Genomic DNA, 72089 nt, shown 5'->3' with positions numbered 1-72089 from the left:
GATGCTATATCCAGCCATTGTGTAGTATCAACAAGTCATGAATGGGAGGGAAAGTGATCTGATCTATTGAGCAGATTGACTGTGAAGGTTGAAAGATCAACATTCTCTTGGCCAAGCTCTCACAAAGAGTAACAACTTGACACAATCACCTCAGTTTGAGAAGAACCTGAGGGATGAATGTAATTGAGGGAGAAAGTACACAATGGTGTTGGAAGGCATTGGTTAATGAGCCTGGACTAAGATCTACTGGAGAGCAAAACTGACTGAACTGTGAATGGGTCAATTTGAATGCCCCATTCTTTGAAAATGGACCTTGGCACACTGACTTTCAAGGACCATTCATAACTTTGGGGGAAATTCCTGCTGACGTGGTTGGCCAATCAATTTTGAGCACTCGGCAAGCAGCTGTGGGAATGTTATTTTCCTGGGTACAAAAATGCCAACAATTTATTCCTTTGTGACCAAACTGGTTGGAGCAGACTCCTCTCTGCTTATTCACATAATACATTGCCAATACCCATGTTTACATTTGCTGCAGTTAAGATATACTAGAAGACAAGAATGTAGCCCATACTTATAGGACAGGGGACTCTATCCTGACAAAGTGACTTGGGGATGATAGTGGATAACCAGCTAAACATGAGCTCCCAATACAAAGCTGTAATATGTACAGCCATCAAACAATGATAGCTCCTTCTACAAGAAAGTCTGCATAACAACTGCATAACCCCTCCCCCATGCCTGCACTTTAGGGCTGTTCATTGTGAGCCTACTGTTTAATATAGTCCTAGACTATTAGCTTGTTCATTGGATGTTATTCAGCATTTAACATTGTGCATGCATTCCCTCCCTCCCCTCACCCGCACACACCTTTCTTACATGCTGCAGATTACCTTTAAGGCTTTTTCTGACTACTCAGGTAAGCAACACTGTTGAAACTGGGCAGTTAATTTAAGCTTAAACAGCTGTGATTACCATCAGTGGAGTAAAAGAACAATTGCATGTCAATGAGAGACATAGGCCAAAAGAAGGTTCTCAGCATAGAAAAACCATACACTAAGTAAAGTTCTAACCTATCAAAGCATTTCTTCCTGTGAAAATTGCATAACTTAAAATTATGCTCCTGTGGAGTAGGGGATTTCGTGAGGTCTTATGAAGAGTGCCCTGCAGTTCCCATTAAGACTGTTCCATTTCAATAAAGGGCATAGGCATTCTTCATTTATTTCTTTTTATATTAACTCTGTTTCTCCTTCTCTTGGATATTATAAATGTGGCTGAAATTTAAGCAACTCCAAAAGACAGACTGTCAGAACAAAAATGCTCCTCTTGAATATTTTAGTATTAAGAATCATCTCGCTTTCACAATGCAAGCTGAGAACAGAAATAAAAATGTTTGCCAAGCACCTAACCTTCCAATTGAATTTTGGATGCCCTCCTCCATCCCCATACACTTACAAGGATACAAGCTACCATGTTTTCAGAGACCTATGAAGAAGGATTTTTGAGAGTTGAGGAAAGGCGAATGTAAAAGGTTAATTAAGTCTCCACACCATCTATGTGGAGAGGGCCAAGAACAGTGTGACTGAGATTCTGCAGGGGGAAGGAGGGTGGGTTGTGCTGTGGAGAACTGCATAACATGAACCATTAAGGTAAAATCAAACCATTAAGCTAAAAAGGCAACAATCACCTTTGGACACTACAGATCTAGGAATCAGTAGATTCAGACAGGTGATCTGCAGATGAAAGGCTCCATATATATCATTATTCTCTCAGCCACATAGCCCTCCTCTGATCCTGGGCAAGCTTGTCAAGATCTTAGATGAACCCAAATGAATTTGGGTTTTGAAGAAAACCAACCTAATGGATGATGGGTTTGCTGTTTCTCATTTTGATTTATTGTTGTTTTTTAGCTTGTGAACAGAGTAGGTGATTTTATAAATCTGAGTAAAATCAAGTCAATGTTTCCAAAAACAAATTAATTCCCTCTTAAAAATGTGAGGCAGATTTGGTAGTTCCATAAATAAAAGTAAGTAGCTACAATAATTTTTTGTAGCAAAATTTCTATGAGAGATGTGAGGTTACTGCAGATCTTCATGATAATTTCATCAAAGGTGGAATTTGTACACTTTTGCTAGGGTATATAGCTTTCTGCAAAAAATATGAAGTTTTACCCTGGGAACGTCTAGACTGCAGAGTTTTTCCAGGATACTGGAGGTATCCCGAAAAAGCTCTTCCATGTCCAAGGAATGCGTCTACTTTTCCGAAAAAAATTCCGAAAAGCATTTTTTCAACATCCCTTGTGAACCTCGTTCTACGTTGAAGAAGGCATGTTTTGAAAGAGGCTTTTTTTCTGACATGTGGCCCAGTGTAGATGAGCCAATTGTTGGAAAAGCCTGTTTTGGAAGAAAGGTGGGAAAAGATACGCAAATTGCGGTTTGCAATTTGTGTATCTTTTTCCAATAGAACTTTGTAGTCTAGACACAGCCCTGTGTGATACTTTTCCTCTGAATTTTCCTTATGCTGAAATTTCTCTGAATCACTGTGAAAGTTCTAGTTTTACCGCTGAAATGAGCAAAGAAAGAAAAATGATTGATAGATAAAACTGTTGGCTTTTGTTAAGCCACAAAACATTTTTCATTTGTGACAATAACTTCCTTACTTTGTCTCAGTCTTAATAGAGGTTTTTGGGGTGTTTTTGGTTTGATTACAAAATCCATGTAACTTGTTTTTTTTTTCTTTCAAACCATGAATAATTAAAAGAACTAATGTCAGATCTCAGCACTCAAGTTGCATGAGCAATCTGAGAGTAACTGAGGAGCATTACCAGTAAGAAAACTGATTTCACATTGAGACCTTTCAAAGAGTTATTATAAACCAAATTTTTCAAATTATGAATAATGTCTTTAAAACTATGTCTGTTTAAGAATGGCAATGAAAGTAACAATGTCAATCTCCTCATTCACATCAGTATTTTAGAGCAGTAATCGGTCAAGAAATGTGTGCAGGAAAGAGCAAATCTGTGGTCCATTAAAATCTGAAGAGAGGTGTTGAACTGTTGAACCCAGCTATAGGTTCTTTCCCATTGAATCTGAGTGATTTTTATGCCACAGAATGGGAAAAAAAACCCCATTCCTTTTAGTAAGTAGGTCTATCTGAAAATCTCACAACTAAAAAAATATGAAAATTTACACAAATTGATCTGATGTAACCTGATTTCCCCATTTAAGTGGTTAAATGTCTCCAGTATGTGGAATTACAAGGAAAGCAATTAATACAAGCAGCATGAGAAAGGGAAAAGGAAAAATAAGATCAACTGGAAAACATTTCCCATTATTAGTCCTGTTTGGAGAGAACTCAAGTTCATGGGAAGTGCATTGTTACTGTTATAGCTGTGCTTGTCCCAGACTGTATGAGAGACAAAGGGTACATCTACATAGCAGCGTTATTTCGGAATAACTGACATTATTCTGAAATAACAAAGAGTGCATCTACACTGCAAGCCTTTATTTTGAAATAATAGCGAGCTGGTGGACTTCTTACTCTCACTCCTGTAATCCTCATTTTATGAGGAGTAAGGGAAGTCAAAGGAAAAGTGCTCCTTCTTCGACTTCCTGCTGTGTAGACAGCGCCAAAAACTGAAATAAGCTATTTTGACTTAAGCTATGCAATTGATGTAGCTCAAGTTGCATAGCTTATTTCAGTTTTTGGTCATGTCTACACTGAAAGGCAAATGGTGTATGGGTAATATCTTTTAAGCTGTACAGAGTTCTAAGACCCAAAGAGCTTATCTATGTTGTCCCTTTTCATTGAATTAAATATACATTCACTCTTTACCTATAAGGAAGGGGAGCGAAGAAGGTGGCTTATTGAAGACAATATTAATTTGAGACACCAGTCCCTATTTCTGGTCCTTTTTATTTGTATCTACAATAGTATTTCTGTCACAAATGGAAGAATAATAATCCCTCTCTTTTAGGGCTCAAGAAATGCACAGCTATAGGTAGACGGTTCAGCCGCATAATGATACATGCACACATATGACAATAGACTCTGTCCTTTAATAAATTTGTATGTCAAATTGCAGATCGCTCATATACTGAAAATAATATACCAACAAAACCCCAATCTGGAGACATCATATATATAGTAGCCCAATGTCTGTGACTCTGTAACACTGAAACGCTGGCTGTTTCTTCTGGCTGGCGTTGTTGCCTCCCACTGTGGCTCTTGGCTGACTTCTGCACCACTCAGCCAGGCTGCCACAGGGGAGCAAGTGGCTCAAGCGGCTGTTTGGGCACTGTGGTGGTGCTTGCTCCCCTGTAGTGGCCCAACTGAGCAGCACAGAAGTCAGCTGAGTGCCACGGTGGGAGGGGAAGGGGGGCGGGGCAGTGACATACATGACCAGGGGATGGGGCCTGGCTGTGTATGTCACCACCCTGTCCCTCTTCATCTACCGCCATGGCACTCAGCTGACTTCTGCACCACTCCGCCGCGGGGGAGCCCAAACGACCACTTGCTCTGTTTGCTCCCCCTTGGAGGCCCAGCTGAGCAGAGCAGAAGTCAGCCCGAGTGCCATGGTGGAAGGTGAAGGGGGGTGGGGCAGTGACGTACATGCCCAGGGGGCGGGGCAAGGATGAGCATACATCCCCGACGGAGACAGAGGAGAGCGGAGAGAGAGTGAGAGGCAGGAGGGGGAGAAATGAAAGAGAGAGACAGGGCAGAGAGGCAGAAGGTGGAGGAGAGCTGGGGGGGGAGGCAGGAGGAGGAGGAGGAGAGAGAGAGAGAGAGAGAGAGAGAGAGAGAGAGAGAGAGAGAGAGAGAGAGAGATGGAGCAAGAGACCAGAGGCTCAGGAGAGAAGATCGATGTGGGGGAGAGACCTGAAAATCCCATCTTATGATGGGCTAATTGGCAAGTTATTCAAGAATGTCCAAAGTAAGACAGACAGATCCATGGTTTTACAGGTTAATTTAGACACTCTCTAGAAATGCCTGCTTCAAAACCATCATCAAAATAAAAGCTTTGTGGGTATACTTACCTGCCATTTTCAGGAAAGACTCCCAGCACCCTTTGCCATTGAAGTTCTCCCCCTAGTCTCTTGGAAGAGTGCTGTTTTTATATTCATGTCCGTTCCCCCACAGGCTTCAGCAGAAATCATAAAAAATGACATCCCCCAAAACCCTACATTTCCCAGCAACCCTGCTTTCCAGAAATCTATTTCAATATCCACTAAAATCTAGGAAATTATTTCCACTGAATTCAACAGGAATTGAGTAAGGCCCCTGGATCTCAGAGAGAGGCTAGCTGGGCACTAGCATGGGCCAGCTGTGTCCTTCACTTTGACAGGTTAGGAGATCTTCAGTCCATGCTGCTCATGGAACTCTACTCTAGGGTCCTTCTGTGTCAGCAGATGGGCTGCTTCACCCTATATCCCCCCGACCACAAATCCTCGGCTACTTCCCAGATAGCCTCCTTCCCTGTCCCAAATTTGTTTTAATGGCCACCCTGGTAGACACCATGTGAGGCCTATACACTACATTATGGGTACATCTAGACTACAGGCTTTTGTCGACAAAGCTTCTGTCGACAAAGAGCGTCTAGACTACAGCCAGTTCTGTCGACAAAGCAAGCCGCAGTGTAGGACAGTGTAGATGCAATAATGCCTTATGTCAATAGAACTCTGTGGACAAAAGGCGTTATTCCTCATAGAATGATGTTTACCGCCATCAACAAAACTTCTGAATTCTGTTGACGTTATGTCAACAGAACTCAGCGGTAGTGTAGACGCAGGTATAGTTTTGTCAACAAAAGTCCACTTTTGTTGACAAAACCCTGTAGTCTAGACACACCCTTAAATGACTTCTTTTGTTATCCACATTAGGAAAAGATGTGCTTAGAAGAACAACCAGATGGGCTGCCCGGAGAGAGCAATTACCTGTTAGTAAATTACCCCAGCAAAAAGCTGGTGAAAGCCACACACTTCTGTGATGATCAGATCTTTTTAGGACTTCACTAAGTCATTTATTGTAATTTTACTTTTTGGTCTTTTGCTTTAACTTGATTTACCTGGGACCTCTTAGTTCTATAAAATTGAAAAACATTGAACTCTTCCTTGTCTCCCAATCTAAGCTCCCTGTTTTGAAGCTGATATGAGTTTTATGATTTTCAAGGGGTATGTGGGTTTCAAACCTTAGAATGATAAAATTTGAAACTTGTCTGTAACCAGTAAGTGGCTGCCATCACCACATCCCAGATCTGAATTAGCTACTGAACTGCTAACGTCAATTGCTCTCTGGGACCAAATTGTAGAATATCTTTATAGCATGCACAGAAGATATATATATAAAAAAACCCCTTCCTCCATGTTTGATGGTCTGTCTCATACATACACAATTTTGGCATCAGAATACATACACTTTTTTGTACAGCACATTACAATACAATTGGCCCATTAGAATTAACAGGTTTTTTGGTAGCTTGGTCTTAACCTATTTGCTTTCAGTACATATATGGGCCTCTATTAGGGAGTAGATTTTGAATACTTGACAAAATCTTTAACATGTCTATTATCATAGACCCCCTGATAGGAAGGGGAGTATTATTATATGGTGGGAAATGATGCTCATTTCTTAGGAATCCTTTGTGTTTCTGATGTTTCACAGCTTCGGGAAAACCACTGCTTCCCATTTGTCACCTGGAGTAGATTAAAAAATGGTAAACCCAGATCTACCAATCCACAGAGCTCTCCTTGCCAGACTATGAAGAAGTAGGATAGAAACATGTACAGATGTGGTGGTGAGCTAAAACCTGATGTGCTTACTCGCCCACACAGAAAACAGAGCTTAAATCCTATCATTGATGTACTATTCTTGCCTGTTCTGGCTGTTGTTTTACATGTGATTTGCTATTCTCCTGTTCTTCCTTCATGATCCAAATGGACTCCTTAATGGCCTACTCTGTAATCCTTTTGCCGGTAGGTGTTTTATTTGACCCTCTGACCCTGGCCCACCTCTGCTGATCTAGCAGCTTTTCTCTGCTACTGAGTCTCTTAAAAATACCATTAAAATCAGACAATATACACAGTGATGTTGGAACAATTTTTATAGTAGGAGTATTGAGGGTGGAAATTATTTTGGGTTAATGTTACTACTTCAAGAAGGGGTGCACAGTACCCCCAACACCGCTAGTTCCAGGGCATTTCTATAGTGTTTTTCTTATCACTTTTACATATAAGCAGGCACTTGAAACCCCTTTTATTCTTAACATTAACTTTCACTTGAGAAGTCACTAGGTATGCCTGCCTACTACAAATAAAGCAGGAGAAAAAAATATGTCCATGTGCTTTTTGGTAGCTCATGTAAAAATTTAATTCACACCCTCTCTGATTAACCTGTTTTGCAAATCAGTTTGAGCAGATACAGCCCTTCCCAGAAAAAAAAAATCTTTAATTGCTTCCTGTAGGCAGAATGCACATGACTAGTGCTGGACATTATTTGTGAAATATATTCGTCTGATTTACAGGGCTATGCCTGCACAGTTTTATTTAGTGGGGAAACAAATCTCATCCCTCTTCTTTATAATTTTCTGAAGTTTAATAATTAAGGAGGAAAACACCCAACCAACTGTCAATTAGCTGTATTTGCATGAGGTGCTAAAGTAATCAAAAACTTGCAAACTGGTGTAAGTGTCAAAAGCTGCCCCAATTATGTATGTCTTCTATCCCCAGAAGAAATGCAAGAAGCTGTACTCCAGCAGATTGAATTTTCAGGCCAAACACTGATATGCATTTAAAAACAACAACAAAGCTCTTGGTCTAAGATTTGTGGCACTGTGGGTAATGTTTTTGCAGATTGGGTAGAAAAAACGGACATTACCAGGACCTACAGCAATGTCAGACTTCTAAGTACTGTTGTAGCTGTGTCATTCCTAGGATATTAGAGAGATAAGGTAGGTGAGGTAATATCTTGTAGTGGACTTGCTTCTGTTGCCTCTCCCATTAACTACTTCACCCACCTTCTCCAACTTCTACATACAGGCAGCAAAGAATGAAACAATGGTAACAGAGAATTAGTACTTTGTAAACCTCCACCTGCCATCCCACTTATAGCATCAACCTAAGAATCATTTAAAATTGAGCATCATAGTTCAACAAGCAAGAGTTAAACACTCAAACAATTAAACAGGACATCTAGCTTTTCTGCAAAGTGTTCAACTTAATACAGGCACCAGTAGTACTGAAGGACAGGAAAGTTCTATACCTACAGTAGTTGCAAAACTAGTAACAATTTATCCAAACAGTATGCTTCACTGATCAGCTTTGCAAGTCAGAACGAACTGTTCTGGATTTTGTAGTGATTTTCTATGCCCCCCTAACTCCTTTGAAAGAAAGCTGAACATTTCTTCAGTGTGTACAAATAAAAACCCAACAGAAACAAAAGCTTTTGGGAGGCCTTGGGGGAAAGGCCAATCCTTGCTTACAGACAACCCCCTAACCTCAAACTAATTCTTTCCAATAACCACACAACAAACCTCCATCATAATCATCCAGGAACCCATCCCTGCAATCAGCCCCGGTGCCAAACTCTGCCCACACATCTACACAAGTGATTTCATCACTGGACCCAACCATATCAGCCACCAAATCAGAGTCTCATTTAACTGCACATCCACTAATGTGATCTATGCCAACAATGCCCCACTGCCATGTATATTGACCAAACTGGACAGTCTCTATGGAAAAGAATGAATGGACACAAATCAGATATCCAAAATGGCAACAAACAGAAACCTGTTGGAGAACATCTTTAACCTGCCCGGACACTCATTAATGGATCTCCAAGTCACCGTTTTTTTCAGGCCAATTCCACCAGCCAAATACACAGAGAAGGATTGGAACTTAATTTCATTTACAAGTTTAATTCTTATGCAAATGGTATGAACAAAGATATCAGCTGGCTTGCACACGATCTTTCACATCCTATGACTTAACCTACCAACCAAACAATGGAGGTGCTAATTGTTCTTAACAGCCTGTTCTGACTATTTGAACCATCTAGTCACTCTTTGTATTATTATTTGTTATTATACTCTTTATTTGTATACTCTTTTTTATTTGTCTATTTTTATTATTTTTTCTCCTTTCCCCCTCCTTTTTTTTCTCTCTCCCTACCCGTCCCCCTTCCCTTATTTATTGTTGGATCTGGACTTCTAATACTCCTGTCATCTGAAGAAAGCTCATGAAACCATCTATATGTTTTGTTAGATGTTATTTCGAGATAAGCTCTTTTGAAATAGTTAATTCGAAATAGCTTATTTTGAAATAATGCATCTACACACAAAATGCATTTTGAAATATCATTTTGCTATTTCGAAATAGCGCATCCACACTCAGAGGATGCTGAATTGCATTTAAGGCCGGGTTGAACCAGGTCCAGCAGGGCATCAGGTAAGGATTTACTTTGTGTGGCTGCTGCCTGAGTCTATCTGAGGTCTGTGCTTAAAGGGATCCCCCGAACAGCTGGTTCTCAGGTTTCCCTGATTGCTTGTCTACCTCGATGAGGGACAGCAAAGTATTTTGTCTCTGCGTGCTCTGGTTGCCCTCACATGGGACACCACAGCACTCTGCAACATGGAGCCGTTGCTGCCCCATGGCACTCTGGTGCTTCTCTTGGAAGCGTTGCTGCAAGCCTGGCTGCACTTTCTGCAGGCTGCCATCCAGGAGGTCCATCGGGGGGCTGTCATTATCCAGGAGGCCCTGCGGGAGAGCTTCCACCCTGAGGAGCACTAAAAGCCTCCCTGGTCTGCCCCACTGGGGCTTGTGCCTCATTCCTCCCTCAAGTCCTTCCACTTACTCCCCCACCCCCCTTCCTGATATAAAATAAAATACATGTTTTTTCATAAACACAAACTGTCTTTATTTAACAAAACTGGGGGTGGGGGGAATGAAACTCTGGTGAGACTGGAGACAGGAGGCAGGAGAAGCAAGGAGAGAGGGTGGGAGAGGGGAGGGGGAAACCTGGGAAGAGGGAGCTGGAAGGGGGAAGCAAGGGGAAGAAAGGGGAGGGGAATCTCAGGGCTCAGGGTTGGGGGTCTCGCTGGACCAACTTGATTTCCATGTGAACCTACTCCTGCATTCGCATGTGACCTTTGGTGGCCAGGCTGGCAGCTATCCTGCCATAGACGGCCACGTTCCTCCATCTAGTGCAGAGATCATGAACGTTGGGGACATCCCCCAAAACTGAATAAGGTCCATGTTCTCCACCCTGGACCAGGAATGCACCTGCCTTCTCTGGCCATGGCAGGCTTCTGGGAGCTGGCAGACTGCTCCTGGGGAGTGGTGGAGGGCTGGCTGCCAGTGGCTTGCTGGTTCATGTTTCGGGGTCACTGGGTATGGGGCAGTGACTGCTGGTTCTGGGCTGGCAGGTTTGAAGCTGGCACAGGCACTGTGTCCAGAGTCTACCCCTTTAATGGGAGGGGAGGACGGAGAGGAGTGTTCTTGGTTGAGGCTGGAGTGGTCTCCAGGGCACCCTGGGACGGCTGGAGGCCCTCTATTTTGAAATACGTGTCTACACAGCACTTATTTCGAAATAGCTATTTTGAATTTGGAGTTATTCCTCGTAGAATGAGGGTTACCAAATTTGAAATAAGCGCTCCACTATTTTGAATTTATTTCGAAATAGCGTTTTGGCTATGTGGACACTAGGAAAGTTATTTTGAAATAAGGGCTGTTATTTTGATATAACTTTGCTGTGTAGACATATCCTTAGTCTTCAAGGTGCTACTAGTCTAGTTATTGTTTTTTAAGTTTTTCCTGTTACATACTAACTCAGCTACCCCACTGAAGGGATTTTTAATATTAGAAGAAGATTCATATAAAAAGGTCACAATTTTAGGTATCTCTTCCATCTGAACCATATGATAGGACATTGATTAATTAAAAGCCACAAACTAAAAGCATTGGCTGTAACCAATGCAGTATACAACCACCTTGTATTGCAGTTATGTGGTTTTAAAACTATAGTATTAAGACCACCAAACACTCTCTCTTCCTTGCAATCCTTCCCCGCCCAAAACCATGATAGCTAGGTTACATAAAACACACTTATTATCTAACCACATATAAGAGGAAAAAGGGCAAAAGAAAATGCATCTTTGAGACCACAAAAATATAACTTTTTCATTTTCTTCAAAGAGGTTAATGGACTGTCAATGCAAATTAACCCAATGCTCCTATGATATATCAAGCTTCAGAGGTTATTACATATTTTCTCCCCCTCTGTTTCCCTCTCATCCCTCTACCTTACCCCTTTCTGCTTAGAAGGTATTTTAATCCCCAACTTATGTACTTTCATTTTCCAACTCCAGCTGTCACATCAAAACTACAGGAGACAAGACGTAGGTGGGATGTATCAGACACAAAGCAGCGAAAGTAACCACATAGCCTTAGCTTCACTACAGGTAGAAAAAGTCTTTATAAGTAGTGTCAACTGTGACATAAATGGATTGAATACAATGCAAATGCAGTTGGGTTTAAGTGTAGTGTTCGCCTATCAGAAGAGACTTTCAGCTCACAGACTTCGGCTCCACAGCAGGTCTTTCACAATCATATTTCACAAAGTAACTAGTGCAGATAAATAAAAATGTAGGCCTGTCTATTGTGCACTATTATGTAATTTAATACTGGAATACTTCCTAGAATAATCATTAGAATAAAGGTATTTCAAAAACTCCAGGGAGCAGGATAATTATTAAAAAAGATATAAGGGATTTAATAATATCTTGCTTTCCCATGCTGCTTTAAAGGACCACAAACATCTTTATTTCAGAGCTAATTATACTGTAGTGTGTCTACAATAAATGGACGATTACATGGTATTCCTCCTCCTCACATTTTACAAACCCAGATGAACGTGATTAATGGAATAATATTGCTAACTAATAATTACCTATGTATTTTTTTCAAGAGGTAAATTAAGAGATTTTTCCTTGTTAATGTTTTCCTACTAAATTAATCAGGGAGGTAGTATCATTTGCCACAGATCAAGAATGCTTAAAATTCATACTTCTGTAAATTAGCACTCATCCATATTCCCTCCCCGTGTATTTCATTTTATTCCAGAAAGGTTTCCTTAGCAACTAGGTCATGTGACCTGTTTAACCTTCTAAACTAGAATGCTATTATGGGTTCTCTATTGAGAGAGAAACAAAAAATGAGTATTAGTCACCAGCTCACCATCTATTACGTGTCACATCTGTGTGTTCCATAAAAATGCAACTATGGCAGCAGGACATAGTTTCCCCAAATGATGTTCAACTTAATACAGACACCAACAATACTGAGAAACAGAAAATATCTATATCTACAGCAGTTGCAAAACTACTAAAAATGTGTCCCAACAGAAAACAGACCCATGACAGGGCATCCCCTCCCCGCACTGGGTTAAATCAACCCTGAGGACTGAAAAGGCTCCACCCACTGAGTTTTATTGGGAATGTCCAAATTGCTCTGGTATAAAAGAGAGAAGCCCAGCTCAGTTGGGGCTGGTGTCTGGAAGGAGAGAATGTGCCTTGCCAGCTGCAGGCAAACCACAGCAACTGCCCAGATGCTGAGGATTTACCGTGCAGGCTGGAGGCCAGACACCTCTAGAGACCTCACCGGTTGCGGGAAATAGCAGAAGTAGTCAGACCCCAGGCAGAGGAGGATAACTGGTGATTCATCTGTGAACTGAGACATTTGAAGCAGGAAGCAGCCAGAGAGCCAGCGTGTTGCAGATGGAGTTTTCCCAAATGACTTAGTGGCTTGGAAAAGCCACTAACAGGGTCCTGGCCTGGTGTCCAGTGGAGTGGGAGGGCCTGGACCCTCCTCCCTTGAGGGGGATGGTGTCCCCTTACGAGTATAATCGAGTTATTAAAAGGGACTTTTGAACTGTACTGCTCTGCAACCAGGAGCAAGTTATAGACTGTGTTCCGTGGGTCACATCACACACCCCCAGGGGTGATTTATTGTCCAGGGCCATTGAAAACATTGTCCCATGAATACAGACAAGCTATAGACTGGACATTGAGTCACACTACCCCATGAGTAGGGATGGGCTGTTGATTGGGCCTGTGGAATTGTGTTGCCCTGCAAACAGGGGCAAGGTACAGAAGCTGACTATTGGATCACACTGCCTTGGGGACTAAAGGGAGGGGACCATATGGACCTTGGTGGGTGAAGTAAGACACATATTCTGGGGAACAAAAAAGGTGAAATAGAGGAGTGTCGGGTGTGGGTGGGACAGTTCCACCCCACCCTAAACAGGGTTTTCTCCCCAGCTGCCAGACAAGACCACTCAAAGAACAGCAGTCTTTCTAGAGTTGAGAAAGCAATGGTTATAAAGTCCAACTATCATTTATATTTTGGGGAAATTAAGCTAACATTGCTGCTGAGAATTTGCACCAGCTTCAGCATAACATGTATTATTTATATTTTAGCATCATCATCTCATCCAAAATGTTTGCAGATGTAGAAGATAAACAAAGTGAAAGTAGCTGAGCAGTTTTACTTTTAAAACACAAAATGGGACAGCTGCGTTTATGAGAATTTGAATAATAAAAGGTAACATCTGTTTGCCATACAAATAGCTTCTAAAGTGGGTTTGTGGTTGCAAAGGATATGGTGAGCACCTTTATTCATGTGCTGCTGTGCTTTCTTCTGTGCTGCACCATTCAAGGTAAAAATGTACTATCAAAAAGCCGCTACTTCGTCCTCTTTTAAATTTTTCCTCAATGCTTATCTTTGCTAGGATGCCTACAAAGTTCTACCTCCCAACACTATGAAGGCAATTGGCAAAGTGAGATTTTTGCTTGTCTCCTAGACTTTCATTGTTATTGTAGTTCTCATTTTACCTAACTCCTTTCATTCCAGTTGTCCACTTTGTCTATCTGTTACTTTCTCTGTCTGAAACTTACATTCTAAGTTCTCTACACTAGGGCCTTTCTTTCTTATCCATATAACACCTTGCAAAATGGGCTGCTGATCCTTGGCTGTGGTTTCTAGGCACAATACGAACAGTAAAAATAAACCAGGCACCCGAGCACTACAAAAATATTTACTGGTAAGTGTGTAACTTGACCATTTTGAAGTTTGTTTTATCTGAGAGCATGAAAAGAACAACACCTGTGGAATGTGTTACATTAGTTAAACTAATTACTATTTAAACAATATTCCTCTCTAATGCCAAATGAAGGGGAAACAAACATGAAAAGAGCAAGAAGAAGAAAAGTTTGGTGTTAAAAGGCCATGACAAGATCTGTTTTCCTAATTTTGTGTCCTCCTTGGATTCAGAAATTGATACACTGTTGAACATATATGCATTAAAACAGGAGCATGTTTATAATCTGTGTACATTTCACGGTTATTTTCCTCCTTCCTTTGCACCCAGGAGTTGTAATACTGTCTTTTTCTTAAAATCTCAGAGGGGTAGCCATGTTAGTCTGTAACTTTAAAAACAAGTGGTACTATGGCACCTTAGAGACTAACAAATATAAATAGTGTGTATACTCTTCGTGTTAGATAAAACTGGTAGCACAGCAGAAGTCAGTGTTTGTTAAAAGATTCTTCCACAAATTTTACACAGAGTTGACTGCCTGGTGAATTTGTTGTATGCAGTATAGTTGTAGCTCGGTTTGTCCCACGGTATTACACAGATAAAAGGGTGAGGTGACATCTTTTACTTAATGAATTACTGTTCGTGGGAGAGACAAGCTTTTGAGCCACACAGAACTTATCTTCAAGTCAGGAAAAGATATTCCCAATGTCACAGCAAAATGGAAGATGGAACAGATTGTTCAGCATAAGTAGTTAGCACATGTTGTAAGGGACCATTCAAGGTAGGACAGTTAACATTGCTGCAATCATAAAACAAAAAGAGGGGGTTAGAGGGTTACAGAATATTGTGATAGGTCATAATCCAATGTCTCTGTTTAGTCCTTGATTTCTGGTATTTAGCAGAGATATTCTAGACATTGGATTATCTCCTCCTTTGATCCCCTCCACTTGCCTAGATGACTTCATCCTGTCCTACCCCCTCACCTCTGCACTCTTTCTTTTCTCCTCAGCATCCTAATCTTTTTAGGCTCTCTTAGTTCAAGCATGTTTGCAGTTCAAGCATACTCTAAACTCAACCATCATGGGGAAAAAACCCTACCCTTGAACCTCCCACATCTCTCTTCCAACCTAACTCCCTTTTTCTCTTGGCCTCCAACCTTTCTGAATATGCCACTGATGCCTTAAGTTTCCCCTCCCCAACTCCATCCTTGACTCCCTTCCTAGTTTCTTCCCTGCGTAGTCTCACTTTTCCAAATAATCTTCCTCTTGGACTAATGTCTAGGTATCTACTCCATCCTTATCTTACTTGATCTTTCAATGGCTTGAAGACGGTTGAAGAGACTAGGCAAATGCAATGAGAGGTGGGATTATGGGAGTTAAAGGCAACCAACAAAAAAGGATGAGGGAAATGATTTCATGTGTTCCTTTCGATCTGGAGCAGGAGACAATGAGGACTGGGGAAATGCAATACAGTGAAGTAAAGTGAAACAGACTCTCTTTTTAGAGAGAGTATTGTTTTCCTTAGTTTAATAAAGCTCCTTGTTCAGTTTCTGCGATTTTTTTTGTTAGCATTATCACAAAAGCAAACAGAGGTATTCAAAGAGGGGACAGATAAAAAATAGGGCAAAAGAACAGAAGGGACACAGAGAAAAATGAGAGAAAAACATGGGAACATACAGATCAAAATGAAGAGGAAGGGGGAAAAGGAAGAAACAAAAGGAAACTTAATGAATGAAACACTGTAAAAACCTTAAAATTAGAGCTGATTAAGAATTTTTCAGTGAAACTTTTTCCCAGTCAAAAATGCTGAATAATTGACAGCAAATATGACCATAACCTGGATTTGTTTCAACAAATTTCTTGAGTCAGAAGAGGAAAAAAGCTTCGAAATTATCAAACATTCCATTTTAAGATTTGTTTTTTGTTTTTAAGTTTAAGTTTTTGGTTTTCTGATTCAAAGCTTTTTAAAAAAAAATTAAGCTAATTATTGTATTTTATAAAAATGACAGTCATTGAAACAAAATTTAATAAGTTTATTTGATTTATTCATATATTTAGTCTAATTTTCTCCACAACACAGGCCATAGAATTTCCCCAAAATAATTCCTAAACCAGAGCTTTTAAATTCACAATTTAATATTTTTTCTACAATTATCAATGATGGAAGATCCACTACAATCCTTGATAAATTAGTCCAACAGTAATTATGCCTGCTGTAAAAATTGTATATCCTATTTGCAGTCTGAATTTGTGTAGATCCAACCACTAGAATTTGAAGCATGTTATCTTTGTCTGCTACAATGAAGAGTGCATTATTAAATATTTATTCCCAATTATAGACTATAATGAAGTCACCCCTTAACCTTCTCTTTGTCAAGCTAAAGAGACTCATGGAGTTCAATCTATCACTGTCAGCTATATTTTCCAATCCTTAATCATTCTTGTTGCTGTTCTCTGAACTCTTTCTAATTAATCAGCATCCTTCTTGAACTGTTGGCATTAGAACTGAATACTGTATTCCAGCATTGGTCAACCTAGTGCCAATACAAAGGTAGAATAAAGTCTTTGTAGTCAAGGTTTCTGTTTATGCATCCAAGAATCATATTAGCCCTTTTGGCCACAGAATCATATTAGGACCTCTTGTTCAGATGATTATCCACCTTGATCTCCAAGTCTTTCTCGGAATCACCGCTTCCCAGGATAAAGTCCTAAATCCTGTAATTAGGGCTTGCATTCTTTATTCCTAAATGCGTGTATTTTTCATTGAGCTATATAAAAAGGCATAGCATTTCCTTGTACCTAATTTACCAAGTGAGCTACATTCCTCTGCATTCTAGCCCAGTCATCTTCATTAATACCCCTTCCTCAATTTTTGTTATTTGGAAAATTTATCAATGATGGTATTATTTTCTCTTGTAGGTCATTAATATTAATAGCATAGGGCCAAGAACCAATCCCGATAAATCCTCAGTAGAAGCACACCTGTTCATTGAGGATTCTCCACTGAAAATTAAAATTACTCTATGAAACATAGCACTTAATCAGCTTTTAATATATGAAGTGTCAGTAATGTTACATTTATGTAATTCCACTTGGTATGAAATCTAATGCCTTAAGAAGTCTATTACATCAATATTACTATCTTTATTTCCCAAAAAGAAGACATCAAGTTAATTTGACAGGATCGCTTTCTAAAAAACCCCAGGCTACATCTACACTGCAGAGCTGTGTCTAGACTGGCCAGTTTTTCTGGAAAATCAACCACTTTTCCGGAAATACTTGCCAGCTGTCTACACTGGCTGCTTGAATTTCCGCAAAAGCACTGACTTCCTACTGTAAGAAATCAGTGCTTTTTGCGGAAATACTATGCTGCTCCCGTTTGGGCAAAAGTTCTTTTGCGCAAAACTTTTGCACAAAAGGGCCAGTGTAGACAGCCCAGATTTGTTTTCCGCAAAAAAGCCCCGATCGCGAAAATGGCGATCGGGGCTTTCTTGCGGAAAAGCGCGTCTAGATTGGCACGGACGCTTTTCCGCAAAAGCACTTTTTGTGGAAAAGCATCAGTGCCAATCTAGACGTGCTTTTCCGAAAATGCTTTTAACAGAAAACTTTTCCGTTAAAAGCATTTCCGGAAAATCATGCCAGTCTAGACGTAGCCCAGGCTTTTTGCGGAAGAAATGTTTGCGCAAGAGTTAAAATAAAATTAAAAATTAATGGAGATTGCCTATCTCCTACAACTGGAAGGGACCTTGAAAGGTCATTGAGTCCAGTCCCCTGCCTTCACAGCAGGACCAAGTACCATCCCTGACAATTTTTGCCCCAAATGGCCTCCACAAGGATTGAACTCACAACCCTGGGTTTAGCAGGCCAATGCTCAAACCACTGAGCTATCCCTCCCTCCTTGTGCAGACAGTCTTCCACAAGAGCATGTCCACACTGCCATGTTAATTTGTACACTAGCGTCCGTGACAGCGTGGAAACTCTCTTGCGCTTTTTAGCCATAGGAGTTTCTTGCGCAAGAAAATCATATTACCTGTCTACACTGCCTTCTTGTGCAAGAGGGCTTATGCCTCATGGGGAGAGGAACAACTCTTCCGGAAGAAGCCCTGTTTTCCAACACAGTACTGTAAATTTACTTGCTCAAGAACGCGTGTGCAGTGTAGACACCTGGCAAGTTTTTGCGCAAGAACAACTGTTCTTGCACAAAAAGCCTGCATTGTAGATGTAACATCCATTGATTTGCATTAATAACACTAACCTCCTTTAATTCTTTAGTAATAGAGTCTCCAATCAGCCACTCCATTTTCTTACTTGGGATTCATGTTAGACTGAACCTGAACTACTGTTACCCAGGTGAACCTATTTACCTTTTAAAATCATTGGCACATCATTAGCTTTCTTCCAGTCTTACGCAATTTCCTCATTGTTCCAAAACTTAATGAAAATCAATATCAGCAGTTCAGCAAGCTCTGCAGCTAGCTCTTTTAAAACTCTTGCATACAAGTTATGTAGACCTACTGATTTAAAACTGTCTAACTTTAGTAGTTGCTGTTTCACATCCTCTTAAGATACTAGTACGTAGAAAAACATGTAGTCCTATGATATGACTATACCATCTGTTTTTCCTAAATACAAACAAATATTTATTGAACAATTCTACCTTTTCTGCATTGTTATTGGTAATTCTACCATTCATATCTAGAAATGCCCCAATAACAGGACACTTTTTGTTCCTTATATGTTTTAATTTCTTATTGTCCTTAACTGTCCTAGTTTTCTCCTTGTGTCCCTTTGCTTCCCTTATCAGTTTTCTAGAATGCCTAGCTTCTGTTTTATATTCATTATTAGCAGTTTCCTTTTTTCCTTCCATTTGTAATATAATGTTTTTCATAACTGCCTTCACTTCCTTTCTAAACCAGATCAATTTTTAATGAATATGGCCTTCTTCCTCAATTGTGGCTTTTTGGGGCATTTAGCAAAGTATGCTTGAATAATTCCAAATGATCATTCACACATTTTTCTGATATAATTCTTCCAGTTTATTTGACTCAATTGTTTTCAGCTTTCTGAAACAGGCCCCTTTAAAGTACAGGCTGGACATCCCTTGTCTGGCACCTTCAGGACCTGACTGGTCCCAAACAAGGGGATTTGCCGAACAAGGGGAGATCCCTCCCAACATGGCCCGTGCTGCTCCCTGATAGGACTCTAGCCAAGCCCAGCTGCTGCCAGCCCAGCCATGGCTCCCTAGCCTGGATCTCCATGGCTGTGCGGGCTCCGCGGCTGCTGGGACTCTGCAACTACTGCTGACCCCCTGCTACCGCCAGAAAGCAGGGGCAAGAGTTGCACTCTCATCCCATTCCACCCTCACTCCTAACCTGAGGACCAACCTCCTTATACCTGGAATCTGTGGTCCAGGAACATTCGTGGTCCTGCTGGACCATGATGTTGCCGGATCAGAGAGTCCCAGTTAAGAGAGGTACAACCTGTAGCATGTATAAATACCATTGAACTAGACTTGAATTTGTTTGCACACTTAAATGTGATCAAGTCATGATCACTTGTACCAAAGTTACTATTCTTTTTTTTTTAAATTCTGTGATCACTTCATCTTTAAGAAGATGAAGTCTAATATAGAATTCTCTCAAGTTGGATGAAATAACAATTTATTAACTCAAAGATACCCATTATATTTAAATTCCAAAGATGTTTTAGTACAGACAGCATATGTCACTCAAATTGAAGTTTTCCCATGTTCACACAGCTTTTTCTCCCCTATCCCCCCTACACATTATAGATAGAGGCATAGGAATCTAGTCATTCTGTTCCCTAGTGTGAACAAAAGACAGAACTATGTAGCACTTTAAAGACTAACAAGATGGTTTATTAGGTGATGAGCTTTCATGGGCCGACCCACTTCCTCAGATCAATATGTGGAAGAAAATCGGCACAACCATATATACCAAAGTGAGACAATCAAAAACACGAACGCATGTGAAATTGACAAATCAAATTTTAGAACAGAGTGGGGGTGAGGGGAGAAGGTTAGTGTCTGTGAGGTAATGACATAGGGGTGATAATAAGTGAAGTTTCTGTGAGGTAATAACATTGGGGTGATAATTGGGGAAGCTATCTTTGTAATGGGTGAGATAATTAGAGTCTTTGTTTAAACCCATACATAAAGTGTCAAATTTAAGCATGAATGACAAATCTGAAGCTTCTCGTTGAACTATGGAGTTAAAGTCTCTTTGAAGCACTATGCATGTTTTAAGGTCATTGAGGGAAGCTGCATCTCCATCACTGTTCCTTAGTGTGATTTAGTGGTCTCTAGAAGACACTAGATAGTGCTTGTGCTTTGTGCCAGGCCATTGATCCATAAGCATTCAAGATCATTTTCTGCCCAGTGATCAGTTACTCAAAAACAGAGAATGCCATCTTTGATGCAGAGGGCCACTTTCCCTCCCTTTTTGCCCACCCGACCCTTCCTAAATAGGTTTAACCATTTACTTAATAATTTCAATCATGGGATTCCTTCTACTAGGAGTAATAGTGACAAGATCACATTCAGGCTCATAAATGAGCAATTCCAGTACCTCTTGCTTGTTACTCAGGCTCCTAGCATTGATGTATAGGCAATTCAAGAATATTTTCTCTTCGTGTCTTTTGGTTCCTTGATTGATTTGCTCTGAACATGTAAATTTTATGTTAAGATTAATGATCTGTTGACTATTCTAGCCAGGCCATTCCTAAGAAGATTGATCTTTTTTCTATTGAGTTGGAGACCATCCAAACTTGACAGATGCCTCTCCCCACGGTGGGTGATACAAAGTGCCTAACAATCAATACCCTATACCACTCACTTACCTTGTAGTTTTTTTTCCAGAATCATCTTTCTTCCTTTGTGGGACACCAAGCATCTTGGAAAAGATGGCTCTTCTTCAGCACACTTTTGAGTGCCCTAAAGTCTTCAGTTATCTATGAGATATCCCTGGATATAGGATCATTAGTGCTGATTTGAATCATCACCAACAGATCTTTTCCAATTTGTCTTCAAAAACCTATCCAGTCTTACTGAAATCTATCCATGTGTCTTAGTTACAGTAAGGCAGCATAACATTCTGTTGTCCGCCTGTCCCTTGCAGAAGTTTATTTTGATTCTTCTGAGCAATGAATCCCCAATAAAGATAATGCTTCTTTGGTTTACTGAAGAAGCCTGTGAAAGAGCTTTATTTTCTTACAGGTTAGGCCAAGCTGCCATCCACCCATGCAGCTTATACATCTCTCAGATTCCTTGAATGAGCAGGGTCTTGAGTGGTGTCTTCCAGTTCCTCAATGTGAAAATTGTGATATCACTTAGAGACTTTGAGCTGTGAGAATTCTTCCTGTTCCTCTTTCCCATGGTGCCCATAGCCTGCACATTGTTCTCTATCTTGGACAGTGTAGAAAACCACCATAACCTCTTATTTCTAGAGATTATCAACTGCCAAGCCTCATCTCTGACTTTCTCTCTCTGACTTCTTGGCAGCAAGTTTCTTTCATCATCATACCTGGAATATTGATATGTTCTGAAAGTTGCTGTACAGGAATTCCTTAACTTCTCTGACTGTGAGTCTCTCTACTTGCTTCTTCAATCATGTACAGCCACCATCTTGCTCTTCATACACAGGAAGTCTCTTCAGGAGGGGGAGAGGACATCCATCACAGAAGAAACTCAGCACCTATAGCCTAGGCCCTGCAGCCCCCTGAGACAGCCTGGCTCCATCTCTCACTCAGAAGAACATAAGAACGGCCATACTGGGTCAGACCAAAAGTCCATCTAGGTCAATATCCTGTCTTCCAACAGTGGCCAATGCCAATGCCCACTTGCAGTTTCTAACAAACAGAGGCTAGGGACACTATCCCTACCAGGAAGCAGTGGCGGCCCATCAATACAGGTGAACTATGCGGTCGCCCAGGGCGCCAAGATAAATGGCCATTGAGGGCTTTGGAGTTGGGGGCACCAATCGCGTGTTTCGCCGAGGGCGCCAGTAGCCAGCAGCTCATCTAGGGCCGCTCCTGCCAGGAAGTCATTAACTACTCAGAGCCTTCAGAGCAAGGAATTTATCAAAGCTCCCAGGGTTAGAGTCTCATGGTCTTTACCAAGGCACCACGAAGCAGTCTCAGTATTTATTCAGCTAACCTAGGCGGGTGCCAGGTCCATCCCCATAGCTGAGCCTCCATTTGCTTATGCTCCCTCCCTCATTCCAGGTTCTTTTCCTGGTCTCTCCCCTGTTATATATCTCCCAAATAAACTTTTTTTAATTTGTGCTGCAGGGAGTTATTTTTTATTTTGGTAGTTATTTCAATGTTACTTCTTTTTGAAGTTATTTCCTAGTGTAGACATGCCCTCGTTGTCCTCTTTTCCTTCTGATGACAAATATCAGTTTGATGCTACCTTGTCTGCAGCATAGATCGCAAGTCATCCTCATTCATACTTTGTCTTTCTTCTATACTTCAATGTTTACATAAGCATACATTTCTACAAAAGAGATTGGAGCTGGTGAGAAAATGTGAAAGATTTTTTCTCTCTGAAAAATGTTGTGGTAAATGGGGGAAAATTCACTAATCTTACCTTCCTACATGAAAGCTGATTTCCTCCCTCTTCTCCCCATTTTTGCCAATCAAAACCAAAAATATTTTGATGCAGGTATGAGTATGGCAAATAAAAAATGAAGCATATTTGCTTCTTTGGCAAAAATTCTCAGCTTTATTGATTTTTTTTGACTGATCAGCAAAACTTTTTCAATTTTTGGTTGCTAAAAAACAAAACAATGTAGGTCATTGCTGGAAAAACCTTAACATTATTTTTGTTGGAAACGTGGTTCGAAGAAAATTCATTTAGATGAAAAAGTGATTTTTCTTTTTAGTGGAAAGTTTAAAAAAATGTTTTTCTATCTCTTGATAAGATCCTGCAAGACTGTTGTTTCAATTATATTCTCAGATAATTCCATCTATCATTTATTTTCCATACAGCTAAAACTTCTCCAATACAACTAAAACATTTTCTGGCTCCTTATTAACAGTAAAATCTTTCAGCCAATTACTTGATAATGTAAGGAGATCTATGTTTGCTCTGTTGCTAGAAATTATTTGTTTTGAAGCAGTCTTTCTTCACTTGCTGTAGTGTATTGCTTAATTTAAGGAAACATAGTATTTTAAATTGAGTATAAGAATAACGCTAGTTGAGTTCCATATTTTAGTCTCATTTATGCGGTGTTAAAGATCAGCTGTTGAATTTAATTTTATTTCCATCTCTCAAGTCCTAAATCTAGGCTTCTGGAATACAACCTGGTTGAATACTGGATACCTTGATGGAAAGACTAGGTTGGGAAAGTAGTCTCCTGGCAGTCACATAGCGGCTGCTACTGCAACCCAGAGTTTGTAGTAGGCTCCATTGTGGTCCAGTGCACCTCTTGTGTAGTTCTGTGATCCAGTAATAGCTGAGCTTCTATGGAGCTGAGCTACTTTCATGAAGTGTGCAATCATTGTCTGCACCTCTAAAATACTGCCCCCATCCAGTTTGGTAGCAGGGTACCAGTTCTGCTGTTGAATGCATCTTTATACCCATGTAAAACATAAACGAAATGCCCATAATATTACTCTAGTCCTACACTACTAAAATTAAGGGGACCTCTGAAACCATTTTCAGTGGTCTTAGGACCAGTCCCTTATCAGTGACTATTTTACACATAACATTAGTTACTCATTTCAAAGAATGGGTACACATGTAGGGGTAATCCCACACAGTCAGGGTGTGTCTAAACTACATGGCTCCATCGATGGAGCCATGTAGATTAGGTTGATCGGCAAAGGGAAATGAAGCCACAATTTAAATAATCGCAGCTTCATTTAAATTTACATGGCTGCTGCGCTGAGCCGACAAACAGCTGATCAGCTGTTTGTTCGCTCAGCGTGCTAGTCTGGACGCTCTCGCGCCGACCTGAAAGCCCTTTATCGACCTCCCGATTATGCCTCGTAGGATGAGGTTTACCGGGGAGGTTGATAAAAGGCTTTCATGTTGACAGGGGAGTGTCCAGACTAGTGCACTGAGCCGACAAACAGCTGATCAGCTGTTTGTCGGCTCAGCGCGGCAGCCATGTAAATTTATTTAAATCACGGCTTCATTTCCCTTTGCCAAACAAACAGATCTACATGGCTCCATTGATGGAGCCTCAGATATTAAAAACAAGTATTGAGTGAGATTGTCAAAGGAGCCTCCCTTAACCACTTTTGAAAATCTAAATTAGATGTGGAGCTGGCTGCAACCCTTATTTTTAGCTTGCTCATCATTTTCCATTGTGAAGGATATTTGCAGCCTTTTCTCAAGAAGATCACGTATCACTATGTTTTGGAGCAAACCTTTGAAATTCAGCAGTAGAATGCCCTTGGGCAACAGAAGTACCTGTACTTTTCTTCTCCTCATCCCAATACATTTCTATTCAGTTTTTACAGAGTTATAAACAGTTTAAACTGCATTTTCCTATTGTCACTTTCATCCCAAAATAATTCTCAGATCAGTGCTACACTGCCAGTAAAGCAGAGGAAAAAACTAGGATCTGCCAGAATAAATGAGACTGGAGTGGAGAGGAGGAGGATAATTAGATGGGCCCATTGTATTCTCCCTTTGGGGCACCAAATGGAGAAGTGCTTGTTTCCTTGGAAATCAGGGCTCCTCTGTCCATCCTTCTGTGACATTTTAATGATAGTTAGCCCTATAGCCCAAATGGTAGAACTGTACGCAGTCATGCTGCAGGTTCAACCTTCAAATTATTCATAGGGTAAGGAGCATTATTACGGTTGTGTATATTAGAAACTGATTGATTTTTATTACAAAGTCTGTGTTAATAGCATATTATTTAGGCTGCAAAGTAAACCTTGCCCATGGAACCTTAATTCAGTCCCCTTGTAGATATGCATTGTAGTACAGTTGTTAGTTACATAACAACATTTTTTTCCACAGGACTCCCTGCTTCATTCACTGCACAGTTTGGATGTGCACTGTGCAGCAGATTTAAAGTTAATTATATATAATATTTCCTAACTTTCAAATATTTGATTTGCAGTCTAAATAAAGTTCCTTCCATTTTTTTCTGTATAGGTTATAAAGTTTGTTAGTTCCTTCCCAATATTGACTCTAGGGAAGCAGAATTGCAACCTGCCAATGGTATATGCAATGAAAAAGACCTTTCCTGATCCATAGATATCATGTAGAGAGAACTGAGCTATCAATGCTAAACTAATTAATGTGCTTCATCTTCATATACAGACCAACAATATTCAGTCCCGAAGTCAGAAAATCACAGAAAACCTAAAAATGACAAGAATAATACTCCCTTTGTCAATTCCTTTCCTAGTATTAATTTACCTGTGGCAGCTGAGAGAAATATTGAAATCCATTTAAGCAAACACTAAAAATACTTTAATTAAAATGTAATATTTCTCAACGGTCTCTCCCCCTTCCCAGTTCTAAGCATAGTCTCCACATTTCTTCAAATCCCTAGCAATACAGATATAATAAAGCTTTTACATATTTGAGGTTTGTTTGGAAAGGAATTTAAGCAATAAGTAGAAATATGATTTTGCCCCATCTCAGTCCAACAGACTCAAATGGCTTCTATACATACCAACATTAGCAGATCAGATCGTAAGTGTTCAGTCTGATATCTCCAAAATTACAGTAATTTAATTTGATAACAGAAACTGACTAAGACTTGGGGCATGAAGTTACAGACACCTGGAATGTGACATAATAATGACACAGGAAAATCCCTTTCCACAGAAGATAAATGTTTCTGGAGAAGTTAATTTCCTGCATGATTACTCAGTCCCACAAATCCCTTCTCTGTGGGGATTCTACTTCAGTCTTCCCCACTTCAACACGTAGATTGATAGAAAAAAAATACCCACATATCCGTGTATTTGTGCACTACAATTTCAGAAGCTTACCCATTATCAGTTCCAGAAGTTCAATGACATTTCATATGGTTCTCTGAGAACTGTGTAGCTAATGGTGCCAGTCAGGAATGTTTCAGTGCAATGGATATTCTTCAATAAATGCCTGTTGGTTGGGAACATTTTGTGGAAATGTATCAATTTCATAGAAAGTTGTATGGGTTCATGATGGAAATTTTGGTCAAAGTATGTGGGAGAAAAATATTCATGCCAGAGCAGCTAGTGATGTTCATCTTAGACATAGGTAGCTAAGACTAAGTCCTTACTTCAGAACAAGCACATTAGGGACTTGAATATGGGTGCATAACCTCCTGAACTGAACCTGTAACCACTGGGCTATTGGCAGATGGCATTGCACAGATTGTTATGGGGACCACTATCACAGGGACCCAAGTCTCTGTGTTTGCAGTCAGGAGTGGCCCTAGACAAGCTGCCAGCAACTGACACCTTGCGCGATCGGCATCCCCGCCTCCAAACCCCTCAACAGCCGTTTAATTTGGTGTCCTAGGCGACCGCCTAGTTCGCACCTATGAACGGGCCGCCACTGCTTGCAGTCCCCTAGGATATGTTAAGCTCCTGCAGCCTCAGCAAGCTGAAGCCCTGGTTCCTCCTTTGACTTCTCTGGTACATTTTCATTGTCACCAATTCTTAATCTGCTCCCACTTCTCTGAAATGGTGCTCCTCAGCCATTAGCTTAGGCCCCAGGACCATCACTGACCCTTGAAATAACCAAGTTACTAACCATACCATTCTCCCAGAACTCTGCCCAAGCAATGTATGAAGTTTTTAGTTTATAGCTGAACTCTTTTAGGGGCACACACTAGCTATTAAGTAGTCAACACACATACACACTTTGCACATTCTAACATCTTTAAGCTAATTTATATTTAATCACAATGCACAGAAGAGTACAAATCAAACAAAACAATAAACACTAAATCCACGTCCTTACCTCAGTTTCTGCACCGCTCCAGGACATACTCTCAGCTGGTGCTCAAGTCCCTTGTGTTATCCGCAGTTCATGCAATCATCCAGGCTCAATAAAGCAAAGAGAGTACCCTTGCCCTACAAGATAACTAGATGTTGGGTGACTTCTCCTATACCCCCACTTACCATTGTTCCCTCAAAGTGTTTCCATCCATGAGCAGAAAGAGTTTAGTCATCTGCACCAATATTGAGGTCATATGTGCTTGTGCAGATGTGTGCCACCATGGTACCCACCAATTACTAACAAAAATCCTAGATATAATAATATATATTTTTAAAATGTTATGGGAGAAGAAGGAATACTAAAACAAAGGGTAATTAACAACATTCCCATCTTTAAACGCTTATTAAATATGACATCAATTAAAAAAGAAAAATTAATACTGCAAAATGTTCAGTAGCCATTTGGTATCTAACATGTATCTGTTTCTTTGAGGCATAAAACAAAATTGTCCATTTTCTTGACACAGAAAACAAAATATTTTATCAATAGTATTGATGTATGAAATTAAATAATTGTTACACTTTCTGCTTGAAATTAAAGAATATGTCTCTTGCTTAACATACATGAAAAATTTTATCTAGCATCCTTTTATATGCTTTATCTAGCATTCTTATATATGCAGAAATATATATTTATTATGTATATAGTCCCATTTGTTGTGACGTGTGAAACATGAAATATAAACTTTTTGTTTTGACACATGAAATTACTTATTTTATTTTCTTTATTTAGGAGCTCATTAATCACTGTTTCTGTAATGAGCCCCTGAGCCACTAGTTGACACTGTCAGGCTAGATGGTGGGGCAGTTACTTGCTGTTGGTCATGATGAACTTTTTCTCTTCTGCCTTTACAATTCTTCCAGTGTTCATATACAGTGTCAAGGTTTGATCAGCATGAGCATATTCAGATCATCTTGTTTCAATCTGTTCCATTATTTAGTTTTGATATTATTCATAATGTACCCAGATTTTCTGACCTTGCTTTCCTTTGCTACATTTTTCCCCTTCCTGTCTCGCTCTCTAGTCCCGTGTTTGTTTATTTATACTTCTCCATGTCACCTTCTCTCTTTTGTTCTACTCCTTGTTAAATTCTATACTGCTCTTATCTTCTCCCCTTGCCTCCAAAGGAATCAGCTAATCTGGTCTTTCTAAGGATGCAACATGCTGTTGCATAGCTTTTATGAGATCAGTATTTCCTTTGTTACATACTATAGGACCTGTCAACCAGGTAGATCCATATGCATATAAGCACTAATGATACAGCAGTTTTTCATTATGCAACTTCACACTATGAATCATAATTTGTACAGACACAGCTTCAATGCATGATAAATGGGGCTTTTCTCACGTTTTTCAACTTTTAAAGGATTTGTTTTCTTTATAATTGGAATGAAAACAAATGTCAAAACCTGAAAATATTGTATGAAACTGAATTCTCATTTTCTAGCCAGCCCTAATAGCTAGTAATGATTTGAAATTTAATAGGGAGGAGGACATTAACTAAGATATTATCCTCTCTGTAGCCATGCCATGTAGACCCCAAGAAACTATGCTTTGGATACTTCAAACTATGGGAAGGCTTTGAAATTTAAACATTGATAGGATCTTGCTTCCTCTTTAGCATATTCAAAGTTCTATGAATGACAAATTCAGTGACAACGTGAGGTAACGTCTTTCATTGTGGTAATATATCTCACTTCCATTCGGGGTGAGAGACAAGCTTTTGAGCTAACACTTTAGATCTGTATGTGATGGGGTCCCCGTGGGTACAGCCTGGGCCTGCAGGACAGCTGTGTCCCCTTAACTCTCTCCATCCTGGGATGTTTCTCACAATGCCTTGCTAGTGACTAGCAGCAGTCTCTTCAAATGCTGTTATCACTCAGCACGACTGCATGTGGAGCCCCACACCTGCCTAGACTGTGTGAATGCTCCTTGGAGCCACTCATGAAACTCTCAGAGAAAGACACCAGACAAATTCCCTTTGGGTTCCCAGCACTGTACCTCAGGACATTTTTATTTATTTGTTCACCACATAATCAATGGAAAATGAACATACATCAGCTTTCGTAAAACCTGAGCAGATTTGTTACACACTTCATTCAAACTCACCCCTAAAAGTGAACAGGAAAAGTTTATTGACTAAAGATTTTAAGTGGTATTTAGTGATAGGCAAAAAGTCTGAGTAGCCATCAAAAGAAAATACAAACACACACTCTAAACTCTCAACCCTGGGACAACAACTAGATCAAGTGGTTTTTCTCACACCATTGGATATTGTAGTCTACAGTACATGGATTTCATCCTTAACATCTGGGCTAGTCCCTTCAAGTGGAATCTTCAGCTCTCTCAGGCTACATCTACACTGCAGCCTTTTGCCGGCAGAGTATGCTAATGAAGCACTCATTAGCATTTGTTGTGCTGTCATTTGCATATTCTTTGCCAATGCTTTTTGCACAAGTTCCAGTTCTAGTATTCTATGATTCTATGAAATACAACACCACTGCAAACTTCAATGACAAAGCCCATTCATGTCAATTAAAAGACTTCTATTGACTTCAATGAGCTTTGGATCAAGCACTTAGTCAACAGGATTTAAACTGCAATGGTCACCCTAACATATTTTCCCTCCTTGTATGTATGGGCTTTCAATCAGTAAGGTAGAAGGTAGGTATTCTCACATTATAGCCAGGCACCAGTTTAGTGAGCCAGATAGCCCATTGAATATAAGTCTAAAAGATTATTTCATTTCTGGGTGAAATTCATTAACATTTAAGCACCACTTAACTAACACCTGCCTTACAAGTGTCTACCTTTCTGTGACAGCTCCAAGCTGTTTACAGTCCTAAGAGGCACAGAGAAAACAAAAAGCCCAGCATGCCAACCTTCAAGTGGTAAAATTCATGACGTATATTCATTGACTTGCAAATTTTGACAAGAAAGAAGCAAAAGAAAGTGAAGGTCACTACAAGGTTTTGATACACTTGTGTTATATTTCATTGCTATGCTACAGTATTTTACAAAAATGCTAGTTACCATAGTTACCACTTACCAACTTGCCTTCACTATACCATTGAGACATAGTGCACATTCGTACAACATCTCATTTTACTTTCTACAACTGATTTTTATAGAAGTATGAACAATTCAACCAACCAGATTTGAAAATTTAACACTTAGGGCTTTTGACCCACTTGCTTTATACGGAGCAGCATAAACAGCTGGGGGAAAGGAGGCCTAAAAATAAAATATGATACAGAAAATTCAAATGCTTATTGTACAGGCCCACATTAGAGTTATGAAAGGCCTAAAACTAATGGGAGAGAAGGCCATAAGTATGAATTTCATATTGCAAAAACAATTATCATCAAGCATTTATCTTCATACATATTCACATATTATTTATTTATTTAAATTTAACAAGTTTATCCTGTACTGACTACACTCAGTTCTTCAAACAGATACTTCTGAGTCAGAACTATCAGGAGGGATGCTACGCTGTCCTTCTCTTAGGCCTCCTGCCTCCTACATAATGGAGTGCTCATCTGTATGAGGATGAACATTGCCCCATCCTGCTCACCTCTTTCGACCTTGTGCTTCTACTCTCATCTCTCCACATGGCACAGTGCAAAGTCAAGCCCTGCTGCTGTTTCTCCCAGGCTATGGACCACATACCCGGTTTCACTCTGACTGCAGTCTGGGAGGCAGCCAGCTTTCATTCTGTAAGATCCACTAAAGTAGAGGAATAATTAAATGGGAAAATCACATTGGCTGGCATTGTATTTTAACTGACCCCCAGTGTTGCACTGGCTGAGGATAATTAATTACTGTTTTCACATTGAACCCAAATATTATTTATGGGATGATCCCCAGTTTGTGTAGTTAAACTCCAATGATTCATCACATCAGACTATTCTGTCACTAAGCTCTTGCACAATTAATATAAGAATAGACTCATAGGACTCGAAGGGAGCTCAAAAGCTCATCTACTCCCTTCCCCTGCACTCATGGTAGGACTAAATAGCTATTCTAGACTGTGATCCGCAGCTTTTGACATGACAAGAGGTTTAAGCAAGAGTTCTATGTGCATTTGTGTGCATTTGTTTGTTTTAAGCTCTCTGTAAGAAAATGGTAACAGCTAGCAGAGACACATATTTTCAGATGGTTATCTGGGTCATTAGTATTTTTGTGGTAGGTTAGCTTTTCAAAATCAGTGTATAAAGATTAAGCAAACTTATTTTAAGCCTTCCAGCTTTTGAATGACTGGGAGTTGACAAAACAGAGTTACTCTCTATTGCTTTCAGTGCCCACCTAAACAAAAAGACTTAATTGAAAATCATCATATTAAAAGAACCATTAAGAATCTTTCAAATGAACAGTTGAACAAAGGCTGATGTAGTGACGCTCATTAGGTCTGGTATTTTTTAAGTCAGGTGTAGAATGAAGGATCAAGCAGATCTTGCTTATTTTTCCCTTTAATAGTTAAGAGTTTAAGGGAAGAAACTGAAGGATAATCTGCTTATCCATGTGTGAAAAAACAAAAGGGACCAAAATCTATTCTTGTGCAAAAATCTGTTCTTCTTGAAGTCAGTAAGGCTATATAGGCAACAGGAATTGGCCTTCCTTCTTATCCCCTTCTTAAATCACACTCATTCTATGTTTACCCAACATTTTGCACTTGGGAAATAAGTTAGTTTGAATAAGGACAGAAAAATGAGGACTAAACTCAGGTTTAAGTTTCTGAGTGAAATTCAAAAGAAATCAAATGTGAGGTAACTTTTATGGTGGATTGAACTCTGAGGGTGTGTCTAGGCTACAGGGTTTTGTCGACAAAAGTTCACTTTTGTCGACAAAACTATGCCTGCATCTACACTGCCACTGAGTTCTGTCGACAGAACATTGACAGAACTCAGCAGTTTTGTCGACAGCTGTAAATCTCATTCTACAAGGAATAACGCCTTTTGTCGACAGAGTTCTGTCGACAGAAGGCATTCTTGCATCTACACTGTCCTTTGCGTCTACACTATCATGTCGACAAAGCAGCTTGCTTTGTCGACAGAACTAGATGTAGTCTAGATGCTCTTTGTTGACAGAAGCTTTGTCGACAGTATTTATTGACAAAACTTCTGTCGACAAAAGCCTGTAGTCTAGATGTACCCAAAGGGTACGTCTAAACTACATGGCTCCGTCGACGGAGCCATGTAGATTTGTTTGTTTGGCAAAGGGAAATGAAACCACGATTTAAATAATCGCGGCTTCATTTAAATTTACATGGCTGCTGCGCTGAGCCGATCTGTCTAATCTACATGGCTCCATCAATGGAGCCATGTAGTCTAGACACACCCTTAGAGACCCAGCAAATGGACAGAACCCTGCCTTTGCCTATTCAGCCAGTTTTTCTTTCACAGCCTGCTAAGAAGTGGGTTTAAAATCTTTGAGAGAGAGAGGAAAAGAAGTAACGTACAATATTGTGCATGTGTGTGTGGGAGGAAGGAGGGGGGCGGGAGGAGGGGAGGGCCAGCATTCTGGAGCTGTCTGGCCTTCAGCCAATGAAGGCATACAGGAATCCTTTTCTCTCCCTGACAGCGAAGCAGAGCACCGGAGAAATCAGGTGTGGTAGAACTGTGGAGTGGGAAGAATCCTATTCAAGCTATACCCATTGCTGGCCCAGGTTTCTGTGGTGACAGGATTTTTAGTGTCTACTCACCAAAGTTAACCTGATACCTGGCAGTGTGCCAGGTACAGTAGCAGGTCATCCTTCTGACAAGTCTGAAAAAGTTTGCATAAAGGGGAGACTATGAAAGATTAGATGGCTTGGGGACATTCCCTTCTTCCTTTGGACCTCTTGAGGCCTGCAGAAAGGGAAAACCCAATCATGAGGATTTGAGAAAAGTCTGGGGTCGGGACAAAAATCAAATTAATTATAGAAATTTAGTTGCAATCTTAACTATGAGGATGCAGTCATGGCTCCTATAATCCTAGAAGGTCAGCAAAACATGAGAGCCTAGACAGATTGGGGAAATCATGGGTAGATAGGCAGATTTGAGTGTTAGCATACAGACAATAAGAACACCACAAGAGCTGGCGTAGTTAAGTCATAAGTTAAATATAGCTGGTGGAAGAGCGCAGGTACTGAGGAGTTTCAAGAAAGAAAGCAGGATAAAGAAAAGCTCCTGCAGGAATAGCCAGCAGTTTTATTCACCAGTCTAATTGTCCTTAGTCCTTCCCACATGTCATTTCTTAAAACAATTTTAGAGCCACTATTGTTATGTTTTCTTGATAAATAAAGGTTACAAAAAAGCACTATTGCCCATATGTGGCAGCCTACATTCAGATGAGAACAGGGACAGAAAATTGCACTGGTTCAACATTTGAGACAGGCTACAATAAATTCTAAGATCATGAATTATTCTAGACCTTATGAACTGTGCCAGTTAGATAGGGGTTCTTTTCTGTGGAGAGATTCTGAACCTTAACCTGTATCATTCTTATTTGTGGAAAAATTGATATCTGCTTCACTGCTCTTGATCTTCAGCTTGACTTTGCTCCTTCATATACACTTTGAGGGATATAATATACAAATACAATGATTTTTGCAGCAACCAACAAGATGCATAAGTAAAAAAGCAGTTCTCATAAATGATACTTTTCACCCTTGTATATTCTTCTCTGTATTTTCAGCCATTGTTTCCTGCTCTCTTTTATCTAGTGCAGAGCCTAATCCTGCAAGATCTAAAGAAACTCCTATGAATCAGTGAGCACCCTCAATTTCCAGTCAAATCCCTTGGAGACGAGAGTTCTCATCTCCCTGCACAATCTGGCCTTTTGACTATAAACTTCTCAAGAAAGAGAGTTCTGCTAAAATGGCCTAAATAACCACTCAGATGTATGCCACCCTGCAAAGTAATGATTTATGTATGTTAAAACTACTTTAGAGAGTTTATAGAACTGGATTATAAAGAACCTATTAACTTGGCTGGACAATATATGACTACTGACTAACCATTTCCTAAGCATTTTTTAAGTTTCTATTAAATGTTTATTAACTAATATATATGTGATGTGTAGTTGAAACGATCCAGAGCTATTGCTCCTGCTGCTGCTGCAAATGTCACATCCTGTCGCCTTGAAGACAAGACAAACACACCAAAAAAGGGAGTGAAAAGATAGAAAATGCAACTTCTGTCTTTGGTTCTGAATCTTATTTGCCAATTAAACATAAGCATTGCACAAGATCCCATTAGCCATTCCAAGACCTGGTAAACTTATACCATCTTGGGGCTGTTTAGGACATTGCTTTTAGTTGTCTCTCTGGTCTTGGGCACCCAGTAGTATTGCAAAAGAGACAGTCTTGGCTTGTTAACTCTGACTGTTACACATAAATCAGAAAGAGAGATATAGGAAAAAGTAGAGATCAGTTGGTGAAGGAAAGTGGTGCGTGAGGGAAGGGTTCAAAGGATACAAGGCTCCCTTTCCAGGTGGTGGTAAGGATTTAGCTGGAGCTGGTGCAGATCACAATGTCATATGGACCTCTCTCTGTGGCCCAGTTACATCAAGATTTCTCTCAGGATCAGGGCAATGGAGGCCCACTAGTGTCAGGGTGGATCCCAGGGTCCTAGGAGACCATGACAATTTTAGTCATAACTGATAAAGCATGCTTCTTTCAGTTCACCCATCCTCTGGGCCATTTTAATCCTCCCTCCTTAGAATCTTTAAAGACCTCATCCTGTCATTATTTTTCCACCACTAAGGTCTAATTTCTCAAACACCAATTTTAGTCCATTAATTTCTGAATCCATTTTCCTCATGTTAACCAAAAAGTGCTCAATTCATTCTTTGGCTATTATGAGTTGACCTTTTTTCAGACTAATTCAGTCTGTCTCTTTTTCACACCCTCTCTATCAACATTCTTTGTCACAGGTTATTATAACATTTTATGAATTTTCAGCCACTTTTCAACTCAGAATTCAGCTCAGAATTGGGGTAGAACTTTTAGACTCCAATTATTACAACAGACCCTTAATATATAATGAGATCTATTAAGTTGTTAAATAGTAGTACTTGTTTTTCCTCTCAGACTGTGATTGTATTAGCCATACTAACATGGCTTTTGGTGAACAAAGGCTATCTCAATTGGAAGGAAACAAAAGATACCCATAAAAATATTCTAAATAATTTTTTCAAGTATAAAATTGACGCTCTTAAACAAAACAAACAAAATCCATAAGGGAAACAGACAAAATCCATAAGTCACTGCCATAGTATATGGTTTTTATTTTGTGTGTTTGGAATAATCAGTATAACTCTGTCATGGATTTCCTTCTTATAAATAAGTCAGCCATCCTGAACTTATGCCAGTAAAAGGTTTGCTCATATATGCACAAAAAGACGCAGCAGTTATATGAAGAACCCACCATTGTGAATACCTAATAAAACTGTGCTGCTTATACTGAAAAGCATTTTCAACAGTGATCTACATATTCAGTTCAGAGATGTACTTTAACTGACATCTACGCCATTCTTCCATATTTAAAACCAGCATGGGTTACAGCTGGACTTCTAGGCTCTGAAGAAGATGTAACATGAGGAAAATTACTGGAATAGAGATGACAAAAACCCACAGTGATTAGTTTATTAATCAAAGGTATCCGTTTCTCATTACACAGTCAAAAAGGCTTCTATGGCATCCGGAAATAATCCGTCAATGTCATACTTAGTGACAAACTAAATTGAGTTGGCTTTGTTGATTTTTTTCCAGCTGCACCAGCTCCAAATGGCCATCAAAGAAAGATCCCCATTAACTGCTAATTCAAAATGACTCTAGAAAGCAATTCCCTACGCCTCCTATGGTATCTTTCCAGCAACCTCATTTCTACAAGAGGTTGGCGAAAAGAGTATTAAACTAGCTCATCAATTCTGGTTCCAACTACTGTAGCTTACTTAAAAGACTACTGCATTGAGAGGCTTTTCTGGGCAGTTCAGTATAAAGAGAAACCTGGGAATGATTAACTGTTAGAGGAATAAATTAGTATGCTATGACCATATGTGTGAGGTCTCCCTTTCTGCTTATCAACACCAACATACAAGGCCACATTTGTAGTAGTTACAGCTTGACATTCAGATGTAAATGATGACATTCATTTATGTTAACTTCCCCATAAATAATCAGAGACCCAAAAGAAGGGCTACAGTATTTGTTAAACTAATGGAAGCAGACTCTATAAAATCAAGATGTAACTGAAACATCATATTGGCCAAACTGGACAGTCTCTCTGACAAAAGATAAATAGACACAAATTAGACATCCGAAATGGTAACACACATAAACCTGTAGGGGAACATTTTAACCTGCCTGGTCATTCAATCATAGATTTAAAAGTAGCCATTTTTCTACAAAGGAATTTCACTAACCAATTACAGAGAGAGTCTGCAGGACTGGGAATTATTGTCAGATTTGACACCTAGGCCTAAACAAAGACATTAACTGGTTGGGTGCATTACAAAGCCAATTTCTCCTGCCATTCACATCTGCATTTCCACATCAAAAGCTATCTATGGGACACACCCAACCCACTTAATTAGCCTCATTAACATGAGTCCTACAATTGAAAGGTGGTACTTCTGCTTCTATATATATATTTATATATATATCTTGGTTTCTGTTATTTTCACCCCAGTTCATCTGATGAAATGGGTTTTGCCCATGAAAGCTCATGTTTCTATATATTTATTTTGGTTAGTCTTTAAGTTGCCATAGGAGCACTTGTTTGTAATCAGGAAATCAGCTTCAGATCTTCAAAGAGCACCAAAGATGTTAAGCATCCAACTCCCATTGAACGCTTGTATTTTTCCAGCCCACACTTTCATCAGCTTCCCAGACACTGTTTCAGCTGTTGCATAGAGTATCATTTGCCTCCTCTTTTCCTTTCATAGTGGTTAAAGTGGTAGCAGATTATCTAAAACATCCTCCTTGTTTGGTATGAGACAGTGGATCTATGTACTCTAGTCCAGAAATTACCATATTGTGTATATTGTGCTTTATTAGTAAAACTGGCCCAAAATGGAATTTCTATGCCACAAGAAATTCCAAAACTTTGACATTTGGTTCTGTCCTAAACCAGGATGAAAAGTTAAAGTCTTGGAATGTTTCCAAACATTTAGCTTCATATTGTGACCTTACCAAAATGAAGAAAAATCAATCTTATCCAACTGACATGATATATTTCGAGAATTTCCCACTTAAAAAATAAACAAAATCAACATGTTGCTCAAAAGTTTGGATTTCATTTATTCAGCATTTTCTGATGGAAAACTTTTCCCTCAAGAAAATTTTCAGTCATCTTTACTTATTAGTAATATTTTGACATCTTACTTCATATATTGCATAGTTCCAGAATTACAGGACTAATTTGTTTTACGCAGACCTCAGTATATTGAGTCTGACTTGTAATACCAATATAATGACTATGTTAACACTTAGGCTCTAGTTTTTAAATAGGCATGTTCAAAATACCATAGACACATCACACTGCAGTGTCATTTGTAGAAACATGGCTTCCAGGAGAATAATTTTTTGAAACAATGATAAGCATCCTTATATCACAGTAGTAGTGCAATGTTGTCACAATACCTTGCTTAATAGCTATTAAGTAAAATGGAATAAATGTGTAAGAGGTCACCTCATCAGGGGTGTGGCAGAGGTGAAGCTGCTATCTTATATTATATATATCAGAGTTTGTGAATCTATCGCTGGGTCTGTCTGTCTGTTTGTTTAAGAACTCCTAACCCATAAGAACTAGGACCACCAAATTTGTTATCCTACTTCCTCTTATCATAACTTAAAGTAATGCAAGGTGGCCTCTCTCACAGTTGGGGTCTCCTCCTCTTCCTCCCAGTCCTGGTCGGGGTCCTCTGCTTTAATATGTGAATCTCTGTGCATTATCCAAATCCCTTCCTTGTTCCCAAGCATCAGATATGGGCCCTCAGGGACAAGGAAGGGATTCAGATAATGCAGAAGTTCAAATAATAGGGTTTCAAATAAACAGGAATCCACTATACTATGAACTGGTTTTCATCATTCCAGACTGACTCAGCATGTCCCCTTGCAGGCAGGTACGGTGTTGCAGGTGAGCTCTTACTAGAAGTTCTATGTAGCCATTTCTGTGGGTATAGTGATAGCGCCCAGTTATTCATGTACCTGTCTTAAGAGCAAGTGAAATCTCCAGGACCATGCTGATGCTGGTTTTAGTTTAATGTTGAAGTTTGAAACAATAGGAAATGAGTAATTTCCATATCCTCTGTGATGTGGGCAGGATTGCCTTTAGCTGTATTGCAGTGAAACTGCTGGTTTATTACTCAGTGCTGTGTTCCACTGAGTTCAACATCCAGACAATGAAGAGCTCTATAATCTTCAGCATAGGTGACTGGTTCCTGTGAGAGTAGGCGGTGCAGAGAGGCCCACCCATATGAATGAGGGGGGAGGGCGGGAACATGAGGGAGCACTGCATTTAGCAATCAAAATTTTGGTGGGAGCGAAGAGGCAGTGCATCTCCTGGGTGCTACCATTAATTGCCTGTGATGTACAAGAGGAAAGTACACCAAGATGTCAGGAGAAAGAGTAGCAGGCTAGAGACACCAGCCAGAGAACTGACTATTCAGGAAGGCCTGGGCAGCAAGCAGCATGAAAGCCAGGATAAGAAGATAGATCTGAAAAAGCACATGTCCTGTTGCTGGCAGTGGAACAGAGGACACTGACCTGACCTGCAAAGCTGAAGGGTGGAGTAATAGGGGCCCAACATCACTCTTGTGTTATTTTCCCTGCACTGGACTGTTAAGGGCTGATTCGTGACCTACTAGATTATTGTTGGTGGAAACCATTAAACCAGTTGTGTCTCGGGTATTTGTACCTTTGGTTTCCATCAATGTGGGAAAAGGAACTCTCTGTTACTTTCAGTGCATGCAAGTTTACAAAACACCAGGTGAGGGCAAAAGCCTGAGAAAGATAGTGCTCAGAGTGCCTATTTTGCTTGGCTTTGAGTTTGTGGTATGGAACGTGCTACTAGAGGGACCTGGTAATCAGTACCAATACTCAGGTACACCCTCCTATAGGATTAGTTACAGTATATTTGTGTGCATGTGTTTGTATATCTGAAAATTGCTTTGGGCATGAAGTCTGTGAAGTCTAGGTGTGTGGATCCCCCCTCTTATATCTCCCAATATCTTGAGAGGTTCTTTCCTACCCTAAATGTTTCTCAAAAGGTCTGGGTCCACTCCATTTTCTGTCTTGGAGGCTGACTGAACAGCCATTCTCTGGTTTCCACCTTAACTTGTAAATCGCAAACTAGCACTTTTAGAGCATGAGCATCTTGTTGAAAAAAGGATTTCATCGTTCACAACAGCTGGAAATGTATTCTGAATTACCCTGTGTACAAATTCTAAACAATTACAGATTCTGCCTTGGGACTTGGATACTGATTGCAACACTGTTGTTAAATCCTCTTTAGCTGAAATAGCAGCACACTAGTGCCTTCTTTGGTGGCTTCTGCTTAAAAGACATCCTGTCAAAATCAATGGCCCTTAAAATTAAGCAGTGTGATATGACAGGCAGTGTATTGGGCTGGAGAGTAGCTAACTGGGCATCTTTTGAGGAATGCAACAATACCCTTGTGCTTTCAACATGACAAAGAGTGCTCATATCTAGCAGAATGCCCTGAGTGTGATCTGTCAATCCCATCAGCAGCAGAAGGCCAGGGATAAATGGGTCTCCAACATCTTTTACTGAATAAAGCAGTTACATTAAATGTATGTGTTAGAGAATTTAAAAATATGTACAATAAATATCTATATACAGACTGGAAAAAACTAATTCTAGAGCGCGACCAGGAACAGCTAACAGGAGAGTTTGGAGAGGGAGTTCTCCAGGTAAAAGAGGAGTAAAAACGGGACCCTTGTGGTAAGTGAAGTGGAGATAAAATTTCTCAATGGCTTAAATGACTGCTTCTTGGAGCAGCTAGTGCAGGAACCCACAAGGGAGGAGGCAATTCTCGATTTAGTCCTGAGTGGAGTGCAGGATCAGGTCCAGGATATAACCGTTACAGGACCGCTTGGGAATAGTGACCATAATATAATAACATTCAACATTCCTGTGGTGGGAAGAACACCTCAGCAGTCCAGCACCCTGGCATTTAATTTCAAAAAGGGGAATTATGCAAAAATGAGGAGGTTAGTTAAACAGAAATTAAAAGGCACAGTGACTAGAGCCAAATCCCTGAAAGCTGCATGGAAACTTTTTAAAGACACCATAATAGAGGCCCAACTTAAATGTATACCCCAAATTAAAAAACATAGCAAGAGACCTAAAAAAGAGTCACCGTGGCTTAACCACTATGTAAAAGAAGCAGTGAGGGACAAAAAGGTATCTTTTAAGAAGTGGAAGTCCAATCCTAGTGAGCTAAATAGAAAGGAACATAAACACTGTCAAATGAAGTGTAAACAGGTAATAAGAAAAGCAAAAAAAGATTTTGAGGAACAGCTAGCCAAAAACTCAAAAAGAAATAACAAAATGTTTTTTAAGTACATTAGAAGCAGGAAGCCTGCTAAAAAACCTGTGGGTCCCCTAGATGATCGAGCTATAAAAGGAGCAATCAAGGACGATAAAGCCATTACGGAGAAACTAAATGATTTCTTTGCTTCAGTCTTCATGGCTGAGGACGTTGGGGAGATTCCTGAATCTGCACCGTCCTTTGTGGGTGATGAATCTGAGGAACTGTCCCGGATTGAAGTGTCATTAGAGGAGGTTTTGGAACAAATAGAAAAATTTAATGTTAACAAATCTCTGGGACCGGATGGCATTCATCCAAGGGTTCTAAAAGAACTCAGATGGGAAATTGCTGAGCTATTATCTGTGGTTTGTAACCTATCCTTTAAATCGGCTTCTGTACCTAATGACTGGAAGGTAGCCAACGTGACACCAATATTTAATAAGGGCTCTAGAGGCAATCCTGGCAATTACAGACCGGTAAGTCTAACTTCAGTACCGGGCAAATTAGTCGAAACAATAGTAAAGAATAAAATTGTGAAGCATGTAGAAGAACATAATTTGTTGGACAAAAATGAACATGGTTTCTGTAAAGGGAAATCCTGTCTTACTAATCTGTTAGAGTTCTTTGAAGGGGTTAACAAACATGCAGACAAGGGGGATCCAGTAGATATAGTATACTTGGATTTTCAGAAAGCCTTTGACAAGGTCCCTCACCAAAGGCTCTTGTGTAAATTACATGGCCATGGGATAAAAGGGAAGGTCCTTTCTTGGATTGAGAACTGGTTAAAAGATAGGAAACAAATGGTACGAATAAATGGTAAATTTTCAGATTGGAGAGGGGTAACTAGTGGTGTACCCCAAGGGTCAGTCCTGGGACCAATCCTTTTCAACTTATTCATAAATGATCTGGAGAAAGGGGTAAGCAGTGAGGTAGTAAAGTTTGCAGATGATACAAAACTGTTTAGGATAGTCAAGACAGAAGCAGACTGTGAGGGACTCCAAGAAGATCTCACCAAACTGAGTGATTGGGCAACAAAATGGCAAATGAAATTTAATGTGGATAAGTGTAAAGTAAAGCACATTGGGAAAAATAACCCCAACTATATGTACAGTATGATGGGGGCTAATTTGGCTATGACAAATCAGGAAAGAGATCTTGGAGTTATCGTGGACAGTTCTCTGAAAACTTCCACACAGAGTGCAGCGGCGGTCAAAAAGGCAAATAGGATGCTAGGAATTATTAGGAAAGGGATAGAAAATAAGACCCAGAATATCTTACTGCCCCTGTATAAAACTATGGTACGCCCACATCTTGAATACTGTGAACAGATGTGGTCTCCTCAGCTCAAAAAAGATATTTTGGCCTTGGAAAGGGTTCAGAAAAGGGCAACTAAAATGATTAGGGGTTTGGAACAGGTCCCATATGAGGAGAGGTTAAAGCGACTGGGACTTTTCCGTTTAGAAAACAGGAGACTGAGGGGGGATATGATAGAGGTCTATAAAATCATGAGTGGTGTGGAGAGGGCTGATAAAGAAAAGTTATTTATTAGTTCCCTAAATAGAAGAACTAGAGGACACCAAATGAAATTAATGGGGAGCAGGTTTAAAACTAATAAAAGAAAGTTCTTCTTCACACAGCGTGTAGTCAACCTGTGGAACTCCTTGCCAGAGGAGGCTGTGAAGGCTAGGACTATAATAGAGTTTAAAGAGAAGCTAGATAATTTCATGGAGGTTAGGTCCATAAAAGGCTATTAGCCAGGGGATAAAATGGTGTCCTTGGCCTCTGTTTGTCAGAGGCTGAAGAGGGATGGCAGGAGACAAATCGCTTGATCATTGTCTTCGGTCCACCCTCTCTGGGGTACCTGGTGCTGGCCACTGTCAGTAGACAGGATACTAGGCTAGATGGACCTTTGGTCTGACCCAGTATGGCTGTTCTTATGTTCTTAATTATCTGAAGTAAGGGAGATGGCCTAAATCATTGCCTAATGGGCTTTAGGGTAGGTTGTTAACTTTTTTTTTAAACAGAGTCATATACTGTTGGGCCCGAGAAAACAAACACAGAAAGCACAAGTTATTTCCTCAGATGATGATGAGGCCAAGTCCTACTTCATGGGTTGAAATGACCTAGGAACTGCCACAGGAGTTTCCTAAAGTGGACAAATAGGCTACTGTGTGGCTGAATGGGATCTGGACGGTGACGTGGCAGGCAGCTTCTTTTCCCCACTGCTTCTCGCACATGATGTAATGGCTGGAATGGTGACATCACTATGGATATGTCACTTTCGGAGGGCGAGGAGAGAAAGACAGAGTCTTGTGACTGTTCCTGCTGTGACTCCTTTTGTTCTGCCTACCAACAGCTCCATTGTTGATTCAGCATCCCCAAAGTGATTCCAGACACACAGTTGTTCCACAGAATGGTCTGTTTTCTGCCAGGTGCTTCTCTGCTGGGTTACATTATTGCTATTGGGGCTGTCAATTAATTGCAGCTAACTCAAGTAAGTAACTCAAAGCAAACTGATCATGATTAATCTTAGTTTTAATTGCTGTGTTAAATAGAATACCAATTTACATTTATTACACATATTTTGAATGTTTTCTACATTTTCAAGTATATTGATTTTAATTACAATACTGAATACAAAATATATAGCACTCACTTTATATTATTTTGTCTTACAAATGCTATTAAATGGTAAGCAAACATGTTTGTCTTAAGTGATTGGACAAACAAAAAAGTAGGACTGAGTGGACTTGTAGGCTGTAAAGCTTTATATTTTTTACTTTTGAGCACATTTATGTAAAATACAGATTTTATATTTGTAAGCTGCACTTTCACAATAAAGAGATTGTACTACAGTACGTGTATGAGGTGAATTGAAAATATACTATTTATCTTGTTTACAGCGCAAATATTTTTAATCAAAACTAATAATATAAAGAGACTTTCTATTGTGTTGTAGCTGACATCAATATATTTGAAAAAGTAGAAAATATCCAAAATATTTAAATAAATGGTATTTTGTTATTGTTTATCAGTGTGATTTAAAACTGTGATTAATCACAATTAGTTTTTTAAATCTTGCAATTAATAACAATTATTTTTTAATCTTTTAACAGCCCTATATACATCTTGCAGTAAGTGATATTTACCCAATTGGGCTTCTACTGCTTTATTTTTCAAGTGATAAGGAAAGGCTTAATAGCCTTACAGTTATTTATTTATGGTGAAATGTGTGCTAGGTGCTTTAGGGTATGTCTACACTACCCTCCTACTTCGAAGTAGGAGGGTAATGTAGGCATACCGCACTTGCAAATGAAGCCCGGGATTTGAATTTCCCGGGCTTCCTTTGCATAAACTGGGCGCCGCCATTTTTAAATCCCTGCTCGTTCGAACCCCGTGCCGCGCGGCTACACGCGGCACGAACTAGGTAGTTCGGACTAGGCTTCCTAGTCTGAACTACCGTTACTCCTCGTGGAATGAGGAGTAACGGTAGTTCAGACTAGGAAGCCTAGTCCGAACTACCTAGTTCGTGCCGCGTGTAGCCGCGCGGCACGGGGTTCGAACGAGCAGGGATTTAAAAATGGCGGCGCCCAGTTTATGCAAAGGAAGCCCGGGAAATTCAAATCCCGGGCTTCATTTGCAAGTGCGGTATGCCTACGTTACCCCGCTAGTTCGAACTAGCGGGGTAGTGTAGACATACCCTTAGAGATGAACAAAGGGACTACCACAGAAAGGATGGAGTTTTCCAAGGTACATAACCAACTGCCACTTAATTTCACTGGGCACCTAACTGAGTCTCCTTTGAAAAGCCCTGCCTAAACCAATGACAGAAGCAAAGAAAGGTGGGCAGAATACAATAAAACCATATGAAGAGTTAATATTCCCATGATTTCTTTATGGTTTTTATTTCTTCCTTCCCTTGTTGGGAGAGATGGGTTTGAAAGCCTTATTAAGATCACACACATAGGACTATCGGTTCTGCCCTTCTGTGTCACTCAGCTACTATTATGTTATAGATCAGATCAATGTAAGTCTGAAAGGAAGCCAATTTATGAATTTATTGGAGTGTCAGTTAGATTCTAAAGCTGAAATCTAATAAATTAGGTTAGCCAACATATAGTAGAATTTAGTGGGATAACTCCTTGGTATGGAATCCAGGGAACATTAGCTGACTAATTCAACCCGGGTTTCTTTTCATGTCAACATTTAACCTGATCAGTATTTCTCAGATAAAGAAACTAGTTTACTTTCACCTAACCAACCAGTTATTTATTCACCCAGAACTCCATTACTATATAATAAACATGTCACCACTCAAATGTAAGCACAGCAGTTAAATTAAAGAACGGTGAAAATTATCAAGCTTTAATATTGTCAATTATTCTTAATTTTTCAGTACCTAACACATTTATCACATTCCCAAGGGTGCACTTCTCTTAAAAGAACTTATTCTCCTTGACTAGATTGGTCTGAAAGGCACTAGATTAGAATATTAAGAACAGTTCCTTAAAACAATAATTTTCAATTTCTCTTAGGCCAATTTGGTTGGACTTATTAAGGAATTAAAATCTAAAATATGGGCTATCTGAAGTCTCACTAAAGAGAATAGATTCAGAAAGATAACCTACAGATATTCCTATTATAGAATAGAAGGGGAAATACATTCTTGAGATGAAATTTCACCACTTATCCTCTTAACTTTGGGATGGAGGAGAGTTATTACACACAGCTAGTCCAGGAGTTCGTTACACTAGAGATTCTGCAGTTTTTTGTGTTGAGTTCAGTCCGCTCCCCCAAGCACATGGAAAAGTGTTTATATAACCTAGTTTCCAGGCTTATAAGAAGGGTTCACTCCCTGAGTCCTATTATGTATGTACCAAGTAGTCCTCAGATTTCATCTCTTAGCTTTTCTGCTGCTTTAATTGGTATTGGCCTAACAAAAACAATGTCCTTAATTTTTTTAGTCGTTTTTAGGGTATAAAGGATTATATTTCATTATTTGCCCCTGCTATCAATTGAGATCCCTGTTTTAAGCAATTTCCCTTAATATATTGAAGTTATACCTTGGTTTATATCTTTCAGTATTTTTCATTCCCTGTGCCACATGATTTCCCTTACCCATTACTTCACTGGAAAAATAAATTCAGTGGTCTGGCCAACAAAGAAAGAAAGAAAGGAGTGCTGTGATGGCTAAGAAAACCCAGGCATGAGTTGACAGTGCTCCCTGTGGGATGATAATGACATTCAGTTTGTGTTGTTAAAGGAATAAGAAGTTGATGCATGTGGAAATTAGAAATCTGATAACGCCATGCTCTTGCTGTTTATTATTCTGCTGGAAGAGTTAGGCAACAGTGAAACTGAATTTGATTTCAGAATCTGAAAATCAGTGTTACCACAGAAAAACATGAGTAGGAGAAAAAAATTGTCTGTTAGAGTCAAACTTTTAGTACTGCATCAGACAAGTTCTTGCTCCTTACTGGACCACCTTGTGTAATACTGTTACTAGATCATCTACTAGTAATTTCAGGATAGATTTTTAAAGGTAGTTAGACACCATTAAAAGTGCTTGAAATCAAGGGGAGTTAAGCTAGTAGGCAGTTATGTTTCTTATTATCTGTAAAAAGCTAGCTCTTTGCATGGCCATATTCTGAGGGTCAACACGTAGGAATTAGTAGTACTCTTATACCAATCACTATGACAATGAACTTACCTAAGTACTTATTCCTAAACATAGTCAAAAAGTGTTTTTGTCTTTTTGTTGTTGAAAAATAGCTTTTTCCTGCCAAAAAGTAATTTTTTTCACAAAAAATGTTGACATTCAAAAAAATGTTACAAGATTTGTATGAGTTTAATTTGTATTTTAATTGAAAATGTTACGAAAAAGGTTACTAATTTTGTATTTATCAAAAGCCCAGTTTTCAGTAAACAAAACATTTTCAGTAACCATTTTTATCAAAAATTCATATTGAATAAATGATTAAAAAGTTGAAAAAAAATGTTGTGTTCAGTAAAGCCAACAGCTACTCCAGGCCACTGGGTAAGGTAGTGGAGATTGCTCCAAACCCCCAGCAAGAGAGGGGATTCAGGTAAAAGGGCATAGGCGTGCTTAGCATTGCACGGACTTCGGAGCCCTTCCCAGTTTGGACTTGGGGCTCACTGGGCCCTGGGGCAAATGACCCTTTCATCCCACCCTGTGAGCAGGAGTTTCAAATCCTGCAACAAGGAAGCAACCTTAAAGTTTAACACAAAACATTTTTTTCTCCCATTTACCAGCCAGGTCCACTATTTCCTAAATACTGTCATGGTCGTTGAGAATCCAAATGAGATCCCCCAGTCACTACGAAAAGAAAAAACATGTTTTCTGTGTTCTGTGGGGTTTTCAGCTAATTACTTTGATCCTTTATCTACAGTAGCATCTGCAATATGTCAATGAGAGTATATGTAGAGGTAAAGACTTTTATAACATCCAGAGAAATTGTCTCAATATTACTTAAAAATCAATCATCCAGAAATGGTTACTCATAATGAAAGAAGTACTGGTGACATAACAGTGATAAAATGGATGATGACACTTCTGAAAGCAACCCCTTCACTGCTAGCACTACAACACCTTAATCTACTAATGTGTCTGCTATGATAAAACAGATCCACTTGGCTTCCCTTGAGATGATGTTTAGGCAGCTGTTGCAAACAATTAACACCTTAACATTTGAAGAAAAAAATATTCTTTCTCACGACTCTTGAGAGAGCTTTTCTCATTCCAAAAAATAGACAGAATGGAGTATACATAGACACAAACCCATTTTCAGTTGTGTAAGCAGTGATACCCAGGCCACAGAGCATAGAACAATGTTACAGAGAGGCAGCAATTTCTCTGTTGAAAATCAAAACTATATTGAGTCCAGGCCTGCCGATCGAGGGGGCAAAAAGGTGCAACTGCCCCAGGACCACATTATTCAAAAGGGACAGTGATCCCAGTCATGCCTGCTATTCCTGTGGCAGTGGTGGTGCCCGGAGCCCTAAGCAATTTAAATATGGGAGTGCCAAGTGCTGTGGTCTGGGTGGCCTGAGGCCCTATCCCTTCCAAGAGCACAGAGCTGGTTCCCCCACACCTTGCCCAAAAGCCTGGTGAAGCTGTCAAACTCTCTTGATTGGGTCTCACCAGCTTCACTCCTGCAAGAACTTGGATGATAAGAGAGAGTTGTGGATTTTATGGCAGACATGTGGACAGACCATCAGATACCAGATTGTATAGCTGTCAGTACTCATCTACTCCTTTTCACTGTAATCACTTGCAAGGCCCCATTGGAATAGGGTCTCCTTGTTTCACCCATGGTCTCAGTCTTGTAGTTTGCAATGTGAGTATCTGGAAATGACAAAAAAAAATCAAAGACATTCAAGCAGGACAAAAGTAGGTGGGAGGTGGTAAAATTTATTTTCATTTCTAAAGTGCACCCATCCTATACTCTGGGTATGTTTATAAACCATGAAGCTATAGACTGAGATGAGCCTGTTGGAGGTGGAGTGAGATGTCCAGAGGCAGCTAGACAAGGGATACATAAATAACAACAGCTCTTAGGTAACATTTTCTATCTGCACCTCACCAAGCACTTTACTAAGGAGGTAAGTACCATTATTCCTATTTTATAGGTGCAGGAATCCTGGCATGGAGAGGTGAAGTGACTTGCCCAAAGTTATCCAGTAGGCCAGCAGCAGAACCACCCATAGATTCATTTTTCCTGAGTCCCAGAACAGGGCCATATTTCTCTGGGTCTCAAAGTATACGAAAGAGGGATACATGGAATGGAAATGAAGTAGCTGAAGTAGAACCCAAGATGTAGTATTAAGGCATGGAAGAGAGGAGGAAGAGAGGATGGTATGAAGAGAGGGCCTGGATTGGTAGAGCTAGCCAGAGTCAAGAAGGAAGTTGTCAAATGTCATGTTAAATTTCAAGAGAGCGAAGGGGACTCTTTTTAAAGCTATGTGTGATATAATAAGGTAACACATTCATGGCCACCTCTCTAGGGCCTCATCATGATCACTATGCTGCTCAGCACGATGGAGTACAATAGCTCTCCATCCAGCCTGCTACAGAACTGATTGGTGGTACCCTACAACTCCAACTAAACAACAGTCTTCCTATGGCAGTTAAGGGCTTATGACATGTGAGTCCATCCAATCAAGAAGGCAATGGGCTGACAAAAAAGAAAATAGGAAAGCTTGTAAGAACAGAGATGAAGACATAGTGATGCTAGTGGGAAGACAGCAGAAGTGTGTGTGTGGGAGTAGGAACCAGAAAGCAAGCATAGGGGTCTTAGTGAGAAAGTGAAGGAATCATAGAACACTAGAACTGGAAGGGACCTTGAGAGGTCATCGAGTCCAATCCCCTGCCCTCACGGCAGGATCAAGTACCATCTACACTGCCCCTGATAGATGTCTGTCTAACCTGCTCTTAAATATCTCCAGAGATGGAGATTCCACAACCTTCCTAGGCCGTTCTTGTGCAAAAAGCCTGCAGTGTAGATGTAGCCAGTGGGTATGCTTCCTGAATGTAGCACTTCTGGCCCTTCCAAAACAGTTCACCTTTGTGGAGTCAGGTGTGTATAAAACACAGACATGTGACACTCTTCTTCAGGAAATGGTTGATCAGATTTATGATTGATACCAAGTTAATTAAAAGATGATCAAACATATTTAAATGTTTGCCTTGGTTCACAGATTTACTTTCAAAAGAGGCTTTTCTGAAATTTGGCGTGTTGACATGGTGCCAAATTTTCGAAAAAAGTGCTCTTTTGACACATCCCTTATGCCTCATTGAATGAGGTTTACAGGGAAAGCGAAAGAGCGCATCCGCTTTTTCGATTTTTTTTTTGGGGGGGGGGGGGAAGCAGACCTGTTTCTTGGACGTGGCATTGCTTTTCCAGGATACCTCCAGTATCCTGGAAAAGCAATTCAGTCTAGATGTAGCCTTAGAGGGAAAATAAAACAAAACCGGAGCACAGCTAGGGAACATGGAGCACAGGCAATGGGCAAGAGAGCAATTTGTACACAATCATATTTAGGTAGAGAACAGGCAGCAGCTGCATCAACAGTTTCCAAGTCCTCCAAGTCCAAGACCATGTATAGCAGAATGATAGCAGCAGCAGTTCTGATTCAGAATTTCGCAGATATCAACCTTAGAAATCTCATCCAGATTGCCTCTCTATTAATCTAGCCACAGGCTGAGCAATCTGTTCCCTCAATAGTTTGCTGCTCCATCAATAGATCATTGAAGGTGACTGAGAGCTGTGTGTTTCCATCCTGAAAAGCATTGCTAGCTTGCTCTTGCAACTTTCAGGCAAGGGCAAGCAAAAAATGATGAGAATCAGCACTGACTGAAAAAAGAGGCCACGCTTGGGACAAACTTTTGCCAACGAAACCCTTGAATTTTGCAGAGCTGTATGCAAAGATTTCCTTTTTCACTCCATGTGAATTCTAACCTTCTTGGTTATAATCCAGTGTTTCATATACTGTTGCCAAGTGCACTATAGAAGGTACCAAAGCGTGGGATGTTGTCTGCCCAGTACTGGCAGCCAGAGCAGCTACAAGACACTTGGCAAGGTAGCCACAGCCCAGCATGTGTTGTTGGCATGAGACAGTAAGCTACACAACCAGCAGCCAAATGTATTGCAGGAAGTGCAGCAATTTGGAGGCTGTCTAGATAGTGAGTGAGGAAAGCGTAAGGATGCAATGACAAACCAGAGCCACAACCTCTCTCAGAACACAGCAGCTCTGGGAATGAAATATTTTCTTCCTTCACAAGGGCAAATAAACCTGAGCTGGAATTGGGGAGTGAAGAAGGAGACCCTGCAATCAAAAACCACTCAATTTGACAGGTTTCTCTGAACCTGGCTCAGGAGGTGGAGGAGAAAAAGTTAACAGAAAAAAGATCAGACCAAAAGAGAACAGACCTTCATTTGGATTCAACTAGATAGCACTTAGACACATCCTGCTGCTAGTCTAGCCTGCATGCTCTCTACCCCCAAAGATGGCACACAAGAGAGAGAGAGAAAGTATTGTACAGTTCTATTCCCAGCACAAGCTGCACTGCTCCGTTAGTAAGCTGATCCAGTGTTAAGGTCCATAGAAACACACATGCATAGACCGCACATCAAAATTAAAAAGCAGAAGATTCACTCTTGAGCTGTTCATGAGTATCCTGAAACCATATTTATAATTACTTGGATTGAAAGGATTATAAGATTGGGACTTTGCTTAAATAGAGACAAATAAAGATATAGGCTCCCTGAGTGAACTGGTTATTTTAATGAACTCTCCTCTTGCTGTTGTCATTTTTAAACAATTGGTTTTGTCCTTTACCATCACATTGACTGACCATCGTCGACACCAATCTGTCAGCACCAGTCATGAAACAAAGTGAAGATTCATGTCTGCTCCTACCTTGCTGCATGCTCAGGCATCGGAAATGTGGGGATTGCCCAGGTTGGCTAGGGTGAGGAGGGTTTACCATTGCTTGATCTGACTGATCTTTTGTTTGGTAATTGAGGATTGTCTTTTGCTTCTTTTGTTCCTACTTTCAAATAAACATCACCCCTGAGAGCTTGGTTCATTAGGTGAGCCACACTGCACGAGATCTGGAAATCCCATATTCCAGGACACTAGTAACTGTGGGTTTCTGATCCTTGTTACTAATGAACATGCAATGCCACAAACAGAGTCTGATAATCCAAATTGAAGGGTGCAGGCCCTATAGGCACAAGACAAATGACACCTACTAGACAGGAGATCTAAAAAGGTTTTTAAATAACATGGACTGAAAAAATTTGGTCTCTAATTTTGGCTGCTCAAAGTTAGATATCTAGGGTCTAGTTTTCAGAGGTCCTGGGCAATGTTCCCGCTAACCTTTTCCATCTATGTGTGGATTTTTTTCCACCCATGTGCAGAATGATTTTTTATGTCACCAAGGAATGTGCAAATGTGCACCGCCAGTAGAAACAAAAATCTAGCTGAGAGTGCTCTTCTAATCAGTTGGGCAGCATCTGAGTCTCTCGTGAATGGCTGCACAAATGCACAGCTTGTAGGGAAAACTGGTCCTGAGCTCCATTGTTATCTGTACATGGTTAAAGCCTCTGAAAACCAGGTTTGGAGGGCAGGGATAGGGTCCAGAGTGACCTAGACAGATTAGAGGATTAGGTCAAAAGAAATCTGATGAGGTTCAAAAAGGACAAGTGCAGAGTCCTGCACTTGGGACAGAAGAATCACAAGCCTTGTTACAGGCTGGGGACCAACTGGCTAAGTAAGTTTGGCAGAAAAGGAACTGGGGATTACAGTGGATGAGAAGCTGGATACGAGTTAACAGTGTGCCCTTGTAGCCAAGAAGGCAAATAGAATATTAGGGTGCATTAGGAGGAGCATTGCCAGCAGATCTAGACAAGTGATTATTCTCCTTTATTAGCAATGACAATGTAGGAAAGAAAGTAGGGGCTTATTAGCTCAACTTCTAGACAGCCCTATATACCCACCCAATTCCTGATGGTGTTTTAAATGTTCATACATTGTTATCTCCCATCTTCTCTTTCCACAGGGTCTTCTGTCAGTTTCTCTCCTCCTTTATGGTTGGGAAATCATCAGTATTACCAACTGTCTGTTCATGAGACAGGATAAGAGAAGAAAGTCTTTCATGGTTCTCCTTTCCAGAACTAAAGGTCACTGCTTTCATCCTCTCTCTTTCCTTACCTCCTGCTCTATGACTGTAAGGATGAGAAGACACTTGCCTCTGAATTCTCCACAGGAAAAATTGTCTGCTGGCACCTATGTCCCCAAAAGGCTAAAGAGGCTAAAAGAAACAAACAGGCATTACTATGAGCGTAGACCTGTAAGCTCTCTCTCCAACCACTCATGGAGTGACAGAAAGAATGGCCCATGCAACTGTACAGACTGTTTACTTGAAAAATAAAACCAGCACTGGAAACTCTAAATTTGAAAATGCCCTGACTGCTTGAACCATCACCAATCTATATAAAATATCCCATGCATAACACTAACCTGAGTCACTGGAGAAATAGTAAACAACCAAGCCTTCATAAACAGCTTAAAGAAATGGAGTAGAAAGAATATTCTAGAAGACAGAACTGGAGGAGAACAGGTGTGGCAGTTAGATGTACTTCCTCTGTACATATGGAACTAGTCTTGAACCAATATCCTTGGGAATTGTCGCTCTTGTATTATGTATCAAAGAAATGTATGACCACTTTTCCTTTTGTCTATGAATTGCTTTAGTCACTTTGTCTATTATGACACATTGCCTTTGCTGTTTGCAAGAATGATTCTTGTGACATCACTTCAAAAAGTTCTCTTAGTCTGTTGTAGGTTGCTTCCAAACCAAAGTAGAGCCCTTTGATATATTTGTACCAAAGCTCCTTTTCAATGCAATGTGAAATCTTTTTCTCCATTAGGGCTTTGATCTAATATTTATCCTATTTGCATACCATGTTCATGTTCTTAAACATCAGTAAAATATTGAAGAAGGAAAAAAGTCACTTTTTGATGGTGGAAAAAAAGAAGTCTGGAAGTGGAAGTACTTGTGTACCAAAAGAAGTTTCAGATTGTGATACAGAATATTTTCATGCATCAAGACAGCTGAAACCAAATCATAGATTTTCCCCATAACTGTACAGTCAATACACTGTATCTGTCAAAAGTGAGTATTTGCATGTTTCAATACCAAAACATCACGTTTTGATGATGGAAGAGTTGCCTTCTTGACACTGGCAACAAAGGAAAGTTGTTGTGTGATTAAGATTCTTACCTTGGTCCCAGCTAACCCCAATGCTCTCCTCAGTGCTGCACATCAAGCTCATACATTGTAAGCATCACTGTGGATTACATCAAAGGCTCACATTCTGTTTAGGGAAAGGAGACTCACATGCTTTAATGTGCTTGCTCTTGACATGAATCATTCTACAACCTTGGCAGCACTGACAGCTGACCCAAGCAAGGGTATGTAACACTCTTATACACACATTCTCCTCTCCCCACCCCACAAAAAAGAAAGAAAGAAACTCGCTATCAGAAAGCAGAACAGGCATTGTCCGTCACTGAAAAAACTCACAGGCATTTGAATGCTCTGAGGATTAAACAGCCTCATTACAAAAAAATCTCTATTAGTGACAAAAATACAAAGCATTTGGGGGAGGGGCTGTCTAATTTCTTTACTGAACTGTTTCTCCAAATTTTATCATACAAATTTATCTTCATTGCATAAACATAATTCTTTTAGTCTTATTAATCACTCAGATGTGTTCATTATTGTCTCAGAAATAAGAGCTACACATGTTTTTTTCCTCTCTCGTGCGTGTGGCTATGTCTAGACTGCAAGCTTCTTTCGAAATAAGCTTTTCTGGAAGAAATCTTCCTGAAAAGCTTATTTTGAAAGAGAGCATCTACACAGCAAAAGCAGAATGAAAAAGCAATGTGCTATTTCAAAAGATAGCATCCACATTGATTGGACGCTATTTCACATTTAAAGCCACCCAGAACCAGTTCAAACAGGGTATTAGGTCAGCAATTGCTTCCCGATGTCATTGCCTGAGGCTATCTGAGACACTTGCTTAAAGGGACCCTCTTGGACAGCCATTTCTCTGCTTCTGCTGCATGTTTGCCTACCTCTCTGAGGGACAGCAAAGCATTTGCAGTGCATGGTCTGGTTGCCCAGCTTTTGGATGCCACAACCATAGAGCCAGAGCTGCCCCTGGGCATGGGAAGGCAGTTTCTTCAGCAGTTTGTGCAGACTGCCTTCATGGTCCTGCAAGAGCTTGACTCTGAGCTCATCATTGAGACCTTCTGCAAGGCCCTTGCAACCGCACTCTATAGTGGAGAGGAGGTTCTGGCAGCTGGACACCAGTTCCGACTGGTGGGATTGGTTGCTGATGCAGTGGCAGGATGACCAGAAGTGGCTCCACAACTTCTGCATGAGGAAGGAGACCTTCATGGAGCTGTATGCTTGGCTCACCCCTGCCCTCTGTCAATGTGACACCCAGATGCGACACACCATCCCTGTGGAGAAGCGGGTTGCAATCGCCATCTGGAAACTCGCTATGCCAGACAGTTACCAACCCACGGGCAATCAGTTTGGTGTGGGAAAGCCCACCGTTGGGGCCCTTCTCATGGAGGTAAGGCACTCTTGGGCTGCAGTCCCGGGTGGGGTGGAAGTAATTGAAAGGAGGACCCTGGAGAAAGGGTGGGTTGTGGGTGCTCGGAGGTGGGCTGGGGGTGATAGTGGGGAAGCCCTATCTCCAGGGGATTCTGTAGTCCCACCCTTACACAGTTCTGCAGGGGGGAGGGCCTCATAGGGGGTGGCTGCTTGGGTGCTTGGGGGGGGGAGAGTGAGGAAGGGGATTCGGGGACCTCCCAAGGACTCAGGCACCCCCTTTGATTTTCTGTTTTGTGTCTTTGTTTGTTTCCTTCTGCAGGTGGTGAGGGTCATAAACTCCATCCTGCTGCACAGGGTCATTCACCTGCGAGACCTGGACCCCATTGTGGCCAAATTTGCTGCCTGGGCTTCCCCAAGTGCGGGGGAGGAGTGTGCGATAAATGGAACCCACATCCCCATCCGTGCCCCAGAACATCGAGCTGCCCAATATATCAGCCAAAAGGGCTGTTTTTCTATGGTCCTGCAGGCCCTGGTTGACCACCACGGACAGTTCTCAGACCAGCTAGTCAGGGAGAGTGCACGATGCCCACGTGTTCAGAAACTCCAGCCTCTACCAGAAGATGGAGTCTGGCACATTCTTCTACCAGTGGTAGGGAAGGGGCTACACCACCCCCCAGAATGCAGTGGAGTTCATTGTAATAGGGGCAGGAATGGAGTCCTGCCCTGGAGTGAGACTTGTGCTCCCTCGCCCTGGCGTAGCCCTGCCAGAGCTCCTTGACCTTGCTCGTCACCTGCTCAAGGCTCCTGTTATGGCCCCTCATGGCCAGGCTGTCAGCCACCTGGCCATATATATTATATATTATATCCTGGAAGGTCTCCTCCTCGCCCCATACCTCCAGGGGGGCCAGGATCTCCGCCCCAGACTAGGACAGTGCATGCTTTTTCCTGCCCCTGGAAAGCTCCTGGGAGCCCTGGGCATGCTCCTTGGGAGGGCCAGTGGGCTCTTGGGGAGCTTGTGGCTGGGGCATGGGTGCCTGCAACTCTGGAACTGGCAGCCATGCAGTGAGTTGCATCTCCCAAGGCCAGCTTCCTGCCACAAGCCTGGTCCCAGGTATCTGTGGCTTTAATTGCTGCTGCCTGGAGACAGGAACTATAGAGTTGTGATGAGTGTGGATGGAGTGGCCAGCAGGGCCCCTGTGTTATTTCCTGGAGGCTTCTTTTTATGAAATAACTCCTTCCTCTGCATCCATGCACACCTTTTTCAGAAAAAGTTTTATTCCTCATAGAAAGAGGTTTACCACTGTCAGAAAAAGCCCTCCATTATTTCAACTTTTTTGTCAAAATAACGTAATTGCAGTGTGGATGCAAGTATTGTTTTTTTGAAATAATAGCTGTTATTCTGGAAAAATGCTGCACTGTAGAGGTACCCTATGTGTGCATGTATATAGACACATACGTACACTTTTTGCAAGTCTAACAACACTTGTATAATTCAGACAACAAAAACAAGGACAGGGATGGTGAGTTTTAAATAGAACTAATATTCCACAATTTACGCACTTAAAACTTATGAGTAAAAAAATTAAAATAAAATCTGACTTCATCTCACTCCTTCACTAAATATCCAATGTGCCTCTCCTGCAAGTAGGTGAGCATGGCCTGGCAAATCGTTTATTATGCCATTAACCAATTGTGTTCTTCCAGCTCTTCATCCCTGCCATGTCTTTGCCTCAGCTACAGTGGTTCAGTTGAGTACAACCATAGACAGCTGTGGGACCTAGCACACTAATCCTCCAATATAGTGAAGGGTGGAATCACTAACATTCTCTGTCCTAAAAATAACCTTTTTTTCTTCATGAAAGGACTAATCCTGTAAAACTCTCTCAATTGACAGTGAAACCAAAGAGACTTAGAAAAATTATCACCTTCTAGGATCAGGCCCCAGGTGGCTCCTTAAACCAGTGTAGTTAATCCCAACCAGGCAACAAACTGTGAATATCTTAATTCAAAATCTCATTTCTATAAACTAATCTCTAGTTTCGTAGGCAGAATGCTAATACAGTACCATGTACATTTGACACTCCTGTAAAGAATTCTCTTAGAATATTTACTGCCTTGTTATAGCCTTCTGACACATATCATTTCCTTCCATTGACATATTTATTGCAAAAAGATACATGAAACTTCTTAAACTGTAGTTGAATTACAACACCCTAATCCTTCTACTTTATGAGATTCACTTATAATTAAAATTCATTTTCCGGACACCAATTGTGCCAAAATTCTGAGAATCCATACACTGACCTCACAAAAAGCATGAAATCCAATCATATTCACTTGCACAGAATGTGAGCAATGCTATTCTTCCCCTGAAACTTCCCTCGGGCTAGAGTGAAGTTGTAATGTAGCCATCCTCACGTCTGGTATAAGTCAACTTAGCAACTTCGTATTTCAGTCATGTATTATGTCCAGAGGTCTCAAATGTCACATCAAACCCACCTTGCAATTCACTCAGTATGTACGCTCTATTACAGCATCGCACCTTGCACTATGCTCAGATGTAGCCTTTGTATTACACTATGGCCATTTTTTTTCAAATTAAAGTGCCTAAAGTTGGCATTCAAATCTATATTTAGGGTCTGATCTAACTCCTGGAAACTTCTATTGGAGGTGGATTGGCCACATAAGCAGCTAAACTGTAAGGCTACGTCTACACTGCAGGCTTCTAAGGAGCCTCTACACTAGAAGCCCATTCTTGCACAAGAAAGTTTACAGTAGATAGTCAAAGGAGAGGGCTGTGTACAAGAGATATTCTGTTCCCCATAGGGAATAAGCCTTTTTGCTCAAGAGCTCTTGTGCAAAAAGGCTAGTGTGGACAGGAACAGGGGTTTCTTGCTCAAGAAATGGCCATCAGAGCTTTCTTGCACAAGAGCACATCTCTTGTGCAAAAGCACATGGCACTGTGGACGCGCCAAGTGCAACTCTTGCACAAGAAGCCTGCAGTGATGACATAGCCTAAGAGTCACAGTATGGTCCAGTACCTACTTTGCTCATGGACAGCACCAGCAACAGAGGTGCCACTCTAGTTAGGGGGAGAATTCCAGTGAGCCAGAGGAGCTGGCTTCTGAATACACACATGCATGTGGCCATGTGCACTAGGGATGTCAAGGTATAGTCGTCTACACGGTTAACCAATAAACCTGGATTTATCAGTTAATCCTGTTGACTACACACATTTCCTGCCTCCCTCCCCTCCCCATGCTGCCTCTGTTCACAGCCTCTGTGGCGGGCCTGGGCTTACCATGGACAGATGCTGCTGTGTGTCAACAGACCCTGTCTGCAGAGAGTCTGAGCTCCCCACGGACAGAGGCTGCTCTGAGCTCTGGAGCTCGGTACTCTGTAGACAGGGGCTGCTGCTGTCCTGTATCAGAGGCAGCAGGCTGGAGCCGGTCTGCGCAGGAAGCTGGATTTTAAACTGGCTCCCCTCACAGACCAGCTCTACCTGCCAGCCCATGCTGCTACCCTGAGATAGCAGTTTGGGGTGACAGGGGGCTCCCCAGGAGTGGGGCTGGGAGTGCACTGGCTATTGGCCCCACCCCAGGGACTATTGAATGGTCGTGTAAATGCTAAAATTTGATGCAGTTACATAAATATTCCGTTACATAATATCTAATGTCCACACATGCTTTGCACCCCGCAAATATAGCAGTGAAACTACTCTTTCAATGGACTGTTGGCCACCTGATATCCCCTAGCTGATGCTAACCACCCTCCAGATACCCATAGAGAAAGAAGAATAGCTGCCCCTAAAGATGCTGTTCTACCTTTCCCAACACTGCTTCAGCTATGCCTACAGTTGTGAGTTTTAGCACAGAAAATTAGGTTTTTGTACAAAAACTACACTAGCATTTATACTACAAATCCACATTTTGTACTGAAACTGCTGAGTTTCAGCACAAAAAATCAAAGCACTCCAATGAGAGTCTTTTTACTTTTTGCGCTGATGTGCCTGAGAAGACTCTTGATTGATTGATCCTGTCTAATTGCCCTCCAGAGCTGTCCCTCAAGGCAGAGGAGGAGTAGCCACTCTTCATCCTGCCTGCAGGTGTGCACCCCAGTCACTTTAGCTCTGTTCTGACAGATGGTGCTGTCAGACACTGCTCCAGGACACAAACCAAATCATTAGTGTAGAATGCTCCTGCTACCTTCCACAATGCAAACAGAAGCAGGCAGAATGTGCTATGCAGTGGCAGGGAGGGAGGGAGGGGCTGTGGTTGAGGTCTCTCCCTCCCCCTGCTGCTGTCACACACACATATCCACCTCTGCCACAATGATGATTTCCTTTGTATCCCAGAGCAGTGTATAGTGGGATAACTATAACAGAGCACTCCTCTCAGAGGCAAGCAAGTGCTGCATATGGAAGTATGCTCTGATGCCTATGGGAAACAATGTGAACACAACCCAGTGCTTTTCTATCACTGACCAAACTATCAGACAAAAAAACCTCTTTATGTGCACACATAGTCTTCCTCAGTATGGGAAGCCAGTCCAAGAGCACAAAGGATACCTTTCATACTCTTAGGTGATATTCCGTAGCAAAACACGCGCAAAATATTGTGTTTGGAGCTGAAAATTATGTTGAGATTATCTCTGTTCTTTAGATGTCAGTGTGTGTGTGTGTGTGTGTGTGTGTGTGTGTGTGTGTGTGTGTGTGTGTGTATATTATATATATATATATATTGGAACTGGAAAAGAGAGAAGGGCAGAGAAGGGCAACAAAATGATTAAGTTTATGAAACAGGATTCATATGAAGAGAGATGTAAAAGACTTGGACTGTTCAGCTTAGAAGAGAGACAACTAAGGAACAATATGGTAGAGATCTAGAAGATCATGAATGATGTGGAGAACAGTGAATAGGAAGTGCTATTTACCCCTTCCCATAATACAAGAACCAGGTGTCAGCCAATGAAATTAATAGGAATCATGTCTACAACAAACATAAAATACTTCTTTACACAACAGAGTCAATTTGTGAAGCTTGTTGCCAGCAGATGTTGTGAAGGTCACAGAAAAAGAATTAGATACCTTCACAGAAAAGAGGTCCATCAATGGTGCAGCAGTTTATTATTTTAGAAAAATTATACAGTGAATTGGCTCCTTCTAGTTTTATTTGTTGGGAAACCTCCACAGCTGGGGTTCCTTAGAAAGCACTGAGCCATTGTGTACCTGCTCCGGTTTGCAGCAAGTCACACTCAATATGAGGGATTGACATTTTAAGACAATGAAGTCAGAGCTCTACTGTGATGTCCTGTACCTTTAAACATCTGAGTACTCTTCTGCTGCCCAGTACAAAGCCCACATTTCATGTTGTTTTCAGTGTTACTGCCTGAACAGTGAAGCAAGCAGCTGTGTTTCCATCATCTCCCAGAGGGTATGGCTAGACTGAGGGGGTTTTTCGGGATATCAGAGGTACCTCAAAAAAACTCTGCTGCATCCAGGGAACGTGTTTGCTCTTCTGCTTTTTTTGCGGAAGAACAAACACACTCTTTTGGAAGCCCCTGTATTCCTCGTTCCACTAGGAAGAAGGGGGCTTCCGAAAGAGGGTTTTTTCCGACATATGGCCCAATCTATATGGCCAAATGTCAGAAAAGTCTCTTCCAACAAAAGAATCAGGAAAAGGTATGCAAAATGTGGAGTGCATTTTGTGTCCTTTTTTCCAACAAAAACTTGTAGTCTAGCCATATCCTCTGTTGGGCCTAATAGAACATTTGGTGACACAAGATTGCTACCCCAGCAGTATCAGGCACTGCCTCTGCCAAAAGTGTTCAGAGTGACTTCTACCACAGTTACAATGCTCTCTGGAACTTTTCTTATGGGTTTAACCAATTTGGTTGACTGATACAATTGGGAAATAACAATGGACCTTAATTGGGAAGTAACAATGGATCTCAATCCATTTTGAGGCATCACCAGAAATGGGACAATTTCTTGCTTGTCTATGAAAACATGCTATAAACTGCTTCCAGTCATCACTTGCAACTCTTTTCTTGAAGCCATATTTGCTTGTCTGTGTGTACCTGCTACATCCTGATATCCACTCACATATAGCCAAATCTCAAACTATACACATTGTTTGAGAATGTGAGGCCCATTATCATTCTTTTTGAGTAGGAGACTTAGGCTATGTCTATACTGCAGAGCTTTTCCACTGGTATCCTAGAAAAGTTCTGCTGCATCCAAGGAACAAGTCCGCTTTTTTGGAACAGTTTATAGAAAAAACGGATGCATTCTTTCGGCATCCCTGTATTCCTCATTGCATGAGGAATAAGGGATGTTCTGAAAGAGGAGTTTTTTCCAAAATTTGGCCCTGTGTATATGGGCCAAATGTCAGAAAAGCCTCTTCCAAACAAAAACAAAACAAAACAAAAAAAAAGCAGAAAAAGATATGCAAATTGCACTTCACAATTTGCATATCTTTTTCTGATTTATCTCTGAAGTCTAGACATAGCCTTAGTGTGTACTCACAACTACAACTGTGAGGTGAAATGGTATTTGGAGAACTTGTAAAAGACATGAGACTGGTTTCATTTGCAGTAAAATTATTCAGTGGTATTTTGTGGAAATTACCTATGGGCCAGCTGAAGCTTTGACAATACTAGAGTCTGGGATGTTCCAGAAGGACTTTCTGTTTCTCTGATCTAGCCTCCTCTTGCACTCTTAATTTTGATGACTTGCTAAGAGAAATTTTGATACCAGATCTAGCTGATTCCTCACCATTGACTGTTCCTGTTGTTCAGGGCATGGACAAACCACCAGCCCCACACTGTCCCAAGAAAGTGTGTAAAACTTGTGAATTCATAAGCCATTTAGTAATGAGTTGCAATTCCAAGGCAGAATAATCCATTTCAATTTAAGATAGTCCTCCAGTGAATCAAAATATGTTATAGTGTTTTCATTTAACCATGTAATGAAGATGTAAGTACATTTGGAAAGATTTTTAAAGTGGTGTTGTCCCTTTAAATGTTTGAGAACTATCCCCTCCTCCGTCATTCAAAGCCTCACATTAGTGTGGTTTTCAGTTTTGCTGCCTGAAAAATAAAGTGAGCACAGCAGATAGCTGTGTTTCTATCAGCTTCCTGTGTTTTGCTATCTCCTTCTCTGCTGGGTCCAAATGGAACATCTACTTCATGACTATGATAACAGCAGTTAGACTGCTGCTAATTCAATTAGGTTTGAGACAAAGAGTCATTATTCACTTTTGCTATTGCCTAATGAGATCCTCCCATGAACATAAACCACAATTTTAAATTGTTTCTGTGAAAAACATTTTTACTTTTTCTTTCAGAGAACAGTTTAGTTCAGAGAAAGAACACACTTGTGCTGCTATCTTCAGAAAGAATGCATTGCATGCTATCGGAAAGTGCCGTGTTCGATGCAGTGATGGGGCCAATTCTTTTCACTGACAAAGCTGTCATCCAATGATTAGCTGTCTACATAAAGTTATGTTTTGATGGAGTCTCTGAGAAAATGAAAGAGGAATAGCAGCTATATTTTGTAAGCCAAAATCAGTGAAGCATCAAATCATATGACATGCTCATTAAAATACAAAACTCCTAAGAGATCAAAAGCTATGCAAATCTTGCCTTTCAGCTCAGGTACCTCACCTAAGGAGGCCCACAAGAGTACAATCTTCCAATTATAACAAGAAAAGGTTAAGTGTGTGTACCATTTTCTATTCTCATTGCAAACATGCATATTCATGAGAACAGAATCATTTTTTTAGCTACCTGTGGTAGTTTGTACAAGGAATCAAAACTATTATGCCCAATGGTCTTTGGAAGAAACAGTCACGTATACTTGGACTGATTTAACCTTGTCAACAGCTTATAACTTTGATTAGCCTAACCATTCCGCCCTTTCTCTAAGCCTAGGAGCTGATACCACATGCAGTGAGAGATCAATTACATTCTAGAAAAACACTGAAAAGGTCAGTATTGTACAGCCTTCTGCTGTCTTTCCCAACTGGTCTGAGGAATTAAAACGCTACTCCAGTGCCACAGATGGCAAATAAAATGCAGAGCAATGACATGGTTTGAAAACCATTCTTGTTCCATGTCTGTGAAAGACTGTGTGTGTGTGACTGTGTGGGTGTGCACGCACGCGCATACTTTGGATCTGACCTTGCATAAAAAGGTATGAAAATTAGCCCAAGAATATCCAGAAGCTCAGACTACAACTACCACTTCACTGATGTGGTTCTGTTGGCCAGGATGAAAATCTCCACTACTGTGATATGTAAAGCTTGACATGCTATCCATTACTAAGCGGCCCACAGGTACTACCACTACTACTTACTAACTATTCTATAGCACTGGTAGATCTGAAAATTGATGGGGAAACTGAGGCACAGAGAGGGGATGTGTCCTGCCCAAGGTCACTAAATACTCCCTCTACCAATAATACAAGTCTCAAGCACAGAACCCTTAGCAAATATTTACCATCCAATGCTTCCTAAAAGACTACAAAACCCTGTGTCTTACCCCCACCCAAAAATCTCAAAACATATATATTGTTAATAAGGCAACATCATAATAATGGTTTCAGACAACTATAGCCAAAATTGGTCTGGTTCATTGACACAAATCATTTAAATTTTTCCTCTTGTATTGTGGCACAGGGTTTTGTTTTAAAGTGAATAGTGTACAATTGAATCCTGATTTCCCAAACCATGCAGACTTCTCCAATGCCAAGAATTAGGGATGGAGTCTTGTGTAAAGGAAAAGAGAGAAACAGAACTAGCGAGAGTAAGATGTAGAACATTTCCAGGTTGGATTTAGGATACTAGCCATTTACAGAATACTAGATTTTACTGCATTTTCACAGGTTTACCTGTAGGCAAAAATCATCTTTCTTGAAAGCTTTGTTTTTACATTAATACTGCACATCACAGAGAAAATCTCTAATCCTACACACAGCAGAGCTTGAAAAGGCCTTTAGGTTGCTACGTGCAGGAGAATGAAATACAAATGACAGGAATGGATTTTCATGTGGAAAGCTGCAACTGTATTAACTTTTATCTTTATTCTAAACCCTCCTGTTGAAATACCAGGCATGTCTTGAGTCCAATGCAGCGTTAAATGGCTTTGGTGCCAAATAAGTGTAATTCAGGATTGGCCCCTTCAGCTTCACCCCTAAGATTCACCCCACTTCTCAATCCTCCCACCTCCTCTATGCTAGGAGAAATGAGGGTACATATGAAGGGTTCCTCAGTCCGCAGACACTTACGGTCTCCTCTTCTTCACTCCACTCTAATAAAATCAACAATTACTATCCAAGTCTCATGTTAACTTTGGAAACTGGTTACACTGAGCATCTCACCAGCACTGGACACAGCCACAAGTTGCAGCACAACTACAAATTCCATATATATATATATACACAGGGCTGAATTAAGAAAGGCATTTTAGGGACTGCAGCTGAGATTCTGTGCCTAAGGGAGCCCATGACCCTGGACTGAAGCCACTAAAACCCCTGTGGCCAGTCCTCCCTGGTGGGGTGCGACAGAGGTAGCTCAGCCTGCTGTCTTTCCTCCCCCTTTCCTCCTTGCCCCGGGCTGAAGTTGTGTTTCCACAAGAACTGGGGGAAGCTCTGTTCCGCGCTGACCTCACCTGCATGCAATGTCTCCTGCAGCTCTCATTGGCTGAGAATTGTGACCAATGGGAGCTGTGGGAGTGTGGGGCTCTGAGGGTGAGCATGGGACTGTGTGGAGACATTTGTGCACCCTATAGTAGCTGCCTCAGGTAAGCACCCTGCACTCCAACCCTAGGCTCCAGCCTGAGCCCTCTCCCACACATTAACTCCATTAGACTCCGCACCCCAATCTCCTGCCCCAGCCCTGAGCGCCCTCCCACATCCCAAGTCACTAACTCCCTCCCAAACCTTGCACCCTAACCCAAGCCTGCTACTACACCCTAAATCCTGCCCAGATCATGCACATCCACCCCAATTTCCATCCCTGAACCCACTCTCCATGTCTCCAGTCTAGAAACCTCATTGCCAGTGCCACCCCAAAGCCCAGTCAGAGGTCTCACCTCCACCTCAACCCAAAGCCCCCCTCCCCCCACACACACACTGAGCCCCTCATTTTGGAGCCTAGAGGGCCTCACAAAATTTAATAGCCCCAGATGAGTTAATCTGGCCTCCTAAATTCTTGTGCTTACTCCACATTAAACTAAAATTGGGCTTGCAAGATGCTTGGAAGGTGAAAAAAACCCTCAACAAAACATTGCCAATCGTGCCCTGAAAAAGAAAAGATGCCCTGATTTGGAAAGCTGGTAATCAGTCAGAACTGCAGCATCTTGGAAACATAGTCTGATACCTCTATTATAGGTCAAAAAGGGGAAGGGGGCATTACTAGCAACCCCAGAAAAATTGTGGCTGCAAGCTCTGAAAGATTCATATGAACAAGAGGGAATCATGACAGACCATCAACACGCCTTTTCTCTCTTTTCCCTACAACCTAACCAAAGGGAATCTGGGAGAGGCAGAGAAATCCATATTCTCCCCTTACATCATACAAATGAAAGGCCAGCACTCTTCAGAAGTCATCAAGTCCACCCCCCTTTGCTGAGGCAGGACTAAGTACACTTAAGGTATGTCTACACAGCAGCATTATTTCAAAATAACTTAGTCCATGTCTACATAGCAGGCAGTTATTTCAAAATAATGTCAAAACGCTGTCAAGCTGGAGGACTTCTTATTCCAACTCCTATCTTAGGCTGTGTCTACATTGGCACCCTTTCCGGAAAAGGGATGCTAATGAGACCAGTCGGAATTGCAAATGCCATGGGGGATTTAAATATCCCCCGCGGCATTTGCATGAACACGGCTGCCGCTTTTTTCCGGCTCGGGGTTTTGCCGGAGAAAAGCGCCAGTCTAGACGGGATCTTGTGGAAAATAAGCCCTTTTCCGGAAGATCCCTCATTCCTACTTGCAATAAGGGATCTTCCGGAAAAGGGCTTATTTTCCACAAGATCCCGTCTAGACTGGCGCTTTTCTCCGGCAAAACCCCGAGCCGGAAAAAAGTGGCAGCCGTGTTCATGCAAATGCCGTGGGGGATATTTAAATCCCCCACGGCATTTGTAATTCCGACTGGTCTCATTAGCAGCCCTTTTCCGGAAAGGGGTGCCAATGTAGACACAGCCTTATTGTACAAGGAGTAAGAGAAGTTGGAGGAAGAGTGTTCTATTTCGAAATAAATGCTGTGTGGACGCTCCCAACTTTGAGATAAGCTATTTCTAAATAAGATACGCAATTGGCGTAGCTCAATTTGCATAGCTTATTTCAAGTTAAGCCCTGCTGTGTAGACATACCCTTAGACTATGCCTGGACATTCCTCTTTGACTAGATACTAGCTACACATTAATTTTGTGAGAGAGGGAGAGAGAGAAGGGAAGAAGACTCTAGAACATCTGAGCCTGCCTCTCTCTTTCCATCTCCTCTCAGGACCCATAGGGTTTGTCTATGCTCTACCAGACCTATCAAGCAACACCCCCTCTGCACAGACTGGGAAGGGGGATAGTAATGTGTAATACTACCAAGTATTCCTATATAAGCTTTGAAGACATTAAAATACCACTGACTCATACATCCACAGACACAGGGTTATCACAAAAATCCTAACCATATTCTCCAAATTATGGCGTCCTAGTGGCACCCCCCCCCCCCATAGACTGGCACCTGAGGTGGCCACCTAAGTTCACCTCATGGTAAGGCCAGCCCTGGAGGCAGGACAGCTGAGGGCAGAGGGGTTGGCAGGACACAGAGTGATGTGATGACACCACTCTGTCATCCTGCAGGAAAATGTTTTTATACTTAAGAGAAAGATTATGGCTACAGTGTGAGGAATTTAAATTCCATTACAGAACTCTTGAGGACAGTGGAGCGCTTATATCTCCGAGCTTAGTCGGAGACCCTATACTTTTCTTTTGTTTCTTGATTCTTCCTTCTTAAGGGGATCTGACCCTCTAGATCCCTCCCTGCTTTTGCTTTTGCAACATTATTCAAATATACCTTAGCAGCACAGCCGAGAAAGTAACCTCTTCTGCTTTCCTTTTCACGTGCCTACAGCTTCCTCTGTAGACCCTGACAACAAGGTGCTCAGGAAGACAGCATTGCCTGTTTTGCAAAAGAGAAATATGACATCAGTCTTCCCACGAGTATTACTAGCACACATTGTACATGCTCTTTCGTAAGGAAGCCCATCAAAAAGTTTAAGGGAGTAACAAAAATGTGTTATTAAAACTGTCCAGTTTTGCTTCCATCCAGCCTGCCTCCCTCACACTTTATCTTAAAATACAATCCTTATTGTACCTTATCTGTCCATTACCTTTTGAAATAGCAAAATTAAATTCTCTCTTTATACCTAGCCAGCTAAGTGTAGAGATTTTTAAAAAAACCACATTCCACTGAGCTAAAGAATGCATGAACATTTATAATTAAATGATATTTTACTTTAAAATCAGATATTAATGATATATATGATTCACACTCTGCATGCTGCATATTCCATGGGGAGGACCGTCTGTGAAGAAGCACAATAAAGTATGTATCTGGCTAGAATAAGATCTGTCTAATAGAGGGAACACAAAACAGATAGACAGCCTGAGGAGCTTTTCAGGTAGAGATGAAAGTCACAAGTGTGTGTGTGTGTGTGTGTGTGTGTGTGTGTGTGTGTGTGTGTATATTAAAAAGAACAGATTCATTTATTTCTGTCTTTTTACACCTGGGCTGAATGCTAAGAGCCATCTGTCAAAACTGCATGCAAGGCAATAAAAAGAAGATATTTTGTTGGGATTTCAGCAGAAATGTGGGCAGCTTAGTGATTGCCTAATAATCCCGTCTGTCAGTTGCCCTTTCAGAAAACCCTCTAGCAGGTCTTAAATGGGCTTGCTCTGAGGGCAAACAACCAGGATAACTCATAAACAAACACATCCTTCTTCTCAAAGTTTGCAGTGTGACCACTAATGTTTCCCTTAAAACTAGACGGATGTTATAGCTCAGAAGGAGCACCAGTTAACTGGAGTTACTACAAGCTAGTTCTGATGAGGCATATCCCAATGAGGGAAGAACTGATTCTGATTACACAATAAGAATAACAGTTTTTGAAGAGCACGATTGCCAACAGAAAGAAACCCTAGGGTTATATACAAAAACAAATGAATGTTTAAAGGGACAGCTACCAAGTCCACTGAGGTCAATGGGAGTTCTTTTATGGACTTGAATGGGCTTTAGAACAGGCCATGTCTTGTCTACACTACAGATAAGATTGAAGCAACCTTCTGGGGTTTGAATTAGCAGGTCTAGTGAAGACATGCTAATTCGAACTGAGAGGGTGCTCCCGTTAATGCCAGTAGTCCTGCTTTTATGAGGAGTAAGGGAAGTCAAAGGGACATTGTTCTCCCTTTGACTTCCCACAGTGTGGAAGGTGCCAAAATTCTAGTTAAGATACTTCGACTTAAGCTGCTCTGTTAACATAGCTGAAGTTGTGTATCTTAATTCAAACTAATCCCCGAGTGTAGACCACGGGTGAGTGAGATTCTATAAAAAGGATGAATGGTAGTTGTGATTATAAGCATTAGACAATCTAAGTTATGCTATAGACCATCATCACTATGCTAGAATTCAACCTGTGCGTCTCAGGGCAAGTCATTCAACTTCAGTATTTCACTCTCTGTAAAACAAGGATAATAATAACTATGCAAATAACTCCCTCCCCCCCATTTGCTGGTAATTCCAAAAAAGTTGGTTGAGTCACCCTTAAAGGAAGATTTTTCAAAATTTTCACTAATAAAAAGACTTTAAAATCTCATGTAGGGGCAAACTAAAAACATTGAAACATTTCATTTAAAAATGTCAAAAGGAAATATTTTAACTTTTCAATTTTTGGAAGAGAGGTGGAGGACAAAGGTTGAAATTCTGTGCCGCACCTTTAAGAGGCACAGCAGAGAGCTTGCAGCTCACAGGAAGGGATGCTAAGATAGCCTTAACCTACCATTGTGCCTTTCCAGTCCTAGGCTGCTTCAGGAACTGAAGATGCCTCTGAGGGGCTAAGGTACTGCAGTTCCTGGACCATCTCACAGGACCCTAACTGCTACTAATCTCCACCATACTGTGTGTCGTGGCCCTGCTCCTGACACAGTATGGTGCCTATGGTGGAGACAATCCTCCCATTCTCTCACCTGGGCCTCCTTATATATGGCAATATCTTGTTGGTATAAATTGGTGTTGCTCCATTGACTACAATGATGTTTTAGTTCATTTACATCAGAAGAGAATTTGGCCCACAGTATCTAAAGTTTTATTAGCAGCTAAATGGAGACAATAGAAGTAATTGCCATAATAAAATGTTTAAAACCCCTTTAAACATTCCTAAAAGAGTTTTCATAACACAGATGGCAAATTCTGATGAGGAGCAATTTAACACTTTTGTCACCATCTTTTCTTTGGGAAGACCTGGGTAATTCACTCCTGGGTTTGCCACTCATGAGTAATGCAGGTATCCCAAACTCATGCTGTTAACATCTTTATAATATGCCATTATGTAGTTGCTATTTTATGTGCACACACTTCCACAACAAAATCAATCCCGATAATCACAAATACCCCCAAATTATCCCCCTGACATAAAACTGTTGGGACTGTACCAAATTCAGTATTTTAATAGATCTCATGTGCTCCATTGGAGCATGAAGAGAGACACAGTTTTTCTGTGCACTTAGGAGGAGCTGTACTACTAATGAATTTATCCAAGAGTGAGGTTTTTCTAAATTTGCCATAGTCATAGTGGTACATTTAGGATTTAGACAAATAATTCAATGAGATTTAGATGTGGGTTTCATATGCAAAATATTTCACTTACATTTACTTGTTCCGAGTTAATTTTTTCTTTGGAAGAAACAGCACAATGCCAGACTTGAGCCTGTTAAGCAACAAGGACCATGTAAAGAATAATTTCAAGTAAATAAAACACATAGAAAGAAGTCTTTCCTAAGGTATCACTGCAAACTGAGTTTGTCAGCAGTTTTCTACTGTAGCTGCAGGCACAGTTAAGTATCACTGTAGATTTACTCCCTTGACTTTGCTATATTGACTCTTGCAATGACCCTATCTTGAGTCAATCAGATTTTTTGACTTTTCTCCTTTCATCATGTCCTATAGACCTTAATAGAAAATTACCCACCTGCTATCTCATTCTAGAGGATGATTAAAAACCACAGCTGAATCACATTCTCTATTAAATTCTATAGATTTCTGGAATAATTTATTTAGAACCTGGTTAATTTTGTCAAATTCTGCAGACTGTTTGCATAAATGTCCTATTGTCAAAACACTGATACTTTCTTTATCTTCTCCCTCCCTTGCTCTTGAAATTCATTGTTACCGATAGCCACCGTTTTGGTGGAAGAATCCAACTTAAATTATTAACAAGCTCTGAAGAGGCTAGCACATTAAAATCTGGAGTTAAAACCAATTTTATGGTTTTGACACTTGTAAGGAGCTGAAATTTTTGTGCTGCCATCAGGGAATGAACAATTTAGCATCTAAAGAACCTGCTAGAACACTTAGTCAGGGCACTAAGTGATTAGGGAAAATCTTATGAACATTATTTTATACAACAGAATTGTCAGACACATAAATTAACATAATTTGTTGGGGGAAAAGCCAACCTGGTTTCTGTAAAGAGAAATCATGCCTCACCAATCTATTAGAATTCTTTGAGGTCACGTTGACAGAGGGGCAACAAAAATTATTAGGGGGAGTGAATGGCTTCTATACGAGGAGAGATTAATAAAACTGGGATTTTTTAGCTCCAGAAAGAGATGACTAAGGGGGATATAATAGAAGTATATAAAATCATGAAAAATGTGGAAAAAGTCAATAAAAAGAGCTATTTACTCCCTCCCATCATACAAGAATTAGGGTCACCAAATTAAATTAATAGATAGCAGGTTTAACACAAACAAAAGAAAATATTTCTTCACGCAACACACAGTCAACATGTGGAACTCCTTGACAGAGGATGTTGTGAAGGCTAATACTATAACAGGGTTCAAAAAAGATCTAGATAAATTCATGGAGGATAGGTCCATCAATGACGATCAGCCAGGATAGGCAGGGAGGGAGTCTTTAGCTTCTGTTTGTCAAAAGCTGAAATGTGTGACTAGAAATAAATCACTTTTTGATTACCTATTCTGTTGATTCCGTTTGGGGGCATTGTCCATTGTCAGAAGACAGGAGGCTGAGTTAGATGGACCTTCGGTCTGACCTAGTATGATGGTTGTTATTGTCTTATTTTCCCAGGTGTATTTCAGTCCAATTGAAAATGAAATTCTTTTGAGCTAAGCTGGACGCATGCCATGTATCTAGCCTTCCAAAAAGATTGGATAAGACACTAATGAATGAATATTTCATTTCAGACTCTATAATTATGTCAGCAGAACAGGACCTCATTCATACCATGGTGGCTTCAATGTAACCAACATGATGCACAATTTTAACATCTGACTGGCATCCTCCTAACTCAGCCCTCCATCCTACCACATACCACTGTTTCATTAAGAAAAAGAAAAGACCACTTTACAATTTTGAAGTGTTGCTATAAACTTCTGAGTATACAGAACTTTCATATAATATGTTTGCATGGAATGAGGGAGAATATGAACCTTAAGCCAACTGGACATTTGTCAAGCTCAAAAAAAAAAAGCTAGTAAAGTCTAGCTTAATGGAAGCAACAAGTTATTAGGATGTCTGAACACACATGTGATATTTTGAAAAGAACATATCAAGTAAATGATATTAAATATGATTGTTGACTGTGTTTGAAAAATATTCTTTCAGATTCCAAATGTTTGTTTCAGTGTCCCCTTCTAGTTGAATACTCAAGGAGCTGATAGAGGAGGTATCTGAGCCTCTAGCTATGATCTTTGGAAAATCATGGGAGACAGGAGAGGTTCCAAAAGACTGGAAAAGGGCAAATATAGTGCCCATTTATAAAAAGGGAAATAAGAACAACCCAGGAAACTACAGACCAGTTAGGTTAACTTCTGTGCCAGGGAAGATAATGGAGCAAGTAATTAAGGAAATCATCTGTAAACACTTGGAAGGTGGCAAGGTGATAGGGAACAGTTCTGGGCCCCCCACTACAAAAAGGATGTGGACACATTGGAGAAGGTCCAGCGGAGGGCAACCAAAATGATTAGGGAGTTGGAGCATATGACCTATGCTGACGGAGTTGGGTCTGTTTAGTCTGCAGAAGAGGCTGAGGGAGTTGGGT

General features: G+C 40.7%; 1 long non-coding RNA gene across 1 annotated transcript; it reads right to left on the bottom strand.

Annotated features, from left to right (window-relative positions):
• Positions 1-52112: 52112 nt before the first annotated feature.
• Positions 52113-52810, bottom strand: LOC112547257 (uncharacterized). Its single transcript, XR_003090994.3, has 3 exons — positions 52647-52810; positions 52338-52437; positions 52113-52245 (listed from the first exon to the last, which is right to left on the bottom strand). It is a non-coding gene; the product is annotated as an uncharacterized LOC112547257 (long non-coding RNA).
• Positions 52811-72089: the final 19279 nt, after the last annotated feature.

The sequence above is a fragment of the Pelodiscus sinensis genome, chromosome 3 (genome assembly GCF_052426305.1).
Source record: "Pelodiscus sinensis isolate ZL-2025 chromosome 3, ASM5242630v1, whole genome shotgun sequence".
Lineage (NCBI taxonomy): Eukaryota > Metazoa > Chordata > Testudines > Trionychidae > Pelodiscus > Pelodiscus sinensis.
The sequence above is the reverse complement of the archived record's forward strand: the minus strand, read 5'-3'. Positions and strand labels throughout refer to the sequence as shown.